At 39.4% G+C, this 72,089-nt stretch overlaps 1 protein-coding gene across 1 annotated transcript; it reads left to right on the forward strand.

Annotated features, from left to right (window-relative positions):
• The first annotated feature begins 42,927 nt into the window (after positions 1 to 42,927).
• Positions 42,928 to 58,865, forward strand: RGMB (repulsive guidance molecule BMP co-receptor b). The gene is made up of 3 exons (XM_038170922.2): positions 42,928 to 43,085; positions 43,697 to 44,205; positions 54,230 to 58,865. Exons 1-3 carry the CDS (start codon positions 42,989 to 42,991, stop codon positions 54,896 to 54,898), a joined length of 1,275 nt encoding a protein of 424 aa, XP_038026850.2. The 5' UTR covers positions 42,928 to 42,988; the 3' UTR covers positions 54,899 to 58,865.
• Positions 58,866 to 72,089: the final 13,224 nt, after the last annotated feature.

Here is a 72,089-nt window from a genome sequence, read left to right on the forward strand (position 1 = left end):
TCACTAAAAGGGTACAAAGCACAAACTGACAGAGCTGGTGAAGGAAACCATTATCTACTGTCAACACAGTAGAGGTTCAAACAGTATTTGGCAGCCCACTTTGCTTCAAGTACATACAATGTATGGCACAGTGGAAGCTCAGTCTGAGAAGAGGGATAGGAGGCTTCCTGAAATTACTACAAAAAATTATTGTAAAAATATCTGAGCATCTCCAAAACTATAACACCTTCTTAAGCACATAAAGAAAAATCACCCCTTGTAAGAATAGTTGTCAGTGTGAAAAGGAGTGAAGTATAATATTTTAAGATAGTCACTTGTCAACTGCAACCATTGGGGTAGGGCAGCAATGCATACTGAAACTGGAGGAATGAATTGTACAAGAAGCCAACAACGCTGACAAGGGAAACTGAAAGGCAACAAGAAGCATATTTAATTAATCCTTTCCAGGGTGCTAAGGAAGTAAAAAGGGTTTTTACAAAGCCATTTTATATAGAGAGAACAAGCAAAAGCAGGAAATAAATTCGGTGCACACCTAATGATATGTGAAATGTAGTAAGTGATTTTTTTATGTAAGTGCTTTTTTTTTTTTTTTTTCCAATTCCATCTTTAAGACAGAGTAAACAGAAAAACACATTAAAACTTCAGTCCTATCATAGCCTATGACTAGACTCTCATTACCTTTGATACTTTCATCCACCAACAATTTGTAAGAAATTGCCAATAAGCATTTGGAAGGAAGTAGAAGAAACCTTTAGACAAGCTAAAAAAACAAGCAAATCAGCAGGCCTGTTCAAACTGCCACCCAAGCAAATCAGGAGTGCTTAACAAGCTTGAAGCCACTTGTAATTTGAATCTTTAAGCTCATTACAACTGGAGATCTAAAGTTGTGCAAAAAAAAGAAAATGTTCAAAAAAGAAAAAAGACCACTCATAACACCAAGTATACATAAGTGAAGCCTATAACTGAGTAATCTAAGTAATTGAGTAATTACTAAAGTAATGGAGTGATCTAAATCTAAAACTAAATCCAAACTGAGTAATTTAAATCTAAATCTGGACTTCTGCTTCTACAGGAGCTTCAAAAGAGACTAGAAGATAAACTGATCTTTAAAACCAGCTCACCATGTGTTTGTTAATAATATATTTGTTTAGACTAGTGTGAGAATATATTTTAGTGAACAGAATTGAATTGCAATTCCCTGAACTGTGGTTGCTCAAGTGTACATCATTTCCCAAGGATATTGATAGTACAGAAACAACTTCTATAGTTTTAAGTTTATAACATTTTCTACAGAAAAAAAAATCATTTGTGTGATGTAGTGTAGAATATAAATACATTTTGAACTTTGCACATTAAAGACAATTTTATTATTGTTATTATTATTTTTTAAGATTTCTGCCACATAGTTTTAAGTCACTTTTATCCATTTCTGTCTGTAAGAGCCATTATTATGACGATGTATTTTTTTATACAGTAACTGGATTGTTGACATGTACCTTAATGAATAAAATTACTTTATAATTCTGTAACATCACTTATGACATTAAATGCCTTGGATATGTGAGACTGTCCTGTGGAAACTAGAATTTCAGTAGCATCTACAGGCAAATGAAGCTGCTTCAAGAAGGCCATATGGATATGGAAATTAAATTAATATCTGTTCTTATGCTTAACTCTCCGGGAAACTCAATTATACAAAAGCAAACTGCAATTTCATCTGCAAACTTTCTTACTATTTGAGGTCCCTTTAAACATATTATTCTTTTTCAAAACCTAATTACCATCACCCAGGGTGGTTCCAGGTTTGTTTGTTTGTTTTTTTAATCCACAATGAACTATCAAGATTAATTCATTCAACATCAGTTGACTGCAGTGGTACACTTTGCAGAATTTTAAAACCCAGCTTTGAATTTGGTAAACAAAATAGCTCTGCCAACTTACATTACATTATTGAGTCCATTACAGGACTCTGTATTCTAGGATACTATATATGACCCAGCTACCCCAAATACAAAAAGATTAAGAAATACATTTCAGCATTTCAGAAGCCTAAAGAATTATAAGATAATTAACAAAGAATTTATAATCCATTTCTATATTATCTTCATCTTACTTTTCTTTATTATTATTATTATTATTATTATTATTATTTATTTATTCCTGTAAACTTAGCTTGGATGCTTTCTCTTGGAGGAAGCTTTATGAGTTTGACTAACTGATTTCAACTTAAATAAATAAGATAATGTAATGCAAACAGGGATATTACCTTTGCTTGTAGCTAAAATATGATTAACTCTCTTGAGCTACAAAGACTACATACTATGTAAAGAAATTTACATTTCAAATATAGGTATATTGAGTATTGATTCACATATATGCACTCATTCTGTAGGACAATACATATATGTTTGTCTAAAATAAATCCTTTGTGACAATGAAACTTCACCTGAAAAAAAAAAAATAGTTTGTTGAATAGCTTAAGAACACATCAAGTCAATTCAGAAAAGCACGTATTTCCTTCTGTAACTCAAAGGCAGTTGAGAATGCCTGATATCCTCTTTATCTATTACAAACCTGGTTGCCTGTCTTAATTATGTTGCCTGCGAGGGAATTGGGATATTTCCTTCTAAATAGAAAGGCCACAAAGTTTAGAGTATTTCAGAAAGGATCTACTCTGGCCAAAAAGCTGCTTCAAGGAAAGAAGTCAGTATCTTACTCAGTAAATAAATACGTAAATAAATAAATAAGTAAATATAGTGGCCCCAATAAATTTTGTGCCACTAGAGAAGAATTCCCTACTGCACTGATTCAATACTCAGTATTTCTGTTTTATTTACACGATGACATTGCAGGATTTATTGTAAAATATTACAGAATTGCAGAATGGTTGAGGCAGACGAGGACCTCTGGAGGTCATCTGGTAAAACGCACTGCTTAAGCAGGGTCACCTGGGGCCATGTCCAGATGGGTTTTGACTCACTCCAGGCAGGCAGACTCTACAACCTCTCTGGGCAACCTTTGCCAGTGCTCAGTAATCTGCACAAAACAAACAAACAAACAAGCAAACAAACAAACAAGCAAACAAAAGTGTTTCATGGTGTCCAGGGAGAACCTCCTTTGTTTCAGTTTCACTTCCCTCAACCTGTCAGCAATGCTTTGAGCAGTTGCAGGACACCATTAGCTTTAAGCTGTTGCACCTCAGAAGATCCTATCCATCTCCCTTTTGTCTTCCCTGACACAGCCTGCTCACTTCCTCTCCAAAAATCTTCAACTTCGGGGCACAGCTCTTCTGGAACAGCACACCTCCTGCAAGACAGGAGGCCTTCTCTCCTGACATTAGAGGCCCCAGGCTCTCCCTGCAGCCTGGAACTAGTAGCTCTACAAAGCCTCCACCCTAGCAGGGATAGCTGCTCCAAAACCTGCTGGCAAAAAATGTGTCTTTGCCATATCTAAGCCACTAACAGCAATTGTTATAATTCAGCTAGGGCCCACTTTTTCAGCTCCTTCTTTGCACACTTCTGCTCCAATTGCTGAGCAAACTACTGTGTCTCAATGAAAGTATTTAAAAAGAATGTATTTCATATGAGTCAAGTATTTTCTGTTTCCACGTACCATTCAATGGTAAAAACATGTCATTTTGATCTTTCATTTGGCTGCATGTTGAGAAATACAACCAAAGCGTCAACTTCTGATAAAATGATTTTTTTTTTTTGTCTTTTCTTAGTTCTGTACTTTAGCAAACTGTATGACTGTCTCACAGTTCCTTTAATGTCAAAAAGTTGCAATAATTGAGTAACCCACAGTATATTATTCTCCAAAAGTGAATGCTGATATGACTGGGATTCAAAAATTTGGCTCATTGGCTGAATTAAAACTTTCTCCAAATGCAATTGGTATCATGGTGGTAGCTGATCTGTATCTTCACACCCCTATAGTATTAGAAGAAAATTCTGCACTATTTTAATTACTCATAATATTATTATTGATTTCACTAGCTGCACAAATCCACATCTGAAATTTATCTTTCATTAATTAACTGACACTGTAAAAAAAAAAAAAAAAAAAAAAAGATCAGAAAAACTTCATGTGTTTGAGCTATGAAATAACTTTAATAATAGATTAAAAAGCAAACCAAACCAAAACAAAAAAAAACTTAATTCCCAGGAACCTTAATATTTTCTGTGTTCTAATACTTTAAATATACACATTCAATTACCTTTCTGAATACTTAGGTTGTTTTCATTTGTTGTTCTCTCCAGCATATTACATCATTGAGTCAGCTCAGAAATCTTATGTCCTCTTGTTGAAACAGAAATACATAGTTCTTATAGTCCAGTTAATCTTCATTTTGACATAACTTGCCCTCTTGTCCCTTGGTATTTGACATAAAATGAAATTAACAACAATAAATGTGACTGAAGAAATATTCTGCCTTTCCATACACCTGGAAGGCCTCCGGATGCTTCTCTATGCCAAACATTTTAAATTAGTTTTACCAGCACATCTATAGCACTTGAGAAATAAATTAGAAAGGGGTAAATGGCAACATCTGGAGCTCATTAATCTCAGGGCATGACATCAAGAACAAAAGGAAAAATACTTAGAAGACAGGAAAGTATGTGAAGATAAATTCCACCTTTACTTAAAAAAGGGAGGAATTTACTTTTCTTACCTATTTCTCAATTTTTCCTACAGAAAAGAAAGATCTTCATATTTTTTCTTTTTACCATTTTTCAGATTTAGTGATAAGAATAGAGTCTGCATTTTCATATTTGCATATCCTATGTATTTCCTAAATACAAACTGTCTTACCAGGGTTGGTGTGAATGTTGCAATGATGCAACTGAAAAAAAAAATCTATTGAAAAACAGTATCTTATACAAGTAATTGCTACGTTTGGGGTCTATATTACCAGAATAACAGTCTTTAACTCCAGCAGGAACTCCAAGCTATTCAACACTATCCCACAATTAAAGCAGAGACCTCAGCTGGAGAGCAGATCTTGAAAAAAAGTAGATATAATAAGTCTAGATTAGAAGAATCTGCATAATGCCATCTACAAAAAGTAACATATTTCTTTAACCATTTTTTTTCTCTTCTGATCAGCATTTCAAGAGTTGCAGTATTAGTCTAAGATTTATTTTTTATATATGTGTGTTTGTTTCTGTCTGCAAAATCAGTAAGATGCAAGTTGACTTTAAGTTACCCTATTATGTGTAGCTGATGTAGATTTACATACTGTTCGAGACTTTCTGTCTGGTTGTCTTTTTAGTTTTGAGGCTCCAGAATGTATCCAGCCACAATAATTCAATGGTTGAGATTCATATCACTTAGATTTTCCTAGTTGATAGCTATTTATCTAATGTAGTCACCTAACTACATTTTGGGCCCCTCGCTACAAGAAGGACATTGAGGTGCTTGAGCGGGTCCAGAGAAGGGCGACGAAGCTGGTGAGGGGCCTGGAGAACAAGTCCTACGAGGAGCGGCTGAAGGAGCTGGGCTTGTTCAGCCTGGAGAAAAGGAGGCTCAGGGGCAACCTTATTGCTCTCTACAGGTACCATAAAGGAGTCTGTAGCGAGGTGGGGGTTGGCCTGTTCTCCCACGTGCCTGGTGACAGGACGAGGGGGAATGGGCTAAAGTTGCGCCAGGGGAGTTGGATGTTAGGAAAAGCTTCTTTACTGAAAGGGTTGTTAGACATTGGAACAGGCTCCCCAGGGAGGTGGTGGACTCACCATCCCTGGAAGACTTTAAAAGACGTTTAGATGTAGAGCTTAGGGATATGGTTTAGTGGGGACTGTTAGTGTTAGGTCAGAGGTTGGACTCGATGATCTTGAGGTCTCTTCCAACCTAGAAATTCCGTGATTCTGTGTGATTATGTGACTCTCTTTATAGAGAAGACAGAGAGGCAATTCCTTAAAACAAACTATCTCATATAATATGAGGTATAAGACAAAGTAGGATAAATACCTAAGATTGGTAAAATAAATCAACTTCTTGAGTTGACAAACAACCATGCTTGTGTTCCAAAAGTCTCACTAATCTTCCTCAAATATCTTATTAGTTACTGGAACAGCTGACACTTTTTTGGAAAAAATGCTGATGAATAGGTCTTTCAATGTTAATTACAAATCTTAGGAGGGGCTGTGATTCAGAAAGTCTGTATGCTGATAATGAGGTGGCATAAGGCAACTTTACATAGCCATGATGAGAAAATTAACCAACAAACTAATCTTGGATGTTGATGGCATTAAAAATTAATTTTAAAAAGTCAAGACTTTTCAACCCTTTATATACTCCATATTAGACAATGAAACATTTCTAGTGTGTACTTTCCTTCTAAAAATGAGTAAAATCTGAATATGTTCTCAGGCACCTCAATAACCCAAGGGAAAAAAAAATAGACTGTATGCCACAGAAAAAAAAATGGAGACTAAAGAAAGTGAAAAGCTATTGCTAAAAAATATCAGGTATAGGTGTACTATGTTGGATGAACTGCTGAACTTAAGCTCCACTGAAATGCTGCAGGCAAAAAGGCTTATTAAACCTTTGAATAAAGAATGGGGGGAAAAAATCAGATTAGAAAAGTGGATGTCGTTTTGTGTCTATATGAGTTTATAGTCATGAAATCTTCTATTCCATGTGCAAGTTTGATTTCAAGGACTTAATGTGTATGTTGGTCAATTGGATTAGACTCTGGCAACACACTTTTCTTTAATATAAGGAGTAATGATAAGGTTATCTAACAGTCTGTTAATGTCAGTAAACTCACCACATCAGTGCACATCCAGGAACCTGTTAAAGCATGCCATCAATGGTTTCAGCTCAGCTCTTCCTCTAGGACAATCGTAGAGTACCATTAGTTTCAGATTTGAAGGGACAGTAAGTACCTGATCAGGATCTTCTCAGATACCCACTTAATACCTGCTATCAGAAGGACCAAGTAACTAAGGAGTAAAGATTTTAGAATATCCAAGATTTTCTAGAAAAATGCAAAGTAGAAAGGTAAAGTAACATCCTTACCTGTAACTAATCATGTGAATATCTTAAAAATTATGACAGCCTTCTCACTGTAAAGTCTTTAATCCAGGATGGTTGCTTTTCTAAACAAGTCATGCTCTTTCTCACCTACCACTGTTGAATTTCAATCTGTAGTTAATGCTGAAAAGGTCTGCACATTATTATCATTAAGCAAGAAGTATGTCTGTACATACATCTGACCTTACAATCCATGAAACTGAAGAACTGGGCAAATAGTTTCCACACAGAGGACAAAGACTGAGACAGTGAAAAATTTGTTCATTCAGGTCTCCAAAATTAAAATATTCTGTTCATTAATCACTATATGTAGTCATTACTTTTCTTTAAAATTATTCTCTGTATACTTCTAAGTGTTGTTTTGCACTGAAACTATGTAATACATTTAAAAAATATATGAATTTAAGGTGGAATAAATGCTCGAAGAGTCAATATTTTAATGAAAATGTAAAAAAAAGACATTAATAATTTCTTCAACGAGTAGCAGCCATTCATCTAACCTATACAAGGTTGTGTGTATAATCATAGTTCCGTACAGCAAAGTGAACAAAGCATATAAAGAGAAGATAAATAAAACTAGCACTTTCTTATATAAATGTTCATAATAATTCCAATACTTAGACATCTGTCCAAGCAGCCTGATGGTTTATAAAGCTGCTAAAGGCTATCAGTATCTGCAGACTGAATTTCCGTAACACCCAATTTTTACAGGAAATCAACAGACTTGTAACTCACTTTCCACAGTTTTATTATTGCTTTCTTATATCAGCTACTCTAAAAGATAATGGTCAAGTTTGTGTTGATTTCAGGGGAATAGAACAGAGCTCTTTTAAGCTCTCTGGGAGTTAAACCCATTTGTACACAGCTGCAGATGCAGCTTGCTGTCAATTTGATTTGTGTCTGTGTGTCCCTGAGAGCCTGCTTAGTAACTAGGGTAATTAGCCCTGTTTCAGTGCAGCCATAAACTCATAACCTTGTACAGATGTCTTTCCCATGCTTTTGCAGACCCTTAGTACAATTTATCTAGATTGGCCAAACCTCCTCTGTGCCACTGGGTTTTCCAGAGCACAAGGATTTTTCCAGTTGCACCAGGGTGGGGTGAGCTCTTGGGACACAGTCCCCTTAGCTTTGGCAGCAAGACAGAGCTAGCAGGACTTTCTAAGATAACTGATAAAACCAGTGTTAAGCAGGAAAATATATGTCACTGAGTAGTGTGATTTCAGTGACAGAGAAAACACTGTCATGCAACTGATGTATTGATATACAACTTGAACCGCATATCTATAGCTCACTTACAGTGAGCACTTGGCCACTTACACCAGAGATTGTGATGAAATGAAAGAGAAATGGAAAGGTCTCAATAGTTTCACTTGAGAAATTTTAATTGTATTTTCTCAAAAAGTGATTTTCCAGTGAATCCTTTCATTATAAATTCAGCATTTGGTGAACTTTAAGAACTGTTAGAGTTATCCCCATCAGGGATAAGAGCCCAGAGAGTGATAAGATCCTGTACAGTAGTAATGTAAGCTTTCCCACAGTTTTGCCCAATGCATTTTGAGCCCAAGTAAGAAAATGCCATTAGACTTGAGAAAGCAGTTTGGACTCTGGCTTTTGTGGGTTTCTTTCTGAGGTACAAAACCGTCAATGCCACGGGTGGTTTGGCAGTGCAGACTGAAGCCCAGGGAGCTATGACAAGAAACCACACCTTCTATTTCCAAGACCCAAGATGATCAACAGACACTAATAGGTTATTACTACATATTCATTAAGATGCATTTTGCATACTTATTTCCTTCATCTCTTTTCTGACTCTCTAGTGAATGTGCAGCTGTTGATGTGAAATAAATGATCTGCTAGGCTGTCTACTTCTTGTGTTTTGGACTGGATTTAGGAAAAATAAAAAAGGAACCTCAGTCTTGTGGATGTTCCCTTGAGTGAGAACTGGGAGAATGAGACAATAAAAGCCTTTTGTCCAAAAGAAAGGGGCATAATTTCCTCTACTAATGTGACACCACATGCGCACACACACACAGAGGGAGGAATTATTTTTAAAAAGCGTGCCCTGAGTAGTTTTTCTTTCAGGACACTTTCTGTGATGAGTGACACCCAGATGATGAATGAATAATTAAACTGTGATGAAGTACAACAAAGAATGTGTGGCTGGCATGAAATAAACCCTTCTCCAGGGCTTTTAAGGCATCAGCTGCAGATGAGTTCCCCAGTCAATCAGATGTATTTGCATCAGGTAAACAACACCCCCCAGACCTGACTTATTTGCTCTTATGAAATTCCTGTCAGTTTTTGTCCATAAATTATTCAGGTAAATGTCTTTGGTCCCTACAGCTACAAGCTGCCAATTATTCCAATGCTGTTAATCTCCATCATTAGTTGATATTGCTTCAGCTGCTCCTTTACAAATAAATAAAATTTAATAAATAACAGCAACAACAAAATATTCCAGATGATAAAATCATTAGCCAGTTTCCGTTGGTGATTTTTTTTTTCACTCCAGTGTACTTATTTTCCAAAGTCGTGTGTATGAAAGAATGAATTTCATTCAGATTGAAAGATGCCTTTCTCTGACTGTTAAATTTATTCAGACTTTAAAACATGTAGGAGTTAGTCCTATAAGTCTATCTGAATGTATCAAATCAGCAAAACTTGACTGACGTTGGTGCCATAGCAGTTTCTACCAAAAAAAAAAAAAATCTCATTCTAATTTTATTCTTCAAGTTCTGAAGGTGACTTGTTCAGTCACTGGCATTGACTGATTCAGTTATCATAGTCATCACCATATATTTACACTGTAAAATTTTCTGAATGACAAAATCAGAGCAAAACTGGGTTAGTCACTCTATAACCACCTCAAAAAAGATCCCTCCACAATAAAACTATATGAAACCATTTGTGTTCAAAGGTGTGATCATTATTTAACCAAGGAGGTTGGAATTAGCTGATTTTTAAGGTTCTTTCCAATCAAAACCATTCTATGATTCTATGACTAGACTCTTTAGTGACATGAAAAATGAGCCTACTGTAAGCAGGTTTGATTCATTACACAGTAGTGAAACTGGAGGGGAGAGTTATATTTTGCTGTGTATTTTAATGTGGTAACTGGAAAGTGTTAGAATTGTTTCCGGAGGTGACTGTTTAGGAACTTGCAAAATGGAAGTAGCATGTTTACTTTTTATTTTCAAGGTCAATTGCAATGAACTCTTCTAAATTATTAAGGAATGAAACATGCCTGATGGTTTCACAATTTAGTCTGAATCTTTTTAAAAAAAAAAAAAAATCCATGTTCTAGATTAATCATCAGTAATATTCATCTAATTTACCAGACAATGAGTTTAACATTTCCACTTTGAAAACATTAATCAAAGGAGAAGGAGTATAGATGAATGAATAGAGACATCAGGTAGAAGAATGGTATTTTGGGAGTAAACACTGTGGTTTTGCATGAAGACTTAAGTAAGTCTGAATTCAGCTAGGTGCATGACATGTTGCTAAGTACATTGGCCATGTTGAGTTAGTCCCTGTGTCAGTAGTGGTGTACGTAAGCAGTGAAATGAGTGCAGTTTTTCTGGTTTACTACACTGTCTATTTTCCAATAGATTCTTTTTCACTTCCTTAGACATTGAGGCAAACTGTGAAAGCCACAGCCAATCAACATTTTTCATAAGATTCTGTGCCTAACTAATTGTGCTGGTGACTTTTTTTTTTTTCCAATATGTATGAAAAAAATAATGTATTATAAAACTTAAATGAGCTACACAGGTTTGTTTTGTGAAAAACCACAGTGTGGTCATCCCAGTATTCTGCTATGGTTTGTGACCTTTTATGAGAATAAATCTTTCTGTTCTCTGAATCAGTAGGTGACCTTTACTCTGAATTGCTGTTCTTTGGTGATTAAATGATGCTTCACAAGGTGCTTGTGAAGAGCTAGTCAATAAAAAATTAGTGCCATCATCTGATGTCACATCTCAGACCTGAACAGCATTATTAGTTTCATTATCACAGCCTTAGCATCCTGTGGTAAAATTACATTCAGTGCTTTTTGAAAGATATTCATAGCATCCAAAGGAACCATGGAACACCCAGAAATGCATGAAACTTTTAATATCTCACTGCTTGAAATGCCAGATTTCTGCTTTTCTTTATAAGGGGTGAGGAAATGAGAGAGAGGAGTCAGAAAGGAGGGAGGAATACTTGTCATTAATGATCTAAGAAGGACTTTTTGCCTTGCAATGCAATGTTCTGGAGTCACTAATCTCAGGACAAGGTAAGCAAAAAGGTTTCTGCTGTGCTGATTTGCAAAGTGTTGGGAATCATGGATTTTACAAGTAGGCTACTTCTGTGAGATGGTCTCTTCTATTAATGCTTTGCTCAAAAATTAATGCTGCAGGAGATGTAGGTGAATGACTTGAAAAGAAACACAGGTATTGCTTCTTCCTTGTATTTTTTTCATTTAACTTTAATGCATCTAGCTTTAGTTTATTATTTTAGCAATATAATATCATTGCAGATAGACATTTACAAAGCTGAAAATAAACAACAAAAAGTCATGAAGTTTGACTCATCTTCACAGATGACTCATTATATATATAACGAATATATAATATAATAAATAATTATTATTAAAATAATGATATAATTAAAAATAAAATAATAATTATATAAAATAATAATTATATAATTATAATTCTATAATTAAAATAATTATATAATGAATGATATATGCATTATACATACATACATATATATATATATATATATATATATATATATATAATGACTCAGTGGCAATGCAAAGGATGTTGCAGGGTGCCATTATCAGTTTCCAGTCATACTCATTTCATATTAGTCTTCATCATTCAACAGATAAAGCCACTATGAAAGCTCACAGCACTGTCAGCTCAGTAGCTGGCTAATATTGAACTGCCTGTTGTGGTAAGGCAGCTCACTTGCATTATTCTGAGATGACTTTCTGGAAGAAACTATACCAGTATCAATAGTAAAAGTGAAGTGTAATATCTCCAGCTCCCAGCCATGTGAGATCAGCCCAATATTTGAAAATTCAGCTCTGTAAAACTGAACATAGCACCTTTAGAATGCAATACTCTTTATGAATCATTTTGATTAAGAATAATAAGACCCTATGTCTCTGTGACACCATATACTCTTAAAACATCACACAAATCTGAACTACAGCAGTCATACAACTCAAAAGTGAAAAGGATCTGAATGAATAAAATCTCCTTGAAAGCAGTGTGAGTACATTTCCCCAGGGAAAAAAAAAAAAAAAAAAAAAAAAAAAAAAAAAAAAAACATTTCCCACATTTTGTGTTTATAAGTTGGTTGGTTGGCTTTGTTTTGGTTTTGGTTGGTTGGTTGGTTGGTTGGATTTTAGATCTTACCACCACATGAGTAATTCCACATAAACAGGATGACTTTGTTTTCACTGGTGATAATCAAAGGCCTCAGTTCCACATGTCAGATCTGGCAGAACAGCAGCCTGCCCAGTGCTGTTGGTAACCTACTGTTAAGATGCAGAAAAAGACCTCATCTGCCATACAGGTTTTCACACCCATCCCTGTGAGCCAGGATTGACATGTGTCCTTTATGCCTTTGTCTATTCCTTTACCTAGTCAGTAGTACCAGGTGGTGGACACCTGTTCTCTTTCCAGCTGAACAGCTCGAGGAACTAAGAACAGAGTTCTCTGATCTCTTGCTTGAAGGTACAAAAGAGGGGAAATTATTTGGATGGAAATCCGTTTAGAAGATTGGTCTAATTAAAAGGTGACGAAACACAGAGCCATCCTACTACTTGGAAAGATACTGGTATAAGATGCTGAAAGAAACACTGCTCATAGTCACAATTCCTGTGTCAGGTAAGCTCCTTGTTAATCTGTATAAACTCAGGGAAGAAAATATTTGCCTTTCTGTACAAAAGATGTCTTTGAGAAGGAAATAGAAGGCTAGCTATGGCCATTGTACAGCCTTACCCAACCGCTCTGTTTTGGTTCTGGTCCGCACACCATTATATGAAGCAAAACACAAAGAGATCTGTTATTACCATACCTGAGCAAAACAATAATGACAATTTGTAAATCGGTCAGGTCGCCTGAAGAATTTTTGCACTTTAATGGAAATATTGATAGGCATACACGCAAATATAGAAGAAACAAAGATTTGATATTATAATGTTTTATGTTTCCAATGTAAACAAGGAATGGCAATTTAATAACAAAATTTTGTATAAACATATGTCATATATAAATGCATCAAAGCCACAAAGGTATACAATCCAAGGAGAAAGCATCTACTTTTCCAGTTCTTTACACTGAAGATGAATGCAGACACATTAACTGATGAGGAGAGAAGAGAGAAATGTCACCTCTCCTCAGACATCTTTGTGCCTGCTGCCGTTTCCGAAGCCTCACACAGACTGGAAATAGTGTCAAGCTGTCCCACAGCAAAACAGACATATATATGCTTAACTCCTTTAGAAACATATATATTGCTAATATGCTATGTTAAACCACACATGAAAGCAGAAAACACTCAGCATCCTCAGAAGAGAATGTTTTGCAGTGCCGAGTGGCTTTCCTTCCTACACACCCTGGGCAGTGTTGCTTAGTTCAGAGTAGCTCCTGCCTTCCATACTTGGATGGAAATTTTTCTTGTGATGTGGAATTTTTATTTCTAGACAGAAAATAAAAGCAAATGAGTGAAGTTAGGAAATTTCTGACTCATGAAAGCAAAACATACATAAAAATGCATAAAGTTTATGACACCAAATATCTAACTTAATGCTAATCATAAAATAGTTTCTCATTAAGAATTATAGTTTCTGTGTACTTTCTTCTTTTAAGAGAATTTACTTATTTATAGCAGAGAGCTGAATGTTTTCTTTTTAAAAGTCAATCATTCAGGTAGTGGAGGATTTTAAAAAGATAATTTTTCTAAATCCTAAATAAAACAAAACTACATACAAGCACTAACAACAAAGATCAGGACTGCTTAAGTGCATTTTTATTAAGAACAAAATAAGTTTGTTTGTTTGTTTGTTTTTTAAATGAAAGAACTTGAAAGATCATTAAAATAAAACTCCCTACACTGAAGTTTTACCTGCCAAGAAAAATAGGTGTTCAGGTATGGCTCGCTGCTACCTGCTTCCAACAAAATTTAAAGGTGTTTCCTTTTTTTTATGCTGAGCTAGAGGAGAGATAACTGCATATATATATACACACACACATATATTGTTTCATTCTGGCTGTGAAATAGTAAATGTTGATACTAACATTTTACAATTACATTTTACATGAATTTATCATTTAGAAACACACGATTCTACAGTATTCTTGTATATAATTACACTATTGCAAATATGAATAAAACTAATAGTGACTGTTAAACTATTTCTTTACTGGAAAGAAAGTTATTAGCCACTGCTGCTCACCACATAGAGGTGTGAGACAGCTGTATTACATAGAAGATAATTTGTATGATAGAGAACTCTTGAAATTAAAATTAAAATAAAATCCCCAAACCCCAGAGTTTTTTTTGAGGCAGGTCCTGATTGTGAAGTATTTTGAGAAGTGCCCTTTTGAATGAACAGCACTATTACAGTAAACTCATTTAGGATTACAAAGCCAAATAATCCCTTGTGGGTTAAGGAAGAACCTCATCAGACTTGAAGCCATGTAAGATGTCACTGGGCAGCAGAATGTAGCACATGCTGACAGGAAAATGGGAAGCAGGACAAAATCATTATTAGATATTTTTAGCAGAGTGGAAGTCATGACTTGCTGTTACTAGTGACAAATTTGGGAAAGTTTGCTGTGCTCTGGCTAGCAATGGTGCTGCGTATACCTCACTTTTCTCTGCTGTATCTCGGCACCCTCCAGTCAGACAGGAGGGACTGAGAGCTGAGACAAGAATTTGGAACAATTTATTCTCACCTTTTTATCCTTGCAGCTCCAACTAACAGCTGGAACTTGTGTCGCATTTGTTATTGTTTTGTTTTTCTTTAACAAAACCTCTCTCAGCTCAGTATGTGGCTATAATTATTTTATTATATGGGGGTTAATTATTGCCTTGGTTAAATGTGGTCTAGTGGGTGACTCGTCTAAAATGCAGGAGAAACAGACTCAGTTCCTATTTTTGTTCTTTTTGCTGGGTGACCTGAAACAACCCTGAACTTCTGAATGTTCAGAAGTATCACTGGGAAATATAGAATACTGTCAAAAACTAAACCTTCATACATCAAGAATCACGTTTTCATAGCATTGTGCTCTGGAAGACCAGGCAATATTAAAAAACAAACAAACAAACACACAAACAAAAAGCAGCACCACACACCAAATGGATAGGTGTGAATGTATCCATGTGTACACATTTATGGACAGTAAGTAAATACAGAAATATTTCATGAGAACATATCAGAGTAATCCACATTTCATATGTATTATAACCTCAGAATATTATGCTACCTTTGATCTCTTGGAAATTATGTGAAGAATACTTGCCCTGACTGCTCAGCATTCCACCCTCATGGGATCCAAATATCATAATCATACTATATTGATTGATTTAGGTAAGGTTCAGGAAGAATCCTGCAGGTAGAAAAAGGACTTTTGATTCTTAATCTGTATTTCCTTGAATTTAGAGTATAAATAAAGAAGGCAGAGGGAGAAAACAATATTAAACTGCATTGTGTTCCCCACATTTTGGGAATGTAGAAAGTGCCTGTCTGACCATAATGAATTTCTTTTTATTAATGTCCAATTTCCCATCTCACTCACATATCCAGTTCTGATGGAACTGATGGAGTCAGTCAGCAGGGCCTCAAGCTTTATATCAGCTTTACATGCATACAACTAGGCCAATTAGAAGGGATGATTTTTAAAGCTTTATTGTGTCAACATGAGAGACCACTGACTAGTGGTGTCCCTCAGGGGTCTGTCTTGGGACTGGTGATTTTCAATAGCTTCATTAACAACATAGACAATGGGATTGAGTGCACCCTTAGCAAGTCTGCAGATGACACCAAGCTGAGTGGTGTGGTTGATAGCAAAGAAGGGAGAGATGCCATTCAAAAGGACCTGGACATGCTGGAGAAGTGGACCCATATGAACCTAATGAGGTTCAACAAAAGCAAGGTGCTGCATCTGACTCGGGGCAATTCCAGGCATGAGTACAGAGTGGGAGAACTCACCGAGAGCAGCCCTGCAGAGAAGGATGAAAAGTGGATGAAAAGCTGAACATGAGCCACATTGAGCACTTGTGGCCCAGAAGGCCAGCTACATCCTGGGCTGCATCAAATGAGGTATACCAGCAGGTTGAGGGAGGTGATTGTCCCCCTCTGCTCTGTCCTTGTGAAGCCCCACCTGGAGTACTGTATACAGGTTTGGGGTCCTGAGAAAAACAAGAATGTGGGACTGTTAGAGCAAGTCCAGAGAACAGCTACAAAGATGATCAGAGGGCTGGAACACCTCTCCTATGAAAAAAAATCTGCAACAGCTGAGGATGTTCAGCCTGGAGAAGAGAAGGTTCCAGGGAGACCTCATTGCGTCCTTTCAATACTTAAAGGGGTCTAACAAAAAAGATGGAGAAGGACTCTTTATTCAGGTAGATAATGATTGGACAAGAGAGAATGGTCTTATACTAAAAGAGGATAGACTTAGATTAGACAGGAAGAGGAAATACTTCACTATAAGGGTAGTGAGGCACTTGAGCATGTTGCTAAAAGAAGTTGTAATAAGTAACTCAGTGGTTGCATTTATGGAAAGGAGCTGGATGGTAAAGTATGAAATATCTTTTTGTCACATTGTAGCTCATGTCTCAGGGGAAAGCAGTTTTGAGGGAGCCTAGCCATTGTTCACTCTTCCTCTTCACTTGCAGAGCAGACACATTTCTCCACTTGAAAATTGCCTACAGCAGATCGGTAAGGCAAAGAATGATGCACCAAGGGAGATTTTGAGCCATCTTAAATATAGAATAAGCAGCCAAAGGAATGTGTAGAGGGAGGGAAAAAAAAAAAAAAAAAAAAGAAAAAAAAAAAAAAAGAAAAGCAGCTTGACCCATTCAAATGACAGTTTAATTGTTGATTTTATCAGCTCACTTCTGTCCAGAAGAGAACACAGCATGTTTATCAATTTTATTGGTAGTAAGACATCTGATCTTCGCCAAAGTTTTGTTACCTTTTTTTTTCTTGCAATAAAGTAACACACAGTAGTCGTGGCAGTCAGGTAAAGTCCCCACTTACTGGAGAAAGGGTAATATCATGCTCATTTTTAAAAACCTGGCAACTACCAGCCAGCCAGTGCTTGACAGAATTATGGAACAGATCCTCCTGGAAGACCTGTTGAAACATATGCTAACAGGGAGATGATTAGTGACAGCCAATGAGTCTTCACCAAGGGTAAATCATTCCTGACTAATCTAGTGTCCTTCTACGATGGACTGACTGCATCAGTAGACAAGGGAAGAGCAACAGATGTCATCTACCTGGATTTTAGTAAGGCCTTTGATATGGTCTCCTACGACATTCTTGCCATTAAATTGGAAGGATGTAGATTTAATGGATGGACTGTTAGGTGGATAAGGAATTGACTGGATGGTTGCATACAAAGAGCTTTAATCAACGGATCAATGACCAAATGGAAACCTGTAATATGTGATGTATCTCAGGGGTCCATATTAGGACCAATACTATTTGATATCTTTATCTTTGACATAGATAATGGGGTTGAATACACTCTCAGCAAGTTTGTAGATGGCACCAAGCTGAGTTGTGCAGTTAATATGCAAGACAGAAGGGATGGCATTGAGAGTCTTGAGGATTGGCTGCATGTGAACATCGTGCAGTTCAGCAAGACCAAGTGCAAGGTCCTCCACATAAGTCAAGGCAATCACCATTGTCAGTTCAGACTGTATGATTAACTGATTGAGAACAGTCTTTCAGACAAGGACTTGGAGGTATTGGTGAATAAAAAATTGGATATGAGCTGACATTGTGCACTTGCAGTCCAGAAAACCATGTGTATCCTGGGTTCCATCAAAAGAAGTGTAACTAGCAAGTCAAGAGAGGTAATTCTACCTCTATTTCACCCTTATAGGACCCCACCTAGAGTACTATAACAAGCTCTGGATTTCCCAGTGCAAGAAAAACATTGACTTGTTAGAACTGCTCTAAAAGAGGGGCATAAAAATTACCACATTATTCTTTATTTCTAAATATCACAGCAATTTATGTAACAGGTGTCTCAGTGTCTATCATCTGCATGTTTATTTGTTACACTGAACAAAGAATCCTGACTGTATTTGACCACAGGTATGTGAAGATGTGAAAATGCTTAACTAACAGAATGTCTTGCAGTACATGATTAAAACCTTTTTTTCATTAGAGTTGTCTTTGAAAATATATGTATATATGTATATATATTTTCAACATAGAACCACAGAATCATAGAATGCTTTGCATTGGAAGGGACCTAAAAAAACATCTAATTCCACCTCCCTGCCATGGGCAGGGACACCTCCCACTAGACCAGGTTGCCCAAAGCCCCATCCAGCCTGGCCTTGAACACTTCCACGGTTGGAGCATCCACAGATTCTCTTGACAACCAGTTCCAGTGCCTCTCCACCTCAAACTGAAGAATTTCTTCCCAATGTCTAACCTAAAGCTACCCTTTTTTAGTTTAAAACTGTTAGTCCTTGTCCTATCACTACACTGCCTGACCAAAAATCCCTCTCCTGCTTTCTTGTAGACCCCCCTTTAGGTACTGGAAGGCTACTCTGAGGTGTCCCCAGAGACTTCTCCAGGCTGAACAACCCCAATGCCCTTAGCCTGTTCTCATAGGAGAGGTGCTCTGATCATCTTTGTGGCCTTCCTCTGGACTTATTCTAATACATCCATGTCCTTATTGTGCTGGGGGTCCCAGAGCTGAATGCAATGCTCCAGATGGGGTCTCATGAGAGCAGAGCCAGCTCATTTTGAGCTTCTCATCAACCAGCACCCTCAGGTCCTTCTAATGGCTGCTCTCAATTCATTCTCCACCCACCTGTATTTGTACTTAGGATTGCCCCTACCCCACTGCAGGACCTTGCACTTGGCCTGTTTGAAACAAATGAAGTTCACACAGGCACACCTTTCAAGCCCATTAACAGGAATGTCACAGGTAACTGGACGTTTCTGGTTTCAGCTCCTTTTCTGGATGCTTCTCTATCATTTTTGTAAAGCTCACAGAAAGACTTCTTGACATACTTTTTTATGCAGAAATGACTGCATAATGATTAATTGATTATTAATTATTTTCATTTCAAGTGTTATCTATTCATAGATACAATGACAGTACATAACAGATTTTCAATATCAGGACTTGGTCATCCCTCTAACAAAGAGATAAGTTTATTATTATTTATGAATAAAAGATACAAATATAATTTATATAACATGAAACTTTTTTTTTTTTTTTAAGTCATCAATAACTTATGTCATTTTGACATAAACAGCTCCACAAAATCATTAGTTTGGTTTAAGTGATATCAGGTTTTGTCAAAGTGAGTATTTTAATTTGCTTGGAAGTTGTTTTTTTTTTTCCTTTTTTTTTTTTTTTTTTTCTTTCTGTTCCATAGAACAGACACAGAATGAAGAATATGGTGAGTTTCTCTTGTATTCTTTAATCATTACCTTGAGTGATTTTTTTGAGTTGACAGCTGCTGTGCTTACACTGACAGCTGTTCTGGTGTTCCTTGGCAAATCTATGTTTACCTCTTACCTTTCATTGTAAGTATGGAGAGGAAGGAACCATCCTTTGGTTCTGTCTGAAAACACCTGGTCTGCAATTAAACCTTCTAGTTGTTGTTTGAATATAAAGTGTGGATAGAGGCTACCACCTCCAGCAAATGCAGGAGAAGAAAAACAAACAAACAAACAAACAAACAATTTCAGTTCTTACTGCTTTTCAGCTTAAAAAGAGGACTGGTATTGGGGGAGTTACGTGTGCAAGCAGATAATGCTGTGCAAATAACACATGTGCATTTAACACTGAAAAAATATACAGATGCAAATTAGGGTCAATGTTTCACTGCATGAAGAATTAATTCCACCTAAGAAACAAATTATTGTTTCCAGTCTTTCTTATTGTGAGGATGTGGTACTCAGTCCCTGACTGATGGTCTTGTTTCTAACATTGTAAAGTTGAAAGAACAGAAATGTAATACAATTGCTTCAATGGGGCTCTGTAGTGAAGCACAGCCATTAAAAATAAACCTCTAAATGAATTTCATACGGTCTTACACTTTATTTCTGGTACTACAAAAAGAATCAAAAGGATATAGCCATGCAGAAATATCACTGATACTAGCTGCTCCCGCAGTTTGTGTGCATTTGAAAAAACATTCTTACCAGATTGTTTTATAAATGGCCTGCAGATTTCCTTTCTCTTTGATCCTGACAAATATATTCCTATCAAAACCTGATGGTTTCCTTCAGACAGTGAAGCTGGCTGACCTGTGTGGCCTTCAGAGTTGGAAGCTGAATTTTGCAGGTTGCAAAATTCAGTTTCACAGCTTAAGGACTAGTCTCTTCTTCCAACATTCATTTTCAGATCCAAAACACTTGATGTTGCCAACCCATTCCTAAACTAAAGCTAATTTTTAGGCTAAGTTTTCCCAGCCAGACATTTACAAAACTCATTAACTCCTAAATTCAAGTTAGGATATGCTTACACATGATCCTCCCAGCAAACAATAGCTAATTCTCTCCTTGCTTGGAGATGGAAAAAAGCCGTATGACCACATTTATCACAGTGCTGAACTCAGGTTAATGTACCCTATCTCAGAGCTACCTCTGAACAGAGTTTATTAGTATGATGTAAATGTTATCACATGGCCATTTTTCAGTTAGGAGAACAGGAAGAACAAGTTCACATCTGCATAGAACATGTTGCGTGGGTGTATCCAGTTACTTCATATTCACATCCAAACTTTTTTTCCTTTTCTAAATGTAATATGCCCTTTGCATTAGAAGTCTGATCATTGGCATTTCTTTCTGAGTCCCCCCTCTCCTTCTAATTTCCCTTGCTTTGCCTAGGTCTTCTCATTACCTTTCTTAATCCCTTGTCTGTTTCTGTCAGTTGGTCTTCACATTATTACACTTGTTTCACAGAGGAAAGATATCCACAGAGGCAAAAAAATACTCTCTGGGTTTAACATCTTCAGCTATATCCTTTTCCGCCTTGACCAAGTTACTCCACATTTATCTGATTTTTCTTCCTTGTCCTTAAAATTTTTTCATCAGAGGAACCAACTAATTCTCAGTAGGGAGATTCTCTAGTAATTTTGAAGATAAGAAAAAAATCAGTGGAAATGCGTGCTTTGCACAGATGCATGAAATTGTTTTGGTTTCTGTCAGCTTTTCCACCCACTGCTTTGCAGACTGCTTCAGCAATGGCTTTTGATTACAAGTCCCATGTCTAGAATCCCAAACATAAAGACCTCATAGCCAGTTGCAAGTGACATTAGATACATGTTGACTTGCTTAAATGATTTTAGTATTATGACATACCTGTGCTCCTTGGGACAACTTTACTGAACTGATCTTTTCTTCAAATAGCCTTAGAAATTCTCCCTAAGTACTTTCCTTCCAAGATACTAACAAAATATCTGTATGTCTGTATCCTTTCACAGTTTGGACTTAAAAAAATTGGTCCACCAGTCCTGGGTAAAAAGCAGGGTTGGCAGCTATCATTGTGCTAGCCTCAAGGAGTCAAGGAAATAGGAAAAAAAGCAGTGGCAGATTTGTCATCTGTGTGTATGTGTGGGGGTGAGCATTTCTCTTACTAATCGAACAACTTCAGGAATTTCACTCTGAGGTTTCTACATCTTCTGATGACTAATAAGGCTTTGTACAGTTTAATTTCTCAAGCTGTGGCTTAAGGAGCTCTTCCAAGAAGTCCGCACAGCTGCTGCTGTCAGAGGGCCAGGGAGCATCTGCTGTTTCAAAAAGATCTCTCCAGTTACAGATTTATCTGAACTTTTGTTATATTTATCAGAGCTTTTTCACAGTCCTGTTTTCTGTACACAATGCTCCTCTAAGGGGCAGTTATCAAAGACGAGTGATAAACTGCTAAATGGCTGGAAAAATCAGAAGCCATGAGGAGGGTGAAACACAGTAAGAACCAATTTCTCACAGGAAATACTACATCCTATTTACATACTGGGAAAAGTGCAGTGCAGTGCAGAGGCCTCCTGTTTGTGTTGTGAATACCTGGCAAGTTACTCTCAATGATATTACCTCAGGGGGAAAAAAAAAAAAAGACATCGCAACAAACAGTTTTTGAAACAAGTTGAAGTTTGCATTCACTGTGGTAACTCAAGACATAACAGGAAAGTCATACTAAGAGGGCTTATTTTTAACTTCAATTTCTCTTCTACACTTTGGGAGAATCAACTTACTAAGACTAAAATGCTATACAATAAACAAAACATACAGGTCTCCCTACAAGTTCTATTCAAAGCATTTTTAAAAGGTCAAATATAATTTCTTTTTTTTATGTTTTCTAGACACTAAAATCCTAATTCAAAATACCATAGAGTCGGTTGGAATCCTTCCATTGACTTTAATCCATCCAGGACCAAGCTTTACTTTGTATAAAATGAGGTACTTTCTTATGCCCCAAAGCATTACAGAACTGACAAACACCTTCAGGAGAAGGGTGCTCTCACTTTCCTCTAAACTCTCAAGTGTTAACTGTTCCAAGTATCAGATTTTGTGAGTCTGTCTCATAATGCTTTGTTGGAAAAAAGTGATACCAGGGAAGTATTAGAGGACACAAAGAAAGTATACTACTACAGCTGTAACTGCTTGTTTTTAGCCTCGATTTGCATCAGCCACCATGAGAAAGAATGACATAATCTGGTTCTAGAAATCAATGCCCAACCATTTAGAATGAATTATTACTCAGCAGTAAGGAGGGGAACACAATTTCCTAAATCATGCTGTTCAGATAACTTTGTGGTTTTTTATTTCAGTGGGAAAAGTCCAGATCAAAATGGTAATATTATACCCAAATAAAAAGGAAAGATGTTGTGTAACATCTAGTGAAGTGCCTTATCAGGTAAGCTATTTATGGAGTTCACTGGTGAAAATAGCATCACTGACACTAGAGACCACAGAACTTCCCAGAACTATACTGTTAAGCAAGAGAAAATTCTGCTTCTGCTCAGATCTGTGAAGAGATTAGCCAGAACAGCCCCCACCCCCACATCCAACCCCTCCCTAAAAAGTGTGACCATCCATTTTTATATTGTTATTATTCTGCTAGAGCAATAAAAAGGAATAAAGAGGCAAGAGTTGCTTCCTAATAGAGGAAAAAGCATGAATCTTTCCAAGAGTGCACTAAGGCAAGAACAAATCATAGGTAGCATGTGTTCTTAGAGCCACCTAATGAACAGCAATTGTTTTGTAGTAAAAAAAAAAAAAAAAAAAAAATCATCATAGTTTGTAGCAGTTTACATTTGCTTTAGCTGTTACTGAAGCTCAGATTTTTGTTTCTGTCTTCTTAGTTTGTGCAGGCTGACACATTGAACAGGGGCTTTTTGGATTATTTTTTTTCTGTGGCTTTCCTAATAAAGGGAGTCCAAAGGAATCCACTATTTTCACTGTTTTGAATACTAACTATGCTTTTCCTGTGGATCCATATATATTTTCACAGATGTCTCTAGACATTGTAGATGAAGATCAGTCCTTATTGGGCCTGCTTTGCTCCCATGATGCCTCCTGTATTGAAACCTGGTGTAGAAGTACTATTTAGTATAAATAATGTGCAGAATTCTCTACAGTAAAATAATTTTTATAACATGAAATATTCTGTGTTGTCTTGCAGTGCATATCATACACTGTAAAAGTAAAGTAAAATTGGTTAATTTTTTGTAACTTCAATGAAGTACATGTATGTAAACATAAAAAGGTCTCATATACTTGCAGTTTTTTCTGCTTCCAGCTTTCCCTTCCCTTCCCTTCCCTTCCCTTCCCTTCCCTTCCCTTCCCTTCCCTTCCCTTCCCTTCCCTTCCCTTCCCTTCCCTTCCCTTCCCTTCCCTTCCCTTCCCTTCCCTTCCCTTCCCTTCCCTTCCCTTCCCTTCCCTTCCCTTCCCTTCCCTTCCCTTCCCTTCCCTTCCCTTCCCTTCCCTTCCCTTCCCTTCCCTTCCCTTCCCTTCCCTTCCCTTCCCTTCCTTTCCTTTTCCTTTTCCTTTTCCTTTTCCTTTTCCTTTTCCTTTTCCTTTTCCTTTTCCTTTTCCTTTTCCTTTTTTCACTACTTTATTTGTAGGACTTTATTCATTAAACAGGTATATATTTTTTACAGGAATATATAAATTTTAGTCAATTTCATATAATTCATTAAACATTGACTAACATGGACAGACAGTGAGACATATAGATATGTTTGTAATGCCTGGAAGTTCATTGCGATGAGCAAAGAAGGCTGGGCAACCTTCCAAACACACACATATATAAAGATGAGGTCAGAAAATTGCTAAGTTGATAAAACAGAAAGCAGTGAAGATAGCACTCATGAATGTGCACTGTCTGACATAATCCTGTCTGATCCCAGGAACATAAAGTATGTTTGCTGGTGTTTTTTCTCTCAGAAAGGCAGCAAAACATACCATGCCTATATCAAAGATATTTTTACCCTTCATTAAGGCTTGCTGGAGCAACTGTCAAAGTCCCCTCCATCAAAACCACTTTTGTACACACAAGCACTCAAAGACAATTCTGCCTTTGCGAAAGGTTGGTAATTGATAATAAAGAACACTTTAGTCTTAAAGTCTGGCACGCTGTGCCAGAATACAAGGCAGGCACAATAATACACTTTCATGTCATGAAATTGTCTCACCATATTAATTCCTTCTGCAACTCCCATGTCAAAGGGCAACCACCTTCACACACATATACACATATAGCCTCTTCCCAAGCATTTGGTAATGAACATGATGTTAATCAGGTCTTGGAGATGAAATTACCAGTGAAGAATGAAATTCATCAGGACCATCATCAGAATACAAATAATGTGTGCTAAGATTTTGATATCTTTGAAAATTAGTTTAGTTTATAAAGAGGGCACCTGAAACACTAATAAAATGTTTTGCACAATGACAGGAATGTACCACAAGTTTTCATAATGTTTTATAAGATCAGGTCTGATGAAACATACTTTTTAGAAAGGAGTAATAGATTGGAAAAAGAAATATTGCCAGAAAGCAGTATTTTAACTTTTGGCTGAGGTCATCTGTATATTCCTTCTTTTGTCTTCTTAATCAAAAGCAAATACAAAGAGAAGTTTACCTGTGGAGGCTAAGCAATTCCCTGACATAACTGATCTTCTCTTGCAGATATTCTTCCTAATTTTTCTCTTTCAGGGATAATCTAAACACAATCCTTGTTACAAAGGATTCAGATTTATTTTTTTTCCAGGTCATACAATATCCATCACAAAATGGATGCTTTAAACTATTCAAAATAGATTTTCAAAGAATGAGGTATTCTTGATAAAGAGAATTTCAGAAGTGTATGAGAAGAGGGACTAAAGGTGGATATATTTCTGCAAGCACATTGCAAAAAGATATAACAGATGTTCAAATGCGTAAACAACTTATTCAAAGAGAAATATTTCAAATTTCTAGATAACCTTCACCACACTACTACACTAAGTGGTACTGTTACAGTTAATTGATTGGATTAGACCATTTCAAAATTAAAGAAGCATGAATTACTGGCTTCATTTTGACTGTTTCAAAATTAGAGAAGCATTAATTACTGGTTTCATTCTACAAACGAAGAGATAGGATCTCAACATGTTCCATCTAAGAGTCCCATGAAGATTCACATATAAATGTGCTATACAATTCTAATGACCTATCTTTAAAATGCAAATTATTTTTCCTTGGATGCATAATGTATTTTCTTGTTGTGTACCTCAGATAAGTTTCAACATCCAGAAATAAGTCTTGTAAAATATCAGAAAACCTGAGAGACATTCTAGATCCCTTTCATAAAGGAAGCAGGTCTTATCTGGTGCTATAGATACAGTCATGACAGGCTAACCTTAAATCACTGAAGCGTTTCTGTAACCTGAAAAAATGCAACAGAAAAATAAAAAATATATATTTTAACATGGACCATAAAATGCAAGAAGTTTAGGAAGAACTTCTTTACCGAAAGGGTTGTTAGACATTGGAACAGGCTCCCCAGGGAGGTGGTGGAGTCACCATCCCTGGAAGTCTTTAAAAGACGTTTAGATGTAGAGCTTAGGGATATGGTTTAGTGGGGACTGTTAGTGTTAGGTCAGAGGTTGGACTCGATGATCTTGAGGTCTCTTCCAACCTAGAAATTCTGTGATTCTGTGAAATATTCATAACTGGTTACAGGAAGCTGGCTGTATATGCAGGTACCAATAACACCTTCTAACTTCACCGACACTACAATCTAGATAGACGTGAGCCACCTCTGCCCAGGTAGCCATGTTGGATCTGTGATGTACCCTGCATACACTCATGCTGGGAGCTAGGTTATATTAGTTTGGCTCAGCATTACAATGACACAAGAGGCTAGATCCACTTTGTTTCCAGTGAGTGAGGATTATGGAAGGGTTCAAGACTACAAAATCTAAGCAGAGTAATGAACACTTAAACTCCATATCAAAATCATGTGTTTAACATATTTTGAGTATGATTGCTAATGCTGTGTGCTCCTCAGTTTTGTGAAACCCATTTTCAGATGCCCCATTTTCTCCTTTATATAGAGAACTCTATTAATTCCAGTAAGTGTCAGGTATTGCTGTCCTTAGTATATCAACTCATCAGTCTATTCCCAGTCTGGTTCAATGTTTCTGGGTGCATTCACCTCACTTAAATTTATGTATCAAAAAGATAGGTGTTTAATCCAAATATACTTTTCAGCTCCAGTGGAGAGAGATTCGCCTCTCCAGAGGGTGGCACGAACCTTCTGAAACAGCTATCTAAAGACAGAAAGAACAAATGATCCTGCAATATCTACTGTTTGACTTGACTATAGAAAGAGTTTCAGAGATCAAATTGAGAGTCCTAAATTTAGATTTAGATTGCTATTTAGATTGCTATTTGACTGATTTTCAATCTTATGGTGAGATTTAAAACCATGGAATACCAGCAATTCCAAATCTTTCTATGCTGTGTTTAATGATTACTGGAGTTTGTCAGATGGTTAGTACTTGAATCTAAATGAAAAAGAGGCTCTGAGGGCATGTTGTGCATTGATTTAAATGCACTGAAATACTGCTTCAACCTTTTAATTTTCATTAGCTAGGAAGTGGTGAGATTCCTCTGAACTTGCCCATAGCAGTGTAATCAAAACTATGTGGATAGATTAGGTGATTTAAAATGAGAAGAGTTTCCCACCCTTTCAAATGTTGTTACATTACAGCAATGCAGTAATTGAGGTGGTTGTGTGTGACTGGAATTTTGAGATAGAAATTGGTTTTATACCTATATCCATGCTATTGGTAATTAAATCGCCTTTGCTGGACACTATTTACTTGGTAGATATGGAAAGAAGACAACATCAAAATCCAGAGATATAATTTGCTAAACTATTAAACCAATGTGAGGTTGGCAACTGAAGTTGCAGGAAAACGGAAATGTAAAGGACTGATTTAATGACAGCTGTATATTATCACAAAGGAAATGCTTTGAATATCAGTGTCATTTATCAATATAAACAAAACAGTGAGTGAGGACAATAACCCATTATGGCATATATTTGTACCTCTGGTAACAAAACCTACCATGCTTTGTTCTCTTTTATTTTGTCATTCACTACCTTTGATACCAAAACAAAATAGAAAGAAAACATTGGAAAACAAGGTTATTTGATCACACACAGAGTCACTGTGGTTGTTACAATACTACTACCATACTACCAATATCTTCACATGAGATCAGAAAAACAATGAGTATAAACCCAACCAAAATGCTCTCACAAATGAAATGAATAAAAAGAAGGTTATCTTTAGTCCAGATCCTCAATCTGCAAAAATATTGATAACCACGGGACATTTCCTGAAGTAAATGTCAGAGACAATCACTTGATTGTTGTGATCTAATTCTCTTAGGAGCTAGCTCATTTTCCAGTGGAATCAGATGTTTTGATACCTAATTAATCAGCTTGTCACAGTTATTCAGAGCTTTGAGAGCTGCAGAAGGTGATTTCATTTTCTTTAATGCCTAAGCAAGCATAAAGACAAAAGTCAGTTTCCAAGCTGAAGAAAGCCGTGAAGCAGCATTTCCAACACCACAATCCTATTCCTGTATGCCCATTTTCCTGTGGCAGGTATCCATGGTGATTATTTCCAAGGGAATCACAATAACAAAACCACAAGTCTTGCACATGAATTATGCAAATCTTGCATGGGTTTATACTAAGTTGTAAGTGCAGGGAATGTACAGCAATGATGAAAGACACCTTTTCCATGCTTAGTTTGTTTGCTTCCCATCCCACAGCTTTTCTTTCCACCCTTTGCCTGCCTTGGCTGTATCTGCTTTGGCCTTCTGTAGTACACAGCCCTTTAGTATTACTACTGGGGTCCCACAGTCATGAATGTAACATAGCTCTGTAATGACGAGATGAATCCTAGAATCGTTTCCTACCACCTTTCTCTGTCATTGAACACTAAAGACTGTGAATTAACTTTGCTCATAAGTGAAGAAATGCAAGGGACACTCCACACTTAGAACCAGAAGCTTTACAAGCAGTAAAATGATCACAGGCTAGTTTCCAACAGATCTGAGTTTCCTGCTGATATCTTTAATTGATCTTGTCTCATAAATGAAGATTTTCCCACTCTTAATGCCATGTCTCCCTCTCTTCTTCTCCTATTCCCTCTGTAAATATTCTCCTGTACCTAATAATAGTAAAACTAATCACCCAGTGATTTCTTGCTTGTTTTCTTCCTTTCTAAACATCTGCTTTGTTCATTGCAGTTATAGGAATTTGTATCTTTGTGACCTGTTCCCTTCTGTTAAGTAGATTGAAACTGTCCGGGAGGGTTAGGAATTAAGTGGGAGGAGGGGCAGATAAAACTATGCATACAGGGGTAATCACACAAACATTTTCCTTAGGAAACACGAAACGTTAAAATAAAGATATTTTAGAACAGTCAGCAGCTCTGAAGCCTAACAGAGAATTGGTGGTTTCTAGCACTCTAGATGGCAATGTATGGGAAAACCTTAATCCTCAGTGCACCAGGACACTAACTTAATACTCCTGGGTAATATTAGGATGCCTGACAGCAAGCTAAATGGGATGCAGTGCAGTGTGACAGCTGCACATACTTCACGTGCTGCACCTGGCACTCCCCACCCCCAATCACCCCCAGGTCCCCCCCAGAGCACCACTTCCGTAGCAATTTGAAATGGATATGCCTCCAATAAACCAGTGCTGCTCTGAGATCACACCACCAAGCCTCTGAAGTCTGTAGCCAGTTCAGCTGCTGCACTGTGATTGCGTCCATCTGGGTTTCATACGGGATAGCACAACTGGGAATGTGAAAATAAATGCACCCAAGAGCAGGTCTGAAAGAAAGCCACAAGACAAGAATGGCAGGAAGGGAGTGGAACTTTAAGTGAGAAAGCAATAGAGATTGCAAAACGGGGAACCAGAAAAAAATAAAGCCTCCAAAGAGCAGAAAATAAATGATGCAAAATGGAAATGAGAAGAACAAAACGGAGTTAAGGGTACAGTGGTAAAACTAAGAAACAAATGTGAGGTTAAATGCAGATGGAAAGGGGAATCCTTGAAGGTGAAAGAGGATTTGAGAGGAAAATAATAATAAACAAGTAAATGGACCCTTGAAACAATTTGTAGAAGTATTTGATTAAAAATCACGCTTTCAATATTCTTTGCTAAAAATAGAACCAAAAAAAATTCCTCAAGAGGTTTATTTTTTCTACCAAAAGATGCTGGGGGGACAAGGTGATCCTTACAGCCTTATTATGTACAAGAACTGTACTATCCCCATACTTTCCCTGACAAGCCACATCAATAGAAAGATAGAAATATAGGAACAATGAGACAATAAGAAAGTTGCAGACAGGGGCTCCAAATGTACCAACCAAGTGGTGACCTCCAAAGATTCGGAAAAAAATTGCAGGGTGGTTCTTGGCTCCAGTGCCAACAAAAGCCTGTCAGGCACAAGGAAGCTTTGGCCCTTATGCAATTCCAGGATTGCACCAGTAACCACAATGGGAAGCTACAACCTGACCCTTCAGGCTGAAAACTGCACAGGAGACAGAAGGAAAACTGCACAAGGCAAGGTCTTGTTCCCATGACATATTCATCAGCCTAGCCTTAATGCCCTTGTACTTCACAAGAAAAACAAGGACCTTCAATTTATTGGTACCTTTCCAGGTCCGAATACTGAAACATATGCCAAAATTGTGACAAGTGTAGTCAAATCTTCAAAATGATCTATCCTTTCCCAGATGGTTGGGGAATAAACTAATTTGCAGTGGGGAAAAATATCCTTTCCAGATCCTCGGACTGACAAGCCTTAATGACACCAAAGATGCAGCAATTCATGAAGGTTGTGGATAATGTAAGATCACAGTGCAGCCTCCAGTCACATCGACATGTGCAATAGAAGCCCATAATGTGACTTTACCACGGTTTCAATGTCCACTGGATCTGAATCCTCAACACGTTACCCCACTGACTTGTACTGCAGGCAGAGAGTACAGAGAAGCACCAGAAGGGGAGTGAATTTTTGTATTGATGCAACTAAACCGTATCCTAGGCAAGTCCCATGGCACTGGTGGAGCTAAAGGGAAAAGCAGGTTGCATACTTCCTATATGTGTAAAATAGATTTCAACTTCCTCTCTTTATACAATCTAGAGAAGTTTGCATATCAACTTCTGGATTTTGTGCTCAGAATTTACAGGTCCATAAGGCTGGTAGATATGCTAATGAGGGGAGGAAAAGAAAAAAAAAGCCCCTTAATATGGGGATACATCGTGCCTCCTTGTGTTGCCTCCTTTAAAGTGCACACATGAAAGTAAACCTGGAAGAAAAGAAATAGAAAGGCCAGCATCTTTTATTAAACTATTTTGTTGTTGTTACCCAATCCTGAAAGCAATGCCAGAGGTGAGAATTCCAGTTTCATTTCTCCATCCAAAGACAGCTAAATTCCCTGAGCACTGCAAAGCACTGCTTTAAAGACAAGTAAAGCCTGGGCTGTTTGCCACACTGTCTTAACAGTTGTGCAGGCATTAGGAGGGGTGTTGTGGGCAGGCCTGGAGCTCTGCTTGTTTCACATCATCTGCTGCACAGAGGAGGGTCTGTGAGCACAATGTACCCGCTCAGGCGATATCCACGGCATCTTTCCCTGAGTGATTGCTAATAAAAGTACAGATGGTGAGAGTGATTAAAAAGATCTCTTGCCACAAACTCAACAAGATTGGGCTGTGCACCCTGTTAGTAAGGTGAAAGGCAGCCAGCAATGCTATGCTTGGAAGAAACCATTCAAACTTACTGTAAATGCAATGATGCTTTAAAAAGCATCAACATAAAAGAGAAACTATGACAGTGAAAAGGATTCTACAGTGACTACACAGAAAACACTGACAGAAGCTTTCACAATGGCTGGGTATTCAAACTGTGCCCTCTACCCCTCCCCAAACAGCTCTTGTGCCCTATAGGGATTCTCTAATGTCTAATAAGAGTGGGTCCAGGCCTGCATCCGTCTCTCTGCAGCTGCACAGACAATGGCTCCTTGTCTATCTGGGTCTCTTTCCATGAAGCTTGCAAGTTCAGATTTTTGCACTATTTCCTCTCTGTCAAATTGGCTTGGCAATACCAAGAGAGTTCCCAAGTTGGTTTGGACAATGGGCAGACACACACGTATTCCTCACACCAGCTATGGTTGTATAAGCCTTTCTTCATCAGAAAACTATGCTAGGTGAGACCATCCGACACTTTTATTTCCTCATACACAGAGGGCTCATTTAGCCACTTCCAAGACAGTGATAGAGAGCTGCTCTTTCTGTAATCTGGTGGTGGTTAGATACGTCTCTTCTACATATGCCCTGAAAAATCTCTTTCTTTCTCAAATAAACAATCCCAAACCAAACAACCAAACAAACAAGCACAATTTTCTTAGTTTCTGGCTCTGAGCTTACAATATAAATCACTTAACACACTCAGATAACAAGTACAGAATGTAAACCTTAAACATACAAGGGATTTTTTTATACATATGTATGGAAGTATGGCTTCTTACAGACCCAGTTTCCTACTAGGAAGGAGCAGGATCTTGAGGATGTTAAATGGCAAACCTTTATCACATTCAGTACCAGGCTATCAAATTGTTACAGTTCTTCATTTTCTTCAGAAGTGTCACTGGTTTTTTAAGATGTCTGTAAACTGATCAAAGTTAAAAAGCAAATATTTGTTGTAAGCATAAATTCAGCAGGAAATCCAGAGACCTTAGCACGGTAATTTCAACATAAAAGGCAGTGGTTTCCATCCTGTTCAGCTGAGTCATTTCATTACTAGCAGGAAAAAAAATAATTTTTCCTGAGGGTTTAAGAGTGCATCTTGAGTCAGGAGCAGTTTGCTGGCAGGGCAAAGTAGGGCTTCCATATGAATGCTTACAAAATAAAAAATTAATTGATCTCTTTCCATCTTCTCTGACACTCCTAGCATGGACTTTGGGTCTTGCACCACCCTCTGATGATACCCTTTCTATCTCATGGATCAGAAAAGCATCCAACACCTAAATTAACCACTCAGAAACTTAATGTCAGGCAGGAGCAAGTGTTATAGATTCACAGTGCACTAGCAGAAGTGTATTAGATCATGTCTGTCAGTTTGGTGTGTGAATTAGTGTAGAGTCAATTAGCGGGTGAGCCTACAGAAATATAGCACTACTAAACTGTGGTGTGTGCTGGGAGCAGGAAGCATTGACCAGCTCAAACACACCAGCACTGCCCTGCCAGTTCCTGCTCGAACGAGATCCAGGAAGTATCAGCTGCAGCCTTACAGTACTTATAGGTGGCTTATAAAAAGGGATGGAGAGCAACTTTTAAAATGTGCAGATAGTATTAGCACAAGGAAAAAAAAAAAAGTTTTAAACAAAGAGAGGGGAGATTTAGATTAGATATTAGGAGAAAATTCTTTAATCGAAGGGCGGTGAGGCACTGGCAAAGGTTGCCCAGAGAAGCTGTGGATGTCCCATCCCTGGAGGTGTTCAAGGCCAGGCTGGATGGGGCTTTGGGCAACCTGGTCTGGTGGGAGGTGTCCCTGCCCATGGCAGGGGGTTAGAAACAGTGTATCTTTAAGACCCCTTCAAACCCAGCCATCCTATGACTCTATGAAGTGTTGTTTTGCCCCAACATTCCTCTTTTCCTGTGGAAAATAAACTCAAGCACCATTTTCTGGTTTCAGTGCAGTCATTTATGGCTGGTTATAAGGCTTTGTGAAAAGCCTGGCCATCCATGTCCCTTGAGGAAGCAAGGTCCATCCATGCTAGTGGACCTGCAGTGATAACACCAGTGATGTGTGAAGCACATGTTCCCTACTAGCTGGATCTCTGAAATGCCTTTGCCAGCATGACCCATTTTCTCGGAAATGGTAGTCTGAAAACAGAGAAGAGTGTACCAGCATTGAGCTGAAACTGAGGGCTCCCAGGCTGAAATCCACCCAATATCACCTCTCCCTAAGAAATCAATACTCCAGCATCTGCAAGGTGATGGCTTTTATGTAGTTTGCATATACTCTACAGATCAGCCTCAACAGAATGGAAAAAAAAAAGAAATCCTTTAGTAATGCTAGGAAAAAGACCAAGTTTAGAAACTGCATGTGGGACAGGACACCAGTGCCCCTACATCTGTGTCCAACAGAAGAAGATTCAGGCCTGCCAGCAACCATGATCAAAGTGAGATGCAGCCACCGGAGCCAAAGAGGAAGGGTGAAAAAGACCTATTTTGAAGTGCAAACCTGTCATTTTTTTGCTATGTGTCACTATGTCACACCTCCTCAACAGGACCTTGTTCTTCCTATTAACGATGTGATCTTCAGGGGCAGTAGGTGCTTTCAAATATCGTAACCAGGTGAAAAAGTATTTTGTAGGCTGTGTCAATTTGGAATTCAGATTGAAAGTTTAACCTCATAGTTTTCACAGTATGAAATCTTCAGGCAAGTCAGTATTTACTGATCAATGATTTGTCAGTTCTTCTTGAAACTGCCTTGTAACAGGTCCTTAGATTTTTCAATAAATTTGCAATAAAAAGAGAGAGGAAGACAGAGAGGAAGTTATGATGAAATAAAAACAAATGATTCCATTCAACCTGAAGCTGAACGGCAGCACAGTCCAATACAGAACTCCCTGCCCCAGACGCTGGTCACCTGAGCTCAAAGCAAGACAAGAGGCTTCCATGATTGATTTTCCAAATGGAAATTTCTACCATATACCAGACCTTGGTCAATTAATCTCATCTGTCAAGGATCATCTATATCATTTCTTCCTAGAGAGTGATATTCTTTGTGCTCTATCTCTTTTTCTCTCTCTGTCGGTATTTTTTTCTACTTTATTTCTCCAGTCCAATCTATTCTCTCTTTCTCCTTTCTTCATGCTCTAATAGCCTTTTCTGTACGTTGGGGCTATGCCTGAAACTGGATCTTTTAGAGACAAAGCAGTGCAGGCAGGAAAAATTTGTAACAGCATAATTGTTTCAATAGTTCTACTGAACAGCAGTGATAAACACATCCAGATTTTGCTTCCCTCCTCAAACTGGTGTAGCTCCAGAAGAACTGGTTCAACAGCTTCAGTATAGGACTGGCATAACTGCAAGGAGAATCTCAGCCATAATGCCCGACCTGTCTCAAACCTGTTTGTGGAGCCTATTTTGTATTCAATCAAAAGCTATTCTTTATTTGTGCTACCATTACTGCTTTCTGCTTAAATATAATCCAGTGCTTGTCCTGGCTACATTTTTAATAGTAAAAGCATATAGTATGAGCACCTGGGTTTTGGCAGTTCATTATTCCTGCAAAATAAAGAGGAAAGTCCAAGTCCCAGTGGTCACTGAGAATTTAACCTTGAGTTCGAGTTCTAGGGCTGAATCCAGAACCATCATCTGCTGTCACTCAAATCATGTAGAAAGAAACAGATAAAATAAGCAAGCTGGCTGTGCTGCGTGGAAGAAAGAACGGAATATTGGGATCAAGTGACTTCAAGTCAACATTGTACATGGTCAGAAAAGAAAGCAACAAAGTGCAATACTACATGTATATTTGACGAGTGGTTTGTGTATCTCTTTGGTAGTGCCTCTGTTCAGACAATACCTGATTGATTTATATTTTTATAGCTTTCTTTTGAAGTCAACAGCAAACTGGAGACATTTTAGAGAATAACAAAAGATTCGGATCTTTGGACAGTTAAAAAGAGAAGTTATTCTAGGCAACAGAATCTAAGTAGTCTAAAACCAAGGTGGAATGGAAATACATTAATCTCTTTTATAGCCATACAAAGATGCTAGCATGTGTTTGGGATTGGGATACCTTCTTTCAATGACCATAGAAGCAATGAGATTTAGGTTACACTATTTAGTTAAGATTATGAAAATAAGAGTTATGCAATGGAGCAACTTACCAATAGAGGCTGCAAAATTGTTGTCTCTGCACATATTCAAGGTGATGCATGGCACCTATCAACTAAAATAGTTTTAAGAACACAGTAATCAAACACACTGCTGTACAGAGGGGAGGACTGGATGACCACTCCAGGTCTGCTTCCTATAAAGACTTTATGTATTGCTTCCACTGAATGAATAACACATTTACTTTGTTGCATAGAAAATATTAGTATTCATTGTTTATCTGACACTCACAAACTACTGTTTTCTGAAGTTTATCGATCTGTCCAGGTGCCTGGAGTAGAAAGAGTGGTTTTAGTGTAGTGCAGAGAAGAAACTAAAAATGGCAAATTCTAAATGGGGGTTAAACAGTATGTCATGTATTTTGAGGTCATCTGTCATCAAGTAGCTTTCAATACAAGACTGATCTTGTCACCTACAATGGAAAAATATTTCAAGCTTTGCTGAAATACCTCATTTAAACAAACCAGTACAGGAAAACAAGTGGCAGCAGCAACATGGAAGGGTGTTTTGAATGTAACTATTTCTGTCTCCTTCTAGTCCATTTTATATTTTCCCGCGAATGATCTAATTAGGCAACGATCTAAACCATTGTTGCTCATTTTTGCCTGCCAGGTTAGACAAAATATGGTTCCTCACAGGTTGTTTCTCTGATAAGGAGGTGGGGTCAGTTGCTTCTTTGTTGTGGTCTCCTGAACTTACAAGGAAAGTACACAATACCTGCTTCTCTAACCATGGTAGGCTCAAACAATGGGAGAATCTGGAAGCTCTCATTCCAATTCAGAGGCCTCCTGACAGTTTGCTTTTTTTTTTGGCTTTCTGTCAGGGCCACACTAGTTGTTCTCTTTCTCTCTTCTGATCTTCTTGTTGCTCTCTGGTTTGCTCTCCCACCCACAGTCAGGGAGCTGCAGCTAATGCTACCTCAGCCTTTGGGAACAGTTTCCACATAATTAATTACTGCTAAACAAAGGGTCATTTTGCTGTTCCCCCATTTAATCTCAATGGCAGGAATGACAGAATTTCTGTCAGGATCAGCACACTGAAGGATCAAGTGTATGCTTTCCATCCAATTGCAAGCATAGCATTAGGGCAAGGTAGTTTCAACAGCACGAAAAGCAAGTTTCCCTCAGGTAAACAGAAATCACACAGCCTCTGCCATATCCTGAAATGCAACTCTTGGAGGTCTAGCAGTGTTTCCACCTATGCACAGTAAGGTGCAGAAAAAGCCTCCTAACATAACCCCTGGTTTATAACCTCAGGTCAATGGGTTCCCCCTTAATATTTAGCTTGAAAGACTGTATTCTTCCATGTAGGCTTAAGGACAGGAAGGATTCATAACACAATTGCTCAAAAGGAGCGTACGATTTTTGCTGTTTACCTGTCATTAAGGAAGGTTTACCTACCATTTATTTCACCACACAGCATTTCTTAAGAGATACTTTAAAAAAAATAAGGGAATTAAGATCTTGCACTGTCATAATCCAAAGCAAATTGAGGTGTAACTTTCAATCACCTTCTTATATTACATTTTTGCTGGAAGTTCTTTGAAAAACAGATGCACTTCAGAAGTGTATAAGTGTAACTACACAACAAAATGCATTAATAATGTGCAATAAATAGGTATGTGGTGTAGGTTTGACCCCAAAAGTGCTTTCCAGGATTAACAGCTGAGAAAAAAGTGACCTGAAGTTTGAAATAGCTTCCTACACTATTTTGACAACAATAGACTATCTCCTCAATCCTTTTGTCACACTTCTATTTACAGTCACATTTTTTATATGAGGAATTTCTTAATGTTCTCTTGGCTCCCTGTACTATGCTGACAACAAACTCTCATATGATGTTTATAAAGTAAAAATAAGAAGTTTTTGTATAAGATCAGACTTCTCTCATATAGATCTTCAGCTCTCACGTTGCCACAGGAGTTGTTCAAAATGATGTCCAAACTTATCATTCTACTCCAAGCATACATTGCTTGACTGCTACAAACAAGTACTGTAGGATTTGTTTAAGTTTACTCAGACACGTGGCCTTCACCACTTCCATCACACATCATATACATCATTCACTAGACTATATCTACACAGCATGCAGAACCGGCCTGTAGACACAATATTGACATGACTGCTGATTTCTCTACTCGCGGAAAGACATTAGTCAACTGTGGCAAGGAGAACTTTCCTAATGCCCTCCCATTCCGAGTCTCTGCCCCTAGGACAAATAGAGCACCCAAATTGTGGGGTTCCCAGATGTGGCTGCAGAAGTTCTGTGTTGGTTCATCACACCCCTACCACTGCCTCAAGTACTTGTTTTTTGCTTTATGAAAATCACAATTATTACATTGAATAGTGGAAAGTAATCATCCTTCCATTCCCAGAGGGTTTCTGGCCACAGAATTTATTCTTTCAGAATATCTCTTGTATTAATTCATCATCAAGCTCTGAGAATACTCTAGGTGACAATCTGAGAAGTCATCTATCACATCTCAAAGACGACTCTTGGGAACTGTGACCCACAGAACACTACACAGTCACAATTTCACATGTGTCCTATAGTGCCTCTGTAAGCTGACAATATTGATTCTGGCATTGAAGCTCTCAGACTTTCATATTACAGGATCTGCTTTTTTGACAACAGACTCAGTATCCCAAGAAAAAGAGATTATTTTATAACTTTAACCTAACGTCCTTCATACTTGTTATGTTATACCTATAGAAATAATGTTTCTCTGTCATCCAGATCATTGTATTTGATGTTGGAAAGAAACCTAGAAAAATTAAGTATTGACATACTGCCAATAGAAATTAAGTATTTACATACTGCCAGTAGAAAACAATTTAGAAGTTTGGACACTAGTTCTATCTTGATATCTCAGATATCTATCGTATTGGATTTCTAAACCCTTAAAAATCCTCCCCCCCCCCCCCCCCTTTTTTTTTCTTTCTTTTTTTTTTTTTTTTTTTTTTTTTTTTTCCTGCCAATCTCTATCTGATTATCCTTCTCTGCACCTGGTCCTTCTACTGGAAGTCATTCAGTATTTTGCCATAAGTGACTTCTACAGTCACTTAATTGCAAAAAGGCTTTCTTCATGTTTCTTCCTGTACTGCAAGAACAAAACTTGCAAAATATCACTGGATATATTACTGGGTCTCCACTTGAACCCCATATATAAAACCTTTTCTGTTTTTGGAAAGAATGAAAGAAAGAATGAGAGAAAGAAAAAGAAAGAAATAAGAAGGAAGGAGGGAAGGAGGGAAGGAGGGAAAGGGGGAAGGAAGGAGGGAAGGAAGGAAGGGGGGAAAGGGGGAAGGAACGAAGGAGGGAGGGAGGGAGGGAGGGAGGGAGGGAGGGAGGGAGGGAGGGAGGGAGGAAGGAAGGAAGGAAGGAAGGAAGGAAGGAAGGAAGGAAGGAAGGAAGGAAGGAAGGAAGGAAGGAAGGAAGGAAGGAAGGAAGGAAGGAAGGAAGGAAGGAAGGAGGGAAGGAAGGAAGACAAATACCCAGAATGGCATATATCCACAAAGATAGCCACAAACGCCAGTGGCAGCACAGTTTTGTGTCACGTCACCACCTTTTAGGTCACAGCCTAAGGTATGCATAGGTCACATCCCTATCTGAAGTAACTGCAAGCTTACATCTAAATTAAACACCAATCAAACGTGTTTATCATGCCCATATGATGAACACTGCAAGCCTTGGATGTTGCAGGATGCTAACATTTAACACCAAGAAACCAAAACCCTACACTACAATCTCCGGAAGGAGTGAATCAACCATATTCCTTACAAACGAGGGGTGGTATTTCAGAACTTGTTCTGAGCTCACTGGAGGTTGGTGTTATGCCTTGAACAGTCTAGCTTTGACCTGCAGGTGTCAGGCCTCTGCCAGACATAGCAGATTTCCCTCCAAGAGCCACCAAGACCTTTGTACTAGCTGCTGGCAGGCCATTATTTGTTTCTTCTTTTGGCAGGATTGTGCTGCTGTTTGATTCCAATCACACATCTCAAAAAACAAACCATGGAAGTAGATGCACTCAAAGAAGTAACCTTGTATTATCCGATGGTAGCTGATGGTCCGAAATGCCTTGCCCACCTCCATTCAGTCTGTGTTCAGGTGTCAATGTCAGCCCTGAATTCTCTGGTGGCAACAGGACCTTGATCAGCATTATACATGTATATGTCTGTCATGCTTGCTAGCAGAGGGATGCTCAGGATCAGACTCTGCAGATGCCAGCCCTGTATGGACTGTTTCTTCAGTGACAATAATTAGCCACCCTCATCTGGATCAATTTTCTTGGTCTTGTCCTCCACAGGAGGTGGCTACATTGCTTCTGGCTATCAAGCTGGCCCAGCTGCCACTAGCTCTCACCCTCCAGCTTCACGCATCAGAAGACTCTGACAAATTGCCTGTCTTCAAATGCATCAGCTGCCAGGCACAGAGCTAGACCATTTCAGAGACCTCCATCTAATGCCAGGAAACTCCTTAGTTTTAAGCCTTCCTTTAATCTTTCTCTTTTCATTTATTACCCGAGGGGACTGGGCATAACTCTAACACAAGTACATCAATGTAACCAAGGATGAAATCAAGCTGTTCAAGGAAAAAATGTGCTTTGCATAGATCTATGTCAAATAATAACGCCATAACTTGAAAACCACTGCGCCCCTAGCAGCTGCCACTACAGTCATGGAGCAGTGGGAATTTTATAGAGAACAGCATGGATTAAACAGTGACATCATTCAGGACAGTGGCTACATTAGCAACATGGCAATGAAGGATGCCCACCTTCCACCTTTGCCTACAAGAATACCACATTTTCTTTTGCATTTCTTGTCATTTCTTTTGGATTTCGGTGGCATTTAGGAATGTGTTAAAATTACACTTTGCTGGAATCTTTTCTATAAACACTGATATTTTGAGGTATGCTCTGCTTCCCTTTCTTACCCCCTTTGCTGACAGCATGTATGTCACGGTACGCTAAGGTTCTGCTCTTTCTGTACCAACAATTGATGTTTGTTTAAAGACAGCAGCTTGAGAGGAAGGAGGCTGTGTGAAACTGATGGCACATGTTATTGGCAAAAATCCTTCCTCTTAAATGCTCTTCTGCATAATATAAAAGGAGTTTGCATCATTACAATAATTTTCTAAGTTTCAAAAAAATGGAGGGGAAAAAAAAGGTTGTTTGTTTTTTTGTGTGTGTGTGTTGGTTTTTTTGTTTGTTTGTTTGTTTTGATGGTTTCTTCCACAGAATCTTCAGACTATTTTGTGTTCTCCGATCTGCAGTGCTTCTGTCACAGCAAAGAAATGAAGTTCAGAGCAGATGGGATATTTCACTTGAAATTTTGAGAGGCCTTAAAATATATATATTTTATACATACATATCTTATATATATTTTTATATAAAAATTTGTTATATATATATAATATATTTTATATTTTAACATGGTGTTTTTACATCAAAATATAAAGTTTCATCAGAAAATTTGAACACCTCTCTTTATTTCACTTCCCTCCTCCAGTTTTGCCTCTTAAAAGAGAGGACAGTTATCACTTTCTGCGTGTTGGGACAGTGTTGGCACAGCAGTGTTTCTCTACAGATAAAATGTGTAGGGGCCATGTCTCAGAGAGATATTCCAGAAGTCTGTTCCTCCTTGGGAAACACTTTAAATATCTGTGATATGGAGGTGAAGTATCACTTCCCCTGTCACCAGAGTCACAGTCAGAGGTACTTCTCAACCTGCTAATAATGAGCCTCAGGGTGAAACTACAGCGATGCTGGACTGCTAGGTAAATGATACAATGCAGTCACCTCTGAAATGTAATGAAACCAAACAGCTGTCTACTCTTGATATTTATTTTTCCCTTGTTCTCTAGCACCTGAAAAAACCTGCCCTGGAGATAATAATGCTTCTTGGTGTCAAACAGCTCGGGAATCTGACAAATGTCAGAGGTGAAGAGATGTTTTCCCTGCCCGGCCCCTTGCCTTGATAACAGAGGAAAGGTCTGTTTCAGCCCCCATTCAAAGTGTTTATTTAATTACTGCATTTCTTCAACATCGGGCAAGCTGGCTTCTACAACACATTGACTAACCTATTTGGAAAGAAAAGAGCCGTGTCTGGCTAAATTATGTTTGTTGTGTTGGCACTTACTCAACAAAGGAGAATGGTAAAGGGCTGCAATTGCATCAGAGAACAATATCTAAGGCCAGCTCTCTGGGATCGCTTTGAACTCTCACTCATCGTTATTTTATGCATCCAATCTCCTTTGTGCTTGTAGAAGGAAGGGAAGAGATGCACTTGAATCTTGCCTTTAGGGCTTTTAATCAAAGCTGCAACTTTCCTGATTGCGACAGTGGATTTTCAAGCTCCAAATTCAAATCCCATGATTCTGTGGGCTGTGAGCAGAACTGTCTGAAGCACTCTTTAACAAGAGGAGCCTGCTCCCACTGTCAGGAAAGCCAAGTAAGTTTCAGGGCTTCTGGGCTCCCACGGCACTGCACAGAGCACGGTGACAGGGCACCACAGGCTGTGGGTACAGACTTGTGCATGGACCGAGGCCTCCCTCCTCAACCAAAGTGCCTGTAGCATTTACAAACTCCTCAGCGGGCTTTCTTCAGGTTCATCTACCGCTGGACCAAGCAGCAGAGCAACTTGTGACAGATGCAGCTGAAGAGGTGAAGGGCCGGCCATCTCGGCGTGTCCCTACACACAGCATGGCTGCAGCCTCCCACATCAGAGGCACACCTGCTCTGAAACTGTGGGTAGCAAGCTCAGGGTGAAATTGTGGTGAAGTGCAGGAAGAGCGGGAGGTTGGATGTGTAGCTCTGCCAGTAACTGCGCCAAAATTTTACTGACCACAGGGCCAAATCTGGAATTTTATCCCCCTCTCTGCTCCCCTTTCTGCCCACGTCGCCTCCACCTTTGTGAGTTTAGATCATCTCATACTGCTCTGTCACTGTCACTGCTACAGGGAGCGCCCTGCCCAGAGCCGAGCCCAGGGGGGCGATGTCAGGGGGAAGCCCCCCCGCGCTCTGCACCCCTCCCGCCGCCCACCAGGGGGCGCTGTGCCTGCAGCCCGCAGCCATTACCGCGGTCGGGCGGTAGGGGGGGCGGGGCCGGTGTGCCTTGATGGACAGCGCGGGCAGCCAATGGGAGCGCGTGGCGCGGGGAGGGGCGGGCGCGGGTCGCCATGGCGACGGGCGGAGGGGAAGGAGGAAGGGGGGGGGGGGCTCCTCCCTTTGTGCGGGGCCCGGCGCGCCGCCATGCATGGACGGGCATGGGATGGGGAGCGCCGCGCCCGCACGCACCGCCGGGGCTCAGCCGCTGCTGCTGGGGCTGCTCCTGGCGGCGGTGCTGCCTCAGGGTACCGGGGGGAGGGGGGGGAGGGAAGGGAAGGGAAGGGAAGGGAAGGGAAGGGAAGGGAAGGGAAGGGAAGGGAAGGGAAGGGAAGGGAAGGGAAGGGAAGGGAAGGGAAGGGAAGGGAAGGGAAGGGAAGGGAAGGGAAGGGAAGGGCAGGGAAGGGCAGGGAAGGGAAGGGAAGGGAAGGGAAGGGAAGGGAAGGGAAGGGAAGGGAAGGGAAGGGAAGGGAAGGGAAGGGAAGGGAAGGGAAGGGCTGCAGTGGAGGCTCGCCCGTTGACCAGGCGATGAGCTGAGGCACGGGGTTGCCTCATCATCGCCTTGAGAGCACCGGGAGCGAAACGCCGGGCTGGTGCCTTGCTGGGGTTAATGGTTTTAATCCGTGGCTTGCCATTGTCTGGGTGGAAGAGGAGTCACGCTGGGGTCATCTCAGCCCTGCAAACCTCCTTATGGCTGTCTTTCTGCCTCACAACCCCTTCCTTCTCTCTAATACGCTGTTTTCTCAACAAGCGAGCACCGTAATCTCTCTTCAGGGTGTTCTCTTCCACACATGTGGGTGTAGGACAGGATTTTGCTGTGCCGCCTGATTGCTTTCTACCTCCTGTTTTTTGTGCTCAGGTGACTGCCAGCTGCAGACGCCGTGTCGGATTCAGAAGTGCACCACTGATTTCGTGTCCTTAACGTCGCAACTCAACTCGGCCCTCGATGGCTTTGACCTGGAGTTCTGCAAGGCCCTGCGAGCGTACTCTGCCTGCACCTACCGCAATTCCAAAGTATGCCGCGGAAACCTGGTCTACCACTCCGCAGTCCTTGGCATCAGCGACCTCATGAGCCAGAGAAACTGTTCCAAGGACGGCCCCACGTCCTCCACCAACCCCGAAGTAACCCACGATCCCTGCAATTACAGTGGCCACACAGGAGCCAGTGAACATCCCGGAGGGGAGAAGACTACCCCCACGTACCTATTCTGTGGCTTGTTTGGTGATCCTCATCTGAGGACTTTTAAGGATCACTTCCAGACATGCAAAGTCGAAGGTGCTTGGCCTCTCATAGACAATAACTACTTATCAGTGCAAGTGACGAATGTGCCTGTGGTCCCAGGATCCAGTGCTACTGCTACAAATAAGGTATGGATTGTTCTTAAACACTGGGTATGCATACAGAAGTAGAAGGCCAGGACAGCAGAGTAAGTCGCTCGGCCTGCAACGGTTGAAGCAGCATTGCAGCTTGAGAATCTTCAATTAAGTAGTCTGAGAAATTAAAAGTGCTAGGCTCCTCTTCTGGAAAAATTGATTATTTTCTCAAAAATAAAACAGCTCCTTTTCTTCCCCAGGCTCCTCCCTCCTTTCCTCTCTCCCCCTCTCCCGCCCCCCCCCAAATTCACCATACATATCACAATATAAACATTTAAGAATAATAAATTTGATTGTCAAAACAGGTATCAAATTGCAGCATCTGTTTCCCTGCACTAAATAGAAATTCTAGGCAAAGAGAAGGAAAAGACAGTCTTTGCTTTCTTAAACTCTCTAAGTTGTATAGCCATAACAGTAGAGAACAAAAATCCATTGACAAAGTGGCAAACCTGTGATTTACCAAGATGTTGAGGATTCAGAGCAGAGAGGAGGGGAACTGCAGAGAACTGAGAGGAGGTAGCAAAAAATGACATTAATGCCAAATGGTTGTTAAAAGGTTTTAGTACCCTGGCTCTAGAAAGAACCAGCAGCCTGAAAATCCTGCCAAGTGTGTATATGTACCTTTTCAGACAGGCGAGGCTTAAAATGGCTATCAGCCGAACCACTTCAAGTGGCTAGAGAAGGAAAATGTGTATTGATGGCATATGTCATTTCCTTCTTTTAAGAAAAATATTTAACTCTCTCTGCCAAAGGCAGGTAACAGGTATACCTACAGAAAGAAAATGAGATACAAAGCATGAGCCTTGCTGAGATGTCCTGTGATTTACATGTACCTTGAGTCTGGGGTTAAAAAAATGCTCTGAACTTTTGAAGATAGCTTTTCATTAGTAAGCAGAATGACTTGAATGTATGTTTGAAGCTGATACTGCCACCTGCCTTGTTTGCTTTTTGAAGTGAAATAGCCTTTGTTTTTGCCGTGGTAGTGTAGCTCTTAGAGACTAATATACCTTGATCCTGCATGTACAAGATTATTTCAAGATCATCTGTACTGGAGAGTTTTCACTGTATCATTAAGTTCAGAGGTAGGTTGGAGGGAGCACATTTTCTAAGGAGATGACTGTGCAGTATTGTTAATAAGTGAAAATCAGTCATATCACTGCATTTCTGTTGGGTTTTGAGATGCTGACTTATGTAATGCTTATATCAGTGAAGCAAATTTTGGCATTTGAGAGAGGCCAAAGGTTGGACCGATATACTACTGAAATTCAAAATCACCTTTTCCTAACTCGTTATCGTACAGCTAACAGTCTGTATTGTCAGTGCTTAAAGACTGTAAGATGAAGGCATGAGGCTAAGCTGAATATGCTTTGCAAAAGAGATTTAGACTTAGGTCCCTTGAAATCTGTTCTGTGGGTTTCTTGCAAGATGCTGAAGTACAAGGAAGTACCATTTCATGTCTCCAGTAAGCTTCTTCCCTCAGTTTTGTTAAGTTTTGCAGGAAGCTCTTTTATTTCCTTACTCATAGAGATAAAACTAGAGTCTTTCTGTCCACAGATACTGTGGCTGGCCAGAGTGGGACGGTAGTAGATAGATGATATCTTAACATTTAACTGGCCACATTCTAGATGTGATTGACTACAGTAGCATACTATGCCGGTGTATGTAATCTCATGCAGATAACTAAGAGGAGAATTTAAGGAGATAAATATCTGTACATACTGAGGAAAAGTACATGTATCAAAGAATGCACCTTCTGTCTTTGTTTCTACTCTCAAAGTTTTTTGTTTTATTTTTGGCCTGGCATTCTGGAAAAGGTGATAATATATTTTTTTCTTTTATAATCATGGTTCAGTATTCCTGCATTTGTACAGATACAGCTGACCACTGAAACAATTAAATTAAATAAGATGTATGACTTAGGATATTAGAAATGTGTCTAATAGTAGTCTCTGTTACCTGGTATACAGTCCTTGAGCATTTTCTTTCTTTGGCAGGTAATCAAAATTGGATCAGCACACCTGTTTGTAGAAAATGAAGGTTTTTGAATGCACGAGTAATTTAGCAAGATAAATTTCAATACCTCCAGTGCATCGTCATCTTAACTCCTTGATTTCTTTATGAAGCAGACTATTATAACAGATACAGAAAAAGCTTGTTAAAATTGCACTACCACTATTGCACTGATGCCTGTAACATTTTCACTGGAGGTGTTCCACTCTGTGATGGTGGAGAGTCTTCTGGAAGTACTTCCCTTATTTTGGCCATGGGTGCATAGCTTAAGGTACCCTTAAAGAGCTACCAAAATAATTTCAGTGAATTTTACTTACAGAGTATTCCCTCCTTGCTGAGAGCATGCAGATCCATTGTTTGCCTTCTCCATAAGAAAAGCTGCCAGAATGCTATGCATCATTAGTCTTGGTTTCGTCATTGCCATTATTTGGATATGTCTTTAATGGGAAATAATAACAAAGGTTTATGCTGATCTTAAATTGTGCAGAAGCCAAAGCAAATACTAAACTGCTAACTAGACTACTTCAACCACCCTAAAGCAGACTTAATGAAAACAGAGATGAGAAGAATAGAGGTTTTAGTTTATCCTGAATGCCCTTTTTTTAGGGAAAGTAATTAGGGAAAGCCATAGGAATGAAATGTTGTACCTTCATCCTATATACAGTATGCTTGTGAAAATGGCTTAACTATCATTTCGCCGTATAGGTGGTTACTGCATTCAGATTTATCATAGCATTCTGGTGTACCATGTTTTAAGGAATCGTCAACAAAGTGATTATTATTTGTAGAGTTGTTCTGTCACTCCAAAAACTACGAGACTTGAGTGACCCCAGCAGTCTGAGGGCCATCCAGTAAGTTCATAACGGAGAAGAGAAAGCCAGGAGGACATTTTAAACAAAGAATGCAGAATAAAAATCTGTTTCCCCCCAACTTACTCTGTGCATCTGGCCGGGAAGTGTGGAAAGCTGTAAGACTCCTCCTTTCATTCCTTAATTGGAAAGGTATGTCCTCCAGTGGGAGTTGTGTATATATTCACAAAATGCTCTGGGCAATTTTTTGGTAGGTGTTTTGCATTTTTCTGTTGCCCATAGTGAGGACATCTGTGTATCCAGAGTGAACAAAGCTATTGTATATTCTGTGGTGCAGTTGAAACTTGCAACTTTTTTTTTTGTTTGTTTCGTTGTTGTGTATTGTTGTTGTTTTAGCTGGTCTGTTCTGTTTATGCCTCTTGGCATAGGATTGCAAGGCCTTTCAGATCGATAATAAGGGATTGTCACCAAGTAACTGCACTTAGGTCAATTTCTTTTTCTTTCTCACAGACTTCTGTATGAGTTTTGTGTAGGTTACTGGCATCTTTATATCTGATTTCCTCCAGCTTTAGACACAGAGCACTGCAGACTTTGAGGGGCTTTCTGAGAATGGATGTAGGGGGCTGTAGAGGGAGCAGGTAGGAAGTATGTTGGAGAATGCATTAAATAGAAGGCATTGCTGTGTGCTTCATTTAAGGGTTACAACGCTCCCATCAGGATGACAGCTGTTCTCTGTATCACTAGTGCAGTTGTCCCAAACAGCAAATGGAGCAGGGGCGCTTGGGCTTCCCTACCCAAAACCTTCCTTGCTTGCAGTAATTGGAAATTAACTAGTTTTCCTTATTTAGGTGCTTTGTAATGGACTGCCTGAGAATGAGAGAGTGAATGGCAGGACAGAGAAAGAAAACCAAATTGGCTGTGGAAAACAAAGAGCTCTTACCAAAGTTGTTTTACTGAGCATACAGATTTTAACCTGAGTATTGGCTGTGTTAGCAGGGAAGTGTTCCTCTTCTCAGAGTCAAAACTCTTAAATAGTTCTTTTGCACCATGGTTTCTGTTGTTTTTCAGGAGATCAGTGCAGACTGAATACTATGTACTTACTCTTCAAGCAATATTAAAGAGCTTGTCTTCCTGTTACCCTTCAGTTGTTCTTAAGTGGGAACATCAGATAACCAACCACGTGTTTTTTCATCTTTATAGACATTCTTCCTAAGCTCAAGTTGAACTTGGCTTTATTTCTCAGAAGTACATGCTTCAGTTTTGTTGGAGGACGTCAGCTAAAAGCTGCTTTGTCCATGAAGTAAAGCTGATTCCTCTTCCTGTTACCTTGGAGTGTTTCATTTCAGTGATTGAAGAGTAGAGAGGGCTGCAAGCAGAAGGGGAAAGGTAAGGGCCTGGGGTTTTGCACTCCATGCAAGGTAGTGCCGTGCTTGGGCATGTAGCTGGGCATAAGCCAATCAAATGATTCAGCAGGTAGCTGTGGACAGCTTGAAAATTGCAGGTGCAGGAGCACCTGCAGTGGATTTGGGATATTTCTGAAAGGCACATGCCTGCCAGTGCCTTTAAGACAAGCCGTCTGTTCTCACAGCAAGAGCCTCTTGCCTGTGCCTTGACTAGACTTTCCAAACAGCTAGCTACTGAATGTCCCCTGAGCTGTGTTTGCACTGCAGTTAGGGCAGACTGAAACCTCCTCTTGGGTTTAAACAGTGTGACAGGTTCTAATTTAGAATCCTTTTCATGCATTGCAACTATAAATTTACACCTGTTGGTGTGCTTTATTTTTCTATATCTGTTTTTTTTTCAGCTTCATAGAAGACAAGGTAGAAGAAATAATAAACTTCTACTGTGCAACTGTGGTTAGGGCAAATTGGTGCTTTGGTTCCTGGTAACCTTTTGACCATAACCAAATGATGGTTAGTTCACAGCGTGTGAAAAGAATTATTTTTTTTTTGTTATGAATAGCAATGGGTGATAGAGAAGCTCAGGAGAAAGGGATGTTGGCACCATCCTGGCAGCAAGACAGGCAGTGAATGTAGTTTTGAGGTTAGCTTCTTAGGCAGAGGCTGCAGCAGAAGATACTGTCTGCTGGGTGCTGTGTGTTTTGGTTTGAGGGATTTCCTCTGTGCTCTACAGAAGATGCAGATAAGCTCTTTGGTCTTGTGTTTGCTCTTGGAACTCAGACTTGTCAGGGGAATGCAAAGCTTCATTTCTGACACAATTTCTTGCATCTATCTCAAGCCTCAGCTCTGTGCTTGTGTATTCAGCACATTCCTCATGATCCTGTCCATCGGGAAAGCTCATTTAATTCTGTCATGGACACGTTCCCTATGTGCAAAGCTTTCATAGGGTTACTTTGATGTGCAGCACAGTTTGGGACAGTCTCAGAAGAACAACACAGAAAAACAGCCACAGCTTTCCTGGGCACAGGCGATCTGTTGAATTTGGTGATTTGCCAGCTTCACAAGTGTGAAGATAAACTGTGCTGTTTCCTGGTGTTCAGAACAACCTGGACGTACTAAAGGGTTTTTGTAGGACAAGCTGTGGCAGTTTGTCAGGCACTAAACTGTTTCTTTGTGTGTTACATCTGTGGAACTGCTGGACAACTGCTACAGGGACTTCACTGGCTTGAACCCCTTCCTTTAGGGAGAGGAAAACAGAGTACGCAGGAGGACTCCGCCAGCAGCATCTGTATGAATGCCTTTAAAGCCTTGGGGGTCTTCTGGGGTCAGAAGGACAGAATAAGGTCATTCCTGTAGGTGGCACTTTTTCCTCAGACTTGGATACGTGAATTAAGTGTTGATGTGGTAGTAAACAGGCTTTACTTCCTTGCTTGTTTGCTCTCACTGCTTGCTACTCCCTCACTGCTGCGGAGGGAGAGGTCTGCTTGAAAAAAAGAGGTAGAATATTTTAGCTACTATTCACGTTGCTTTAGGAATTAAAGTTGTAGGGCTGAGCAGTCGTTAGCATTTGTGAAGCACCTTTTGGTTTGTTTTTTTTCATCCAGAAAGGCATGCAATGCATCTTAAAATGCAGTAGCATGTGATGTAACTTGAAATTAGGATATTGAATCCAAATTTTACAATGAATCCTTTTGGTTCTACTTAATAAAGTCTCTCTAGCTCTACCTTTCAGCATGGGCCATTACTCAGGTGGTTTTCTTTGGGTGGTACTTGGTTTCTTAGATCAGTGTGTGTGATTCACACCTGTTGCGGCCCTCAGGAAAGAAAAGCTGTGAAAATATCTGTTATAGATTGAAAGTTATTTAATGCACTGGGATTTAAAAAAATATATCCTTTTAATTATATGTATATTTGAACTCTGAAAGCTTTTGGATGTCATTTAAGGCCGTCATGTACACTAGGGAGTTGTCTACCTATGAACTCTTAAAAGCTACCTTACACATACCACATAAAGTCCTTCACTGCCTTCCCAGGGATATTTGAAGACCACCGATCTAATACCATAAAACTTTCTGCTGAAACATCTACCTATTCTCCAGTGCTTAATTAAATTACTACTAAGCTATCGGGGCTGTATTTTTCTTGAGTTTCCTTCAGATTTTTCCAAAGTCATTGCTTGCTCAGTAGGTAGTGTCACCGTCTTGCATGTGATACTTCATGCTTCATGTGTGTTTTCTGACATCTGGATGAACTCTTTTTTTTTTTTTTTTTTTTTGTCAGCCTCTTTCCTGAGGAATTTTCCCTGCAGTAGGCATACAAGTGTGCACATGCTAAACTTGTTTTAGAAAGGAAAAAGTATAACGTAGTCAAAAATGTCACCTTGAAAACTTAAACAGGAAAAGCTTTGCAATTAAACTTGCTTCATCTCCCTTTGCAACAAGGTCTTCAGTATCCCTCAGGACCAAGTAATGAGATTGAGGTAGGAACTGGTGAGAGAAGGGAAGGACCTTAGGCTGGGCAGAGAGAGAATGGGTTCAGAGCAGCCTCGATGAGAAGCAGCTGGGGTTCTCATCACGCAGAACTCATAAACTCAGCACATTCCTCATGATCCTCATGTTTGTTTATGAGGTGCTCAACATGAGCTGTCGATGTGCATCTACAGCCCAGAAAGCCAACTGTGTCCTGGGCTGCATCCAAAGAAATGTGGCCAGCAGGGTGAAGGAGGTGATTCTCCCTGCTCCCATGGGACTCCACTGGGAACACTGCGTTCAGCTCTGGAAGATCATGCACAAGAAGGTCATGGACCTGTTAGAGCAAGTCCAGAGGAGAGCCATGAAGATGATCCAGGGGCTGGAGCACCTCTCCAATGAAGACAGGCTGAGGGAGTTGGGGTTGTTCAACCTGGAGAAGAGAAAGCTCTGGGCAGGCCTTCCAGTACCTATCAGAAAGCTGGAGAGGGACTTTTTGTCAGGGATTGTAGTGATAGGACAAGGAGTAATGGTTTTAAACTGAGAGAGGGTAGGTTTAGATTAGATACAAGGAATAAATTCTATACTCTGAGGATGGTGAGGCACTAGAACAAGTTGCCCTGAGAAGCTGTGGTTGCCCCATCCCTGGAGGTGTTCAAGGCCAGGTTGGATGGGGCTACAAGCAACCTGGTCTGGTGGGAGATATCCCAGCCTGTGGTGGAATTAGATGATCTTTAAGGTCCCTTCCAACCCAAACCATTCTGTGATTTGATGACCTTACAGATCTCTGGTTGTATTGATCTAGATTAGAGCAATATGATAGGACAGAAAATGCAACATCCAAACTTAATGTCTAGAGCCACAATGTTTAAATATGGTTGTCCTTGGCAAGTCTTAATGGTCTCTTTGTTGATCCTCTTCAGGAGGCATCCTTGCGAAGTATTTGGGGGCCTTCGTTCACTTAGGTGTTCATCCCTCATTCAGCATGAAGCTGTGACTGCTGATTTTGCCTTAGGGTGAAGGCTTCTGTTCTCCCTCTCTGTCTCTGAAGTTGTTTGCATTTCATTCTTTCAGAGGTAGGAGTTTTGGAGAGAAGACTTAGATGCTTCCTGGTAAACTTTGCTAGGTCCCTTGCTTAGCTGTTCTATGAAGCAGCCAGTTCTGTCTGTCATTAAAACCATTGCCTCTTGTTATCTCCAGGTTCGCTCTGTTGCTGAGTGGATGCAGAGCTTTACTTCTGCTGAAATGTAAATCATTCTTTCTTTGCAAAGCAACACAAAAGTGTCCCAGGAAGTAGCTTCTTCATCTGAGCAGGCTGAGATAGAAATCTGTTTAATTGAAACTGTTATATAAAATACAACACCTGATTTACTTCACGAGGCTCTGGATTATGTGCAGAAGCACTAATTGCTTTTCAAATCTCAAGTATCTCTTCTCTAGGTTGGTGAGTTTACTTCAACAAGCACAAAGATGTGAGGTGGTCTTTACAACAAGAAGTGTGATTGAACATTTTCTGAATCTCGATCACAAGCATTCAAGCTCTGCTTAGCTGTGGCTCACAGATACACTTAGCAGATCACTTGACTGATGATGGTCTCGAACTAGCTGTGTAACTGATTAAAGCAAAGAAAAAACGTTTGAAAATTCCAGACAGCAACTAGCAAGAACATACGGAATGAAAATAGCGAGTGCTGTCAGTGTGGGTGAGAGACAGACACAGACTGAGTGTGTCAACTAACCAGGACGTGCCAAATACTGAAGAACAATGCAGTACTGTTTAGAGTATGCCTGCATACTCCAGAGGAGGAATTATTGTAGAGGAAGGAGGGAAAAGGGTAGACTTTTGTCTTTTATGACTGGCATGGAGAGGTGAGGCTAAAGAGATTAGAGGTGTTATTCAGACTGTCTGTAGTGCAGCTGTTTACTTAACCTCTAGCTCTGACTTCAAAGCAGAGTGGTAGGAAACAAAAGCTGTTGAGCAGAAGTGTGCAGGCTAAGTGAAATTATAATGTGAGGTTGCCATAAAGTAGACCTTAAGGAAAATTGTAACGTTAATTTGAAATACCCTCTAATGTGTTTTGGAGTACTCTGAATCTTGTGGCAGAGTGCTTAAATGACAGACTAATGAATTCTGATGTAATCAATCAGTCAAGGATGAAAATAATGAAAATATTTATTTTTGGTACAAAATATCCTTTGACCTTTTCAAGAAATCATTATTTACTCTGCTTCAAAACTGTAAAGGAGGAAGCATCTCTGTTTGTAACATTTATACGTGATTTCTCATTGTAATTTTATTTTTTGAAAAAGCCACTAGGCACTCTGAGTTTGGTCTGCCAAATAGCCTGATTATTCCCTTCGAGTAAGACTGGAGGACCTACTCTTTCCTTTGTGGCGTATTCAAATAAGTGTTAAAGTTTAAAAGGCCAGTCATAATCTTAAAAGACTGAGTAATTGCTTTGTAGTTGTGGTTTTTATGTTGGAGCTCACCCTTCAAAGGCATGACTTGGAGTATCTTTTGGTGTTGCTTTGGTTCTCCACCAGCACATTACCGAGCAGCAGCAGACTGAAGTGTCAAATCTCCCAGCTCCTGGGACGGATGAATCCAGGAGCCATAAGCACTTACGTGACTAGCTGTTCTTCCTGCTCGTACATCTCATTTCAGCGCATGTCGTGTTGGTGGCTGATACAGCACCAAATACATCCGTGCCTTTACAGCAGTAAAGCAGCAAATACATCCGTGCCTTTACAGCAGTCTCACCCTGCTAATCCTGGCAACACCTCCAGGAAGTAACGAGTACCCGACAAAGGTCACACAGTCACTGTGAGAGAGGTGGTGAGAATACTGGGGGTGAGGGAAGCTGAATTCTTGTGGTCCTTTCTGTGCTTTCACGCAGTTCAATCCAGTTCTGCTCTGGTGGCTAGTAGTGCAGGAATTATTTGGCACATTGCTCCACTGTGATTGCAGGATGCATTCCAAAGTGTTAAGAAACCATCAGGCAAGAGGGAGTTGTGATGCTTAATTAAATATAAGCCTTTTCCTTTCCTGACCCTGTTGCAGTTACCACATGCTAATACTGTTGCTTCCAGGCCAAGTTAAGAACAAATTTAACAATTGCCACCTGGGAAAATATTGCTTTAAGCATGTGTACAGGCTGTTTTCTGCTTAGGCATGAATGCAGACAAGTGTCAAGGTCTGGACTAGCGGGCAGTCCCAGAAAATCTCAGCTGCAAAATGGAAAAGAGATTCAAACGACTCTTTTTTTTTTTTTTTTTTTTTCCCCATGATCACTAACCTTTGTTGTTTCTTTTTCTTATCTCTCCCCTCCAGATAACTATTATCTTTAAATCATACCAGGACTGTACGGATCAGAAGGTATACCAAGCAGTGACTGATGACTTGCCTGCAGCTTTTGTTGATGGTACAACAGGTGGAGGCGATGGGAACACCAAGAGCTTGCAAATCGTGGATAAAGTCAGTGGCAAATACATCGAAATGCATGCCAGGCATATTGGGACCATGGTGTACATACGTCAGCTTGGGCGCTACTTAACGCTGGCCATTCGCATGCCTCAAGAGCTGGCCATGGCCTACGAGGAGAGTCAGGATCTGCAGCTGTGTGTGAATGGTTGCCCTTCAAGTGAACGTATAGATGATAGTGGCCACTTGCCTTTACCCGTGAGGGGCCAGTTGCTCCCTCAGGTAGGCACTGCTCATCCCCGGTCCGTGTACACACTGGAATCTGCGACCACCAAATGCAACGAGAAGATGCTGGTGAAGGACATCTATTTTTACTCATGTGTGTTTGACCTGCTTACCACTGGTGATGCTAACTTCACGGCTGCTGCTCACAGTGCCTTGCAGGATGTGGAGGCATTGCACCCCAGAAAGGAGCGCTGGCATATCTTTCCCAGCAGCAGAGGTGGTGCTGTGGGCAAGGGTAGCCAATTCTTTGTCAGTCTTGGACTTGTGTGCTTGATCCTTGTTGTGTTTTTGTAGGTGTTGTTGTTGTTTTCTTTGTCTATAACAAAGTTTTGAAATATATATTGTCATAATATATTGAGTAAAGATGAGTATATATGTATATACAATGTATATGAAGGGATGTTTTGTCTTGGGACGCCCACCAGATTGTACATACTGTGTTGACTGTTCTCATGTACGTTGGATGTAGTATTCTTTGTATCTATTTGTTTTGCAGTTGGTGAAATGTTTTATAATGTCCCTGCATTGGGACCTGATAGAAAGCACTTTATTTTTTATATATTAAATATTTATGTGTGTATCTGAGTAACTATATTATACATATACACATGTACATACAGTACTCAGTGCTCTGCCTAGCTACTGCTTGGTTTAACAGATTTTTTTACTGTATTAATTCATGGGGATATTTTCTACACTTTCTCTTACTGTAGAGACAGCACCTCTCTTGTCCTGTAACGATGTCTGTATTTTACTGGGTTCCCTAGTTAAAATAATTTAAAAAGGAATCATATTCTGTCCTAATGGTCCTCCCTTCTTTGGAGGGAGAGAGTGAAGTGATTCCCATTAGCTCAGAAGGCTATCTCGGATAACATGATTTACAGAACCTGCTATGTAATTCTGACATTTCATACTTCCATGGCATGAGTTTGAAAATAAGCTAAGTGAATGTGTTTGAGTGAAACTTATGTGGCTTTGTAGAGCCATTGGAGAGATGATTTTGAAAGACACTAATGGTGTACTTTTGTAAGTGTGTAACATTTCCTCTTCAAAGTAGCTGCTGCAGATGGTTCTGCCCTGGAAGGTTAAGTCATTCTGCACTTACGTGTTAATTATATCAGTATATTAAAAAGGGGGGAGGGAAATGAGGCACCTGACTGCTGTTACTGAGGAACTAGGAGAAGAACGAGTTGGTGGCTTAAAGGCTGGTTTTACATAGTGCCTTAATCTGCTGCAAGAAACTGCAGTGTTTGTGCATGCTACAGTAACTCCAGCTCCAAGACAGGCTTGTTTCCCTCTTGAAACTATTCATCTGAGGTTCGTTGGACTGATGCATTAGCCCTGTTCTGGAAAAAGACCCAAGTAGCATTTGCCTTTGCTAGAAAAAAAAAAAAATTGAGCTCGTGTTTGCTTTGGTGGAGGGAGATGGACTTCATTTGTACAGCGAAAGCTCATGTTTTTTATGAAGACTGGCAGGGTTTATGAAGTTCTGGCAGGGTTAGGGATTACTGTGTGGTATGGACAGCAGTAGTCTTCTCAAATGAACTAATTAATTCCTTTTTTGGATGCGTAACCGCATGCAGGTGTTACTCTGGGAACACATGAGATGAAAATAGTCAGAACTGAGTTAAGGCAGAATGTGAAAATTTGTTCTAGGCTAGATCCATTGGCAGCTTGTTTTGTCGGTCTAACTGCGTGATGGTGCTGTTTGAGCTGAGTTGGACTTGGGGAATTATGCTGTGTCTGATTTTGTGGTTCCCAGAGTTGCACCTGATGGTGACAGGCTTCTCCCTGTTTTGGGTGGCTGAACTTCCTCATCACTGCTCTGAATTTAAAGGTCACATGGCTGAAAGCTGATGGACAGCCTAGCGTTGCTGCGGTGATGCATGTACTTTCGGGGCAGACACTATAAACTGAATAATGCCTCTCCCTACATGCTTTGTGTGTACACATATACAAACACATATATAGTATATATGTATATGAGCATTGAGCTGTGAGCCTCTCAGGTAAATAGTATTTCAGAAATGTAGTACTTCCCCTAAAGAGTTTTCAGTTTTCTTCCTCCCGCTGTGGGGATTTCTTGAGAAAATGTTATTTGCACATGTTCATTCTTGACGTCTGCCATCGCCAAGAGAACTTTAGTTAATGCCAAACGTGGATATTTTCAAGCTAGTGAATGTTCTTTGGAGAGAACTTAGGCTTACAGGGAACATTGTTTTTTTTTGCATATGCTCCAAATGGCTGTCTTTTAGAAGGCTGCAGTTTTTAATTTTCATGCCTGGAAACCCCAAATTGTGTCAGTCCTTATAGAGTCTTTTAGATACGGTTCATAAATGTACCAGTAAATATATGTTAGTGTGAAAGAGTGACTGTGCAGTGTGTAAATACTTTAAATTATTATCGTAGAAGAATAAAGTTGCCTGCCCTGCTGAGGAATGCCTGTGATGTGGTGTTAGTGACCCCTGGTGGGGTGCAGGGAAACTGGGGATATGGGTTAACCCACTGGGCAGGCAATCTGTAAGCAAAGCCCTGATTTCTTTCCTAGCCATCCTTTGTTGCATAGGAATGTGGTGAGTACCATTGCCATACTGCCTGGCAGATGCCTGCTGCCCCTCTGCTAGATAAGCTGCATAGTGAAATCTGTGACCAGCCACTGCAATCCACGCCAGTTTATTGAAGACACTTTGTGGGAAGCCAACAGCAGGAACCATCGCTTCAGGATCCCACTTGTACACTTCCTTTGCAGTGTTTGCAGAGGTACGTAGGAGAGCTTTTAACACGGTGGTCCTGATACTGTGTTCATCTTGATGGGTCTTACAAAAATCTGCTTTAAAAGTTACTGGAGAGCTCTCAGATCAGAATAACCTTGGAAGAGAAAACTATCTGCTGTGAAACTGAAGAGGAAACAGGCATCAAAAGAATTAAAGGTACAGAAGAGCCCACAATACTAGATAACTGTGTATAACGAGATGATTTAATACATGGGAGCTGTAATATTTCAGCTGCGAGGCTAATCACACAGTTTGATGGAAAACTGAAAGCACCAAAGCTTACAAAGTTATATCAGGCACTAAGAATAAACACAATGAATAGTGTTTTGCTGGGCTTCTGTTACAGTTAGAATTTGAGGGGTAGGAGGTAGATCGGTCTTTGAAATGCTTTGTGGAAACAATGGCTGTAGGAAGCGAAGTTCAGTGTAGTCATGTTCAGTGTACGTGAGAGAAGGCCTTCGTATCTGTAAGAGCTTATTTTCAAATGTCATTTACCACAACTAGCTCTGCAGAAGGCAATGTAGCTTTATTATCTTTATTATCAGTAATTTAATACAACAACTAGTAAGCTATTGTTGAAGCTTTCTTTGTCTTTAAAAAGGTAGCTGGTGATTTGGATGTCAATGGCTTACTTAAAAGATTATTTTGAGTCTCTTCTAGAACATTTTAAACCAGAGTATTTCCTAATCCTGTGCTAGCAGAGCTCTTAACAGCAGCTGAGGATAGTTCTCTGTAGTTGGGACTGATGACTTCCCTAGGAAGCCCGTCACAGAACTGAGCAGAGTACTGGGTGCTTAATCCTTCATTTTGTATGTACATATGGTTTCTGAAGGAAGCCTCGCCTTACAAAAGGGAATGGCACACTCAACTGACTGTCAAACCAAAAATTCTCTCACTTTTCACATCCTGGAAAACCTGGTTGGAAGAACAGTCTGCACTGAGCACCTACTAAGTGGGACACGACCTCATGCAATGTCTGAGAGCAATCTGCCTTTCAGCTGAGTTAGGCCCTCCGATATGCAAGCACATCAGTACAGTTCCTTTGAAATTGCTGCTGTTCTGCCAGAAAATAGGTCCCCAACTGTTTAAGGTCTGTTACCTTAGCGCTATGGATACCATGTGTTTGTTTTATGGATTTTGAGGATGTGGAGTGGCTATTTGCTTACATATACCCTCACTGAAGCAAGCAATGTTGCAAGCTTTGCCCCACCTCATGAGTGTTTTATTAGGGGACATATTTAAGAAAACAAACAAATGGCTTGTGGCTTTCCTCTCTTGTGAGACTCATAGCACAGTTTGAAATCTAGCATTCGTTTTATTCTTCATGTAAGTAGAGGTGAAGTTTTACAGTGAAGCTTTCATGCTTTGAGTTCTTTTAATTCCCGTATGTGTCTTGACTGATACAAGGTGTATCCCTTTCTGTCTTTCCCTATTCTGTCTATTCCCTATTCTAAAGCTATTAAAGACTGCTACATATAAAAAGCCTAGACGTGACTAGTAATGACTTTTTTTCTTTTTTGAAAGGTGTTCTGTGTTGCTGTTTACAAGCTAAACTTTCTTCTGTGTCATGCTGTTAGTTCTTTTCATCCATATTCCGAACAACTGAAAGTTGTGTGGGCCAGTGTTGTTCATTAGATTTTATCATTCTAATTAATTAGCTTGTTTTGGAGAGCAGCATAGCCACAGATCAGGTACAGGTGTGCAGGTAAATTTGTGATGTTGATGGAAAACAATTGTATCTGATCTGGTTCAGAATTCTTTTAATCTGGCTAAATGTTTGTAAATCAGACTTAATTGAATTAAAAGCTGCTGATTAGTAAATCAACTATGACCAATAAGATTGATTAGAGACATTGGGTACGTGCAGGGGTAATCTTCAGACCTGATAACTAGCTTCAAAAAAGACTTCTACCACATGTGGATTGTCAGTGGTTTTATTTGTAAGAATTATTTTCATGATTATTGTAGTTTTAAAGTTTGATTTCCTTTTTTTTTTTTTTTGTTTTGTTTTGTTTTGTTTTCCCTACACCATATCAGTAGAACTACCCTTTATATATAGGCAATGTGTAATTTTTACTGATTACAAATGTGATGAGGGCTGGATTTACAAAAGATTCTATACACCTAGATGGTGTGGGAAGTATTTAAATCCAAAGCAGATTAACAGCCTTTTCAGCTTGAATCCAGACTTGGCTCTAAGATCTCTACCTCTCTGTTGCATTAATCCAGTAAAGTCCCTCAGGGTGACTATATTTTTGCCACCAAGCAGAGTAAAATAACATGGTCTTGAAGGTGGTGCCTGCACACTCCCCAGATTCATGTGGTTCATCTGCCTAGTTTACTTACAGGGCTTTTTTGGCAGGTAATTGACCTCCTCACTCCTCATGCTTTGCAGATGACAGTAAGAGTTGCTGGCAAGCTGGAATTCCTCCTGTGCCTAAGCAGATTCAATCTTTCACATTTCATGGTAGTGCTTATGCCCTAAAGGCCAGAAGCTATTCGCAAATAAATGCTGTTCTGCCTTGCTTCAAAGTGACACCTCTGTCCAAACAAGGTCTTAGGTGCCTTGAGAGAGGCGTGAGGCATACAACACTAGGGAGTTATTTCACCTCAATTCAGCAAACTTAACATGTGCTCAGTGGAGTCAGAGGCCCTGCTGCAGGCTGGCTTGAATTGTCTTCTGGAGTTGCTCATGGGTGTCCTTCAATAGAGGTGGAACCTGGACCTGCAGTTTTCGAACAGCTGCAGTCAGTCAAAGTGAATCCAGGCTTGGTATGGTAAGTTCAGATTCCCACATAGGTCTCTACTCAGGGACCTAATTTTGCTAGGGACAAGCTAGATGACCCAGGATTTCCCACCTGGCACCACACTGATCTCCCGTAAGTGAGCGATAAATCTTGGCCTCTGCAATCTTCACAGCTGTCAGGGCATGGAAACCCTGATTTCTTTTCAAAACACAACTGAGGAAGGTAACAGTGGCACCACAAGTAAATAAGTAAGCAAACAGATAAATAGAAGAAGCAGCAGCAGCAGAAGTCAGGGGACAAAGAGGAAAGTAGAGATTGTGAGCAGGATCATGGCGGGTAAGGCTTCTAATCTTGGTTTTGGCCTTCAGCTCCCTGATTGCATTTTCCAATGAACAACACAAATGCTGTAATAGGTGCTTGCATGGGAGCAAGGGCTCTGTGCTCAAATTAGTGTGTTCTGTCTTTTAGGCTGTCCTTTGCTGTTTCCCATGCTGGCTCTGCTTTCTGCAGTTCAGCACTATAGTTTTGCAGAAATAAGAACATTTTCAGTAAGTGTGATAGCCAAAATCCTTAAAAGGCCTGTAGCCAAATTGACAGAGGATTTGCCTAAGTAAGGGATCTGTGCTGAGATTCCCAGTCTAAATTATGTAAAGAAAATGTCTAAATAATAGTTTTCTTCCTGTACTGATCGTTATGTTATTGCTTCTGAGAGCAATAAATGGAAGCCCAAACCCACTTAGCTGTGAGCTCTGGTGGAAGAGGGCACTACTTCAGAGCTGGAGCTGCCCAGTCCCATGAGGAGTCACCCTGGCGTTTCCTACTGGACAGCTTAAAGCTGCAAAGCCCTGCTGTGGATCCTGACACTCAAAGTATCTCAGTTGAATATCTGCTGGATAGCAGCACAACACAAATCTCTGCATGCTGTGCTTAAATCACTGTAGTGCCTCATTTAAGTGATTTTATAAATGTATGATACAAGTGATTTTAAAAGCCAGCACACCCCTGAAATCATCGGAGATGGCTGTAATACGCTCAGTGTAAAAAGCTTGGTATCTTGGTGACACCTCTGCTGTGGGCTAACACTGGTGGGTGGCTGAGCCCCGCACAGCCACTTGCTCACTCTGCCTAGTGGGAAGGGAAGGAAAATTGGAAGGGCAAAAGTCAGAAAATGCAGAAAATGTTGAGATAAAGACAGTTCAATACATATATACATACACACATACATTAAAAAAAAAAAAAACTCCGAGAAACAGCAGTCTTGGGCAACTTATCTACAAGCTTATATTGCTGATAATGACACCCCATGGCATATGACATCCCTCTGGCCAGCTTCTGCCAGGTATCCTGGCCGTGTCCCCTCCCAGCTCCTGGTGCACCCCCAGCCTCCCTGCTGGCAGGGCAGCACCAGGAGCGGAACAGTCCTGGGCACTGTGTGAGCACTGCTCTGCAACAACTGAAACATCCCTGTGTTATCAGCAATGTTGTGACCACAAATCCAAAGCACAGCACCATAGTAGCTACAATGAAGAAAATAAATTCCATCTCTGACAAAACAAGCACAATCTGTATTCGATAAAAGTCCTTTAACTTGGCTCCCTTTTATAAGTCTCCCAGATGCCTGATCCAGCACCTGCCGTTTACCAGAATTACCACCCAACTTTCCAGTCCACTTGGAAATACTAAGACCTACATTCAAAGACTAGTTAAGGGTTTAGGCATATCTCTCCAACTTTCTGTAGGTGGGATAGAGTCTCATGTTGGAGGAATAATTCTCTCTCTAACCATTAATTTTTGGGTACTACTGAATCAGGAATAGCAGTGTGACTCTGAGGACCGTAGTATTGAGTTTAGGTGCCTAAAATCTTTAGTGATTAAAGGATGGAACCTCCATAAATTAACAAACTCTTAACTTTGCACATGGGTCTAGATTTTGCCCCTTGGTGTTCAATGCCAGCAGTTAGTTGGCTGGTAAAACTAGTTGCTGTACATTTTCATTTTGCAAGATTAGATGAGTCATATCCTGATGGTGGGATTCAATTAGAAGATGATAAATTGAAATGAACACAATATGGGTTCAATAGATGATTTCCCAAATCTGAAAAGTTTTCACAAAACTTTACTATTATTAAAGGAATGAATCAAATCTTTATTTTGGTAAAGACTTGGGATTACATGTATCTTAAATAAAGTTAAGTAATCACTATCTTTTAATGTATGAATCCTGATGACTAATTAAAAGACAACTAATATGGACGAGACACCACAGACAAAATATGGACATAGAAACTTATTTTTCCTGTTTTCATATGTTCATTTCTCAAATTCTGAGTTGGCTTTATCCAAGATAACTTATTTTCTTGTTTTAAGATTAAAGCACTGTGTTTGAACCATATTTGCCACCACTTAGCTGGCACATTTATTTATTTATTTTTGCATTCATTTATTTACTCTACCTGCACCTCTTTCACTCATTTAATAAAGCTACATGTAAATTCTGGCAATAGAAGGCAAACAATCACACAGTGCAGCAATGATGCTCGAGACTGTCGTTCTGAGAGTATTGTTCTTGGTTGTATTCCTAATAGCTCTGAGGTAGAGCATGCATAATGAGAAACTTTGAACAACTGTATGAAACAGAGTTAGTTAAAGACAGGCTGGCAGCCATCCACCTAAACTTCCTTGCTTTTGACCACTTAGTAGAATATTAGAGTGTGTCCTTGGCAGTCTAATAAAGCAACACCCGGGCTAGTAATCAAAATCAATATATCTATTGCCATTTTGAAGCTGGCATTTCAAGCATGAAGGAAAACCTACAGTGAAGGCTGACAAATTCTTCTGAGGGATGGTGGCAAATGAGCCGTAAAACATGACTCCTTCTCTTGGGACAAGCTTTTTTTCTGTTATGTTATTACCATGTCAAGCTTGTTAATTTAATTTCTCTGGGAAATTTGTAAAATTTGTAACCATATACAAAAAAATTTTAAACAAGAGCCAGGAAGAGCCAGAGATCATGGCCTCATCCAAGGAATCACCTGAAATCCACACCACCCATCTTCTGCCCTTATGCATGGGCAGTTCAAAGTCTTATCTAACCATTAAGTAATTTTTGTAGCTTCACTTCCACCCCAGGGGAGACTCCGCTGGCCTTCTTGACACCTTGTCCTCTAGAGAAAAGGGTTTGGTGTGATATTCAGGTGGTTGGTGGATTTGAAAAGTCTTGGTCATGAGGCTGTTGCACAAGCCAAATTTTGTCTCAGATGGGGCTGGCCCTGGTCCTGCCATTGAATCAATGAAGTTAAGCTTTTATAACCAACCTAATTTAAGATGATTTTGTTAGAAGTAGCTAAGGAAAAAAAAAAAAAAAAAACAAAAAAACAACACTGGAACAAAGCCAAACCAACAAAACCAAACCAAAAAATAAAGAAAAAAAATCAAAATTTTGCAGTTTATTAATTGTTTTAACAATTTCATTTATATTAAAAAAAAAAAAAGTGACAGTATGAAAGGGGGCATTGCTTTGTAGAAAGCCCTGGAAAACAGGGTGTGTCAAAATAGACTTTTTCTGAAGTGCCTAGTGACACAGTGGGTAATGTTAATAAAATTAACTAAATAATGATAAGGTAATGGTAAATCTCCAAGCTCGGGGAGTTACCATGAGTGCACTTGTCCTGCACTTCTGCCGTTCCAGTGAGTATCAGAGGAGTTCAAGTCCCCCGTGAGGATCAGAACTTACGGATGTGAGGCTCGTTTCTGTTGTCTGAGTAAGGACTCATCTGTTACCTACTCCTGCTCAGATGGGCCTTTACAGATACCCACCTTACATTAAGTCAGCACCGTTTTTGATACTCATAGATGGTCCTGTAGTCATAAAAGCTGAAACCCTGCTGTCAACACCAGCTGCAAAACATATGTTGACCTGCGGGGTCCATCCATTTCTCCTCAAGCTCTTCCCTGTCAGTGGTGTGACAGAGGAGCCACCACTGGACTCGCGGTGCCCTTATATCTAGAGCCATGGAGTCACTGGTGCTGTGCTCCTGGTCTCCCCAGTTGCATTACTGGTACTCATGTGGGCGAGCAGCAGGGGAGAGCAGTCCAAGGGTCAGACAAGCTTTGGTAGCCTCCCCACAATGTAGCAGTCCCAGGTTTTGGCAAAGAGCAAACCTCCCTTGACCTTGGCCTAGGCCAGGTCAGCAGCCAGGGACCTCTGCCACCAGAGCAGGGAGTTTCCCACTGTGGCCACCTCCTGCTGGTGCTGCTCTGGGGGTCTCTTCTGTCAGTGCAGACCTGCAGGTGGAGCACAAGACCTCTCCTGAGACCTAAAAGGCACTAGATTCCAGCCTTTGCCCTCCTGGGAGTTTCCATTTCCCACATCAATCTACACAGACTCTGCTTGCCTAGATGAGAGGGACTGCCCTAGACCCTAAGATCTGTAGATAGCTGGAAAGACTCTCCTTTTCTCTTTCTGTCCTTTGTTCATTTTCAGATACCTTAATAATTGCACGGTGCTATCATGATGTTATCCAGATCCATGACAAAAGCTCCATTCGCTTCCTTTAACCATGAACTGAAACATTCACTTCAAAGGTCTTCTCCTAGGCTTTATTTTTCTTTGCTCTCTCTTTTCTTCCTTTTTCCTGATGCTGTAAGCTTTCCTAGAAATATGCATTATAAGCAATGCAGTCAGAAACAGCCATGATGACCTCCCTGTATTTGTTCCATAAAGATCATTTTAGAATCTGATTATTTTTTCACAGGGAAAATAAAACACGTCTAACATCATAGACTAGAAGGATCCAAAATTAATTGTGCCAACTGTCTCATTCTCAAATTTTCAATGCTGGAATTAATTTTGGGAAGATTAGTCCCTCTGAAACTCAAAATTGAGTCAATACATATAATTTACATATACCTTTGATTTAAGAGAAATGCACAGACCACAGGAAAAATATCAAAATATCACATGTTAAACTGAACTATTCACAAAGCTGAAAATAAATGCAAAGAACCTTATGGCTAATCATCAAAAACGTTTAATATCTAACAAACAATCAAACATCCCCAATGCTTCAGGAAAAAAAAAAAAATCACCCTCATTAAAAGTACTCATGGTAGTGTATGCTGCAAAATTATTTATCATTGACAGTAAGTTTAGAAAAATCACTATTTAACATTTATGTATGATTGTTCATGCAGAAGTCCGTAGTAAATACGCAGAAGTCTGTAGTAAATATTTTTTAACCATTAACTTTTCCCACCTATACCATCTTAAGACCTAGAACCATGCTACAAATTTTCTGTGGAGAGCATTTTAGCTTAACCGCTGCCTAACCCAGCTGGCCGTGCACCTCCCTCTAGTGGCTCAGGCTGCTGCCCTGAAGACAGAACATCTGCAAGAGACAGAACATCCTCTCCCACCTCCATCTTCTACACAGGATGAAAAATGAAGCCCGGATTATAGACACTTTTTTTTTATTTATTTTTTTTATTTTTTATTTTTTATTTTATTTACGAGAAGATTGAATATCAGAATAAGGGAGAAAAGAAAGTATGCACTGTTACATAGACTACATGATTCAAAAACAATTTATAAAATAAAATGAAGTGAAGCTTTATTAATAAAACTGTTTGCACTTCAAGCAGCACTTTCTGATTAGCAAATTGTGTAAGATTCTCAATTCTCTCACATAAACTCTCCATATTTTCATTTGATAAAATCATGTTTAAAGACATATTTAAGAGCAGCTAGTATCTAAAGAATGGTTGCAAAAGTAATACAATATTTGAGAGACCTGAAACTACAAGCAAACACTTACAGTAGCCTCCACAGGACTCTTTCATGGTCACTTATGCCAGGAGAAAAATGACTGAAGAAATGAGAAGCCCTGAGAACCTGTCTTTTCACACATGTTCCAATTAATCAAGCTGGCGTGCTTTATACACCATGTGCATAGTACAGTAACTTGTACTTATTTTGTCTGAATTGACTGTCAAAGCAATTACTTTAAATATAATACAGAATATTTGGTGTAAATTGAGAGCACCTCACTATCTCATTAAAACTCGTACTCAATAAACTGAAAGCTCCTAACACAGCTGGTACCATGGCATACCTTTTTGTACCCCTGTGTGGGAGACCTGGATTGACTCTTAAAGCACTGGAGTTGGCACAGAGGAGATGTGATGTCCCTGCACTTGTGGGAGGCAACAACCTCACGAGACGTACAGGGTTGAGGGTGAAATCTTTCCAGTGCAGTTCTGCACTTTGTCACTGCTTTCCCTAGGGAAGAGGAAAACTATGTCTATGTTAGCAAGTCATGCAACATGGTAGGAAGGGGTTTGCAGAGCAAAACATCTGGAATTGAGGACACAGCATCCAAACCTCACACCTTGAGGGAGAAGGAGGTTACATCTGCCAGGTTTTGGTCTGGTCTGGTGGCTTGTCCACTCAGACGGTGTCTTCCTTTTTGGCTGCATCTGCAGTTAACCTGTCCTATGCAGAGGGAAACTGCTTCCAGTGTAATTAAAGTGCAGAAAATGGAAGGGATCAGGCAATGCTCTTCAAAAACGCACATCTTGTCAAGCTAAAAATCTGTTGTAGATGCATGGGATGCGTGCTGAGTATTCTGCATTTTCTGGAATCTTCTGTACACCCACAGCAGAAACATCAGGCACCTGGCCCAAAAGAGTCTGAGAACAGTGACCAAGTTTATGTGGTTAAATGGGTATTATGTCAGTATAATTACTGACTTGTGAGTGTTGTGGATTTTTATCTATCTGAGTGGTAGACGCTTCATCAATGACTGTAGAGCAACTTCTTGCACAGATAGCTGAAATTCAGGTTTTACACAGTGTCTGTGGAACAGTTGTTTTAGAGCTAGTTTCCCAGACTTTGTGTCTGCCTTACAAGCAGGTTTGGTGTTTGGAAATGGTGGAAAGATTCGAGGCTCTACAGGTTTACCGTGTCATCACACTCCCAAAGCAGATGGAAGACACTCTGTTTAGTCAGCCACAATGTTTAATGAGACCACAGCTAACTAAGAAAATGTTTTCCACAGATGATTGACTACATAGCCTTGAAGTTACTTACTCTATCACCCTGTGTAGTTGTGTCATCTGGGAATAGCAGGGTGTATTCACACTACGTGGGACTGTGGGACACTGACAAGGCCAGTACCTTGTGTGTAAATACAAGGGTGCTCTTGTGTTTAGTTTTAAGATTACATTTCATTGTGTTCCTTCTCTACAACAGACAGGAAGAGAGAACCAAGGGATGTTTGTGGCTGTTTCACATTTGCTCTCTTACAGACAAGTGGGCAAGAGCCTGAGTTGTCCTCATGACCATGACAGGTGCTTCTGTTCAAAAAAATTTGCAAAGAAGAAATTTTGTCTGAACAACACTGGTGCATTGGCATTCTGAAGCTGAATTCAAAACTTTTTGTTTAACTTAGTGCTCAAATTTTGGTATGTGAAAAAGAGAGAAAGACAATTACACACAACTCCCTGCCATGGAGAAATATGACCACATCTGTCCCACGTTGTTCATTTCCAAAATTCGCAAAATTTATGCATAATCCAAACAGTTCTCCTTTAATATGCCTGCTTTTAGCTTTCTCATTTTGCTTCTTACTTCTGCTGAACAATTTATTTTTAAGCAAAGAACCAATGAAAAGATTTGAGTTGTTAATCATAATTCCCACAAACTAGCAATTTTTCTGTCAATCAAACGAGCATGTTACACCTCCCTGCCTACCAAGCAGGATCTCCTGGCATCAGCTGTGCTCGTCTTCCTGCTGGAACCTAAGGCTCTGCTTCTAGAGCTCTCAAATGAGTTCGGAGACTGAGAAAGGCCAAAGTAAACAGTAAGATACCCACATGAAAGTATTTTGGTGCTCAAAAACTATGGTTGTTAATGACATTTCTGCTATCTAAAATGTGCTATGTACTATCTAATAATCTCACAAAATATACATTTTTTAAGAGTTTGCAATAGTATCATATTGAATGCATCTTAGTGAACCTGAGGAAAAAAAAAAAAGATTAGATTTGAATTCAGTGATCATACACTGAATGATGATAAAATAAAATACATAGAGATTAAAATAAATAAAATAAAATAAAATAAAATAAAATAAAATAAAATAAAATAAAATAAAATAAAATAAAATAAAATAAAGTAAAATAAAATAAAAACATATCACTTGGTATTTTTCATGTTCTCTCCATCATGAATGAAGTGGACTTCCCTACAAAAAAACAGGTTGGTACTATTAAATTTGTATCACCAGGATTGTATAGAAGACTGAATTAAGACTCTGCAAGCACACTTAGTTCTGGAATGTCTAAACATTTGAGTTTTTGAGTTCGGACATTTGCATAACTCTTAGATACCTGCAAAAGAAATTGAAAATATTCTCATCTAAAAATATTCTTACTTCAGTGTTGAGTCCTTACTATGTAAAAGAAATAATTGCTTTTTTTTTTTTTTTTTTTTTTTTTTTCCAGTACTGTAATTTGAAAGAATGTAAATAAATAAAAATATAGTTGTTCTGTCATAGTTAGGAGACACATTGGGAAAATATATGGAAAGAGTTTATTTTCACCTGTATTCAAGATTATGGAGTTTCTGTAGAATTTTAAAACTGCAGAAAGAAGGTCATTTTTGTGATTTTCTGCAGCTACATCATTGGACTTCACAAAGGTAGCTATTTCAAAAGATGATAGACTTACCTGCAAACTGTAATAATTTGGCATAATGTCCCTTTAATTTAATTTAATTTAATTTAATTTAATTTAATTTTTTCTAATAATCTTGTTATACTCTTGTTGGAGTGTAAATATTATCTCTTTTATTATGTCACTTAGTCAAAATAATATGTGGAAGTCTGCATTATCAAAAATACCACACCAGATAAAATTGCTTTATATGCATTAAAATCTTGGCCTGAATATACAGGACTTGCAGGGCAAACTATCTGCTAGCTAAGGGATGTACACTCTGAACAACTCTATCTCTCTCTCCAACTAGTGGCTAGAGATTGTCCCAGTGCAATGCATTTGAAGGGAAAAACAAAGTTTTAAAACACCAAACTGAAGGAAGCAGTGACTCTTTTTTATTTTATTTTATTTTATTTTATTTTATTTTATTTTATTTTATTTTATTTTATTTTATTTTATTTTATTTTATTTTATTTTATTTTATTATTTTATTTTATTCTGAGCATGTTTCCTTGCATCAAGGTTAATGAATGACTGGATCCTAACTTGTCATATAATTGTCTGGTATTTGACATGGCTTAGTGAACCCTCAAGATCTTGAGTAATTTTCTCGTGTATGGATAATTTTCTAGCCCTGATTATTTTCATGATGAGAGAAAAAGAGACTGGATTGAACTCACCTTTCTAGATTTTATGGATTTAATTAACTTCAGTGAGACAAAAATAGTCTTCTGTAGGCAATCTTTTAAAACTGATCTCCTCCCTATGCCATTCTCCAGAGAGAATGTATCTGCAGATTTCATTATATGAAGAACAAGATCAAACCCCCAAAACCTATTTTTTGCATTAAAAAAAAAAAAAAAAAAAAAGAGAGAGAGAGAGAGCTATTGTTTGTATCAACAGCTTCTTTGTAAACAGTGCCAAAAAGGGAAGGCAGTTCCAGAAAAATGAACCGAAAGGCCTTGGACTTCTGACAGCTTTATTATGGATGCTCAGTGCCCTGGTAGCTGTGTGTATTGCTCAATTATCAACTACATTTTGTGGTCCCCAAATTCACAGGACCTAGCTCTTAATTATGATACTGATAAGCATAGTTTCACAGAGCATATTCTTAAGTATTTCAGAACTTCTAAAGTAACATTAAATTGAGCTTCACTTAAGAGAACAATGCTTTGATATGCTCACAAATACCAGAGCTTCAAAGTTACTTTTTCCTTCTCTGTGGTGTGCAAGCAATGTTAAAGAAACATTTGATAATGTTAATTGGGCTGTGCACTACAGGTGCAGCCACCTATCAGCAGCAGGGTTAATGCCAACCAAAGACAACTAGTTTTAAGTGATGAGCAAGAAGATTCTTTTCCAAATTATTTTTCCAAATGTTCCAATTAATTCAGCAAGTACGAAATTTATTGCAATTAAATCTCAGTGGAGGTCTTGGAGTGCAGGAGTACTAAAACCTCTTTAATTCATTTATTGCATGTGATCAGATGTGTTTTTCTGACACAGGGTGTTTATTTTCAGAGAAGACAGGCTCAAAAACTGAGCTTGCTGAAAAGCCTGTGACAAATAAAATATTTACCTTTTACAAATTAATAACTCCAAGTATGTTCTTTGGGCTTCACCCTGAGTATATCAACTCAAAACAGATGCATATACCTTTTTCTAACAGGGCCTAAAGTTTATGTTTTAAAATCTCTTCAGCTCTTTAATCAGAGATTTCCATAAGGCTTTAATAATTATTCATTTTTTTCAGATCACTTTCAGTGAAGCTCGGGAAAAGCACTTTCACAGTAGCTCCTCTTATGACGACAACATTTTAATTTTAGTATTTCACCCATCGTCAAGTGACTCTGACAGTCTGTTAAACTGTCAAAAAGAGGGCTATTGCAACATCCTTATTAAACCTCTGTGCCCTGGAGCGCTCTGGCTTAACCAGTTCTAGCAGTTTTGCCAGTTCCTTGTTAACAGCTTAGGAACAGACTTGCCGCACACCACATTTTTAGCCTGACAGTTATTACAGCAATCCCCCATCTTAGCTGTATGAGCTTAGATCCCAGCTCTTCCTTAAGCATTCCCCAGGAACACAGCACACAATCCAGAATACATGTTCCCTTGGGATGTCCTCTTGTTCTCCTTGAAAACTTCCTCAGTGGCTTTTGGGGAAGAGTGATTTATTTATTTATTTATTTATTTATTTATTCATTCATTCATTTATTTATTTATTTATTTATTTATTTATTTATGTTACAAAATCCTCAGGGAAATGAGAACTTGAACTTGGGCTTTCATTTTACAGGGATGCAGAGGTTTTGCCAGCTGCAGCAGCCAGCCTGGAGTGAAGGTAGGAGCTGGCTGATGATAGAAACAGCAGCACGTTCCAAAAATGAAACTGCAGGCTATGCACATGAGGGCACTGGGTTGGAGGCTTTGGTGAAAACCAATTGGAGTGTGCAGTTGGCTTCTGTAGGAAACTGAAATAGAGCTGGGGACAGGTAGCCATGAGGATGGCTTTCCTTCTTTGTCCCTGGCGTGGACTGACAAAAATGTACGGTGAGGAGCTCTGAGGGTGAAGCAGTGTGCTGTGAATTTGGGCTGAGAAAATCAAGGCCATCAGTGCCAGACTGGGCTGGGATACCTCAGGTTGGGACAGCAGGGGCAAAGAGACAGGGTCTCAGAGCACCATCTCTGGGCTGGTACCCTAGAAGCACATGCTCACCAGACTCCTCTCCCCCGCAGAGTGTTGCCAGGCCCCCCAGCCTGGCATGGGATCATCATTCTTCCAGCAATGCCCTCCTTTCTGTTGTTATGAACGTGGTACCTCTAGCTATAAGAGAACAACTGTTCCCAACTTCCACAATTAGAAACACCAATTTGCTCAAATTTACGATTAGTATTTTTCGCAGAAAATACTAAACAGGAAAAGATTTCATATGGCCTTAGTCACTAAAGTGTATTTTCACTGGCTTTCATTTGCAAAATTCACACAGAAAGGTACTATACGGTATTAAAGGTTTGCAAATCAATTCCAGAATAGAAGTGGTACTGCTGGGCTGATTTTCTCGGCAAGAATGTGACATTCTGTGGTTTGCCAGCCAGATCTGGCACATGGCCCATTCGTTGTAGAATTCTTTACCAGATGTCCTTCAAATGTGGCCCAAGATTCATCTGTCCAAAGTTGTTGTTTTTTTTTTGGTGGCAGTCTGTGTCCTGCTGTACTTTTCCCAAATAGCTGCAGAATATTCTGCAGCC

The sequence above is a fragment of the Anas platyrhynchos genome, chromosome Z, assembly GCF_047663525.1.
Source record: "Anas platyrhynchos isolate ZD024472 breed Pekin duck chromosome Z, IASCAAS_PekinDuck_T2T, whole genome shotgun sequence".
Taxonomy (NCBI): domain Eukaryota; kingdom Metazoa; phylum Chordata; class Aves; order Anseriformes; family Anatidae; genus Anas; species Anas platyrhynchos.

What these genes read in the sequence shown, in the direction of transcription:
- RGMB (XM_038170922.2), top strand. Translation starts at nt 42,989, where the DNA reads ATGGACGGGCATGGGATGGGGAGCGCCGCGCCCGCACGCACCGCCGGG. An exon ending in GGCGGCGGTGCTGCCTCAGG is followed by an intron (nt 43,086 to 43,696) that starts GTACCGGGGGGA and finishes TTTTGTGCTCAG; the next exon opens with GTGACTGCCAGCTGCAGACG. An exon ending in GTGCTACTGCTACAAATAAG is followed by an intron (nt 44,206 to 54,229) that starts GTATGGATTGTT and finishes TCTCCCCTCCAG; the next exon opens with ATAACTATTATCTTTAAATC.